The sequence below is a fragment of the Scyliorhinus torazame genome, chromosome 4 (genome assembly GCF_047496885.1).
Source record: "Scyliorhinus torazame isolate Kashiwa2021f chromosome 4, sScyTor2.1, whole genome shotgun sequence".
Classification (NCBI taxonomy): Eukaryota; Metazoa; Chordata; class Chondrichthyes; order Carcharhiniformes; family Scyliorhinidae; genus Scyliorhinus; species Scyliorhinus torazame.
In genome coordinates, this window is record NC_092710.1 from 51,446,250 (window position 1) to 51,517,950 (window position 71,701).

The following is a 71,701-nucleotide window of genomic DNA, read 5'->3' on the forward strand; positions in this document are numbered from 1 at the left end:
ACTCCAATCTTGACAGAGGCTACCGGCAGGAACTCACTGGGAGGAGGGGGCGGAGTCGGCGCCAAATTCAAATCGCGGGCGGTAGAAAAAACCAAGTTGGAGGCGGACCTGGGGGAGGTACTCCAATCTTGACAGAAGCCACCGGCAGGAACTCACTGGAAGGAGGGGGCGGAGTCGGCGCCAAATTCAAATCGCGCAGGTCTGCCTAGCTGGAAGGAGCGGACCTGCGAGGAATACCCGGAAGCAAACAGCTCTGACCGGCTAAAAGGGGGCGGGACCAGCGGGAACTTTAAACTTGGACTGATACAACGCAAAGGAGGAGGAAAACCTGGAAATCGACAGCTCTGACCGGCTCAAAGGGGGCGGGACCAGCGGGAACTTTAAACCTTACCTTTTCAATGCAAAAGGGGCTGGCCGAACACAGGACAAAGCCAGGTAAAACAATATAAAAGGGGCTGTGTTTCGATTGAGGGTCTCTTGGCTCGACCTCTCCACCTTTGACTTGACCTCTGCAGCCTGTGACCGTAAGTACCCTGCAGCAGCTTGCGAAACTCCCTTGACTTTAATAGTGGTTGAGGCTTTGGGGAAGGGGACTTGATTTGTGTTTTGTGCTATTGCTAAAACTGTGTAACCATAAGATTTTTCGTTGTGTCCGTTATAGTACTTTCTGAATAGACTTAGTTTGTGTTAGAGTTTAAGATTTTATTATATTTTCTTCTGTTGATGATTTTGACCTGGGTTTTGCAATAAACCTTGATTTGCTGATAATTGGAGTCGTTTAAATTCTTCAATCTCTCACCAGCGATCTCTGACCAAGTCATTGTTAAAATATTCCTCACCTTAATTCCGGGTTCAAGAATCAAGGGTCATCTTGAGCGATTCACTCAGGACAGGCTGCTGGTTAGGTAATAAACAGCAGTGTCCTATTCTCTCTCTTGGGAAAGCTACTCCAGCGAAGTAGGAACCGGGTGGGTGTTGCACCACCGGCAAGAGAGAGAATCACCTGGGTATTGGTAGGGGTCTGGAGATCTGTGTGATATAAGCCTCAGGCTGCCGGTTAGGGATAAACGGCAGGCTTGATTCAGTGCTCTCTTCAGTGGAAGTGTCCCAGTGCGGCGTCCCCTGGCCTCTGAAGTTTCAGTGTCAGCTGGAGAGAGACACACACAGATACTCAAACCCCAGATATCGGCCCAGTAGTGGAGTAGCAGAGATGGCACCCTCTACAATGGCGACCGCGGCAGGACCCCGGTGGTTTGGAGTATGTGACTTGGCAGAGGGGGTGAGGGAACAAAGTAAAATGGAGGAGAGAATCTCCTCGTATTTGTGGCAAAAGGTCAACCTCACCAAACCTTGGGTCTCAGAACTAATCAATGTGGAGCAACCGGTAATGGCAGCGGCTGCATGGACAGAAAGTAAGGCGCACAAAAAGCACTTGGAGAAGGCAGTTTGGCTGGTTTGCCTGTCCGAGCAGGTAGTCAAAACAGAGCAGGAGTTGAGAGAAGTGAGGGCCAGCGCAGGGGACAGCGCTAGCGCAGCGGAACGACTGCGGGAGGAATTGGCAGAAATTAAACAGGACAGCGCGAGCGCAGCGGAACGACTGCGGGAGGAATTGGCAGAAATGAAACAGGAAAGCGAGTCTAACCGGTGTGAGAAGGACTATCTCCACTGCCAGATAGTGGAGGGTAAAGAAAAGGAACGGAGGCTCCAGGAACTCTATGCTCGGAGTACAGAGCAGTGTAGGAAGCTGGAGGGGAAGTTCCGGGACATCCAGGCAGCGTACCGAGTGGCTCGCGAGGAAGTAGGGGACTGTGCCCATGGGCCGTGCCAGGCACGAATAACGGAGTTGGAGGAGGCCTTGTCCAAGGTCAGGGGACAGGTACACCTGGTAGGTCCAGGGGGGTTCCCAAGGGGCAAGGTGCTCCTCGCAGCGGATGATTCCCCACAGGCCAAGGGGAATAGACCGCCTCCTGAGGCACCGGGATCGTGCCCGTGTCGGCAGGCGGGGAACGGACTGCACGTTCAGGGGCAAGTCCAAGGGGGGTCGGCAGGGTACCCCCAGCTGGAGGCGTGTCCGCCTGGTTTCGTATGTGGGTCCCCATGGGATGGGGACAGACCGCTGCCTGGGATGCCGGTGATGGGGCCGGGTCAGCAGGTAGGGTTTGGACCGCCCGGTCAGGGGCAGGTCCAAGGGGGGTCAGTGGTGTATCCCCAGATAGCGGCGTCTCCTATATGGGTAGCTAGCCCGGGGACAGGGGGGCTACCCAACGGGGCAGGAGAGCTGGACAGTGGGGAGGAGGAGCAGGAACCCCAGGTAGGGCAGATGTGCCCTGTCAGGCAAAGAAGGTATGGTCCCCCGGCGGGGCTGGCAAATAGGGGACCGGTTGAGGGCGACATTATCGTTCCTCATGGGGCATCCGCGCTCAGGGGGATGGTGGCCCACGTTCCCAGACTAACTCCAAAAGGGGATCCGTCGCTTCATTTTATGGAGGTGGAACAGGCAGCCAGCATCAATGACTGCGACGAAGGGGAGCAAATAAGGATGCTCCTGATGACCCTAGATGCACAGCTATGCAGGACAGTGACCTCTGGGAATGAGGGAAGACCTGACACATGGGCGGCAGCACAGACTGCTGTTCTGGAGGCGATGGGCTTGAATCTGGGGAGCCCTTTCATGAGGGTGGGGGAAACCAAGCAGCAACCAGGGGAATCTCCCACCATGTTCGCAGACAGACTGTGGACTGTCTATATGGAGGCATGCGGGGTTCCCGCGGATAGACGGAATTTAGGGGAAAGAACCGCCCACTGGCTGAAGACCCTAGTTGCCAACTGTCTCCCTAACGTTAGGGCAAAAGCCGAACACTGGTTCGACCCGCAGACCCCGGCCCTTAATGAGGAAGAGGTCCTTAGGAAACTTACCCTCGCATATCGTAATGGGGAGAGGGGTGAGGACAAGCCCCTTAAGGGTAAAGTGCACGAAATCGTGCCAGCAGCCCCTAAGAGAGAGTGGAAGCATGAGGGCACCCGGACCTCCGACAAGAAACCGGTATGCTACGGGTGTGGGAAGGCCGGGCATTTCAAGAGGGAATGTAAAAACCCCAGCAAGCAGGAGAGGGCTCCCGCAGTAGAGAGTCAGACCCCGGTGGCAGGAGCAGCTGCCCCGGGAACCATCGAGATAAGTAAAATTTTAGCCCTTTTGCAAGGCTCAGGACAGGTGGCTATGGCAACGGGCCAGGGTCAGCCCGCCCCCGCACCCAGGGAAGCCTCCGAATGACTAGCCCCTCAGCAACACACCTTTCTATGCCCACTGGAGTATGGCCCATGCGGGAGACCCTGGGTCAAAATGGAGGTCCAGGATACGGTCGGGAGTTACCTACTGGACACAGGTGCTTCCAGTACTATAGTCCACATGGACAATCCCCGAGCATCCCCTCTGTCTAGCGGGGTACCCTATAGTCTCATTGGATTTACCGGGAACGAAAAAATGGGTTTTTTCTCTGTTCCCCTGTCTATCAGGTTAGGGGCACTCCAGGCGCACTGGAAATGCATCCTGATGAGATGGGAACAGGAGGGGAAAGGGATCCTAGGAGCTGATTTCATAGTGGCTCATCAGATCCTGGTGGACCTAAGAAATCACTGCCTGTGGGGTGCAGCAACGGAAGGGAGTGAAAGGGAGTTGAGGGTAATTGACAGAGCCCAGGAGAAGGGAGCTTTGTGCGTGGTACAGCCAAAGGAAGGGTACGATCTAGAAGCCCTGGAGAGGAATACCCCGGAAGAGTTCAGGGAGTATGTCCGCAGGAATCTGGCTGCTTTTGCCACCCACAAGCATGATTGTGGGAGAGTTACTGGGACAGAGGTCAGGGTAGATGGGGACCCCATGTCCCAGCCCCAGAAACAGTACCGCTTCCCCCGGGAAGCAGAGGCAGACTTGGAGGTGGCCCTAAACTCACTGGTGCGGCAAGGGATGTTGAGGACAATTGCCACCCATGTAAACTCCCCGCTCTGGCCGGTGAGGAAGCCGGACAACTCCTGGAGGGCCACCGTGGACTACAGAGTCCTGAATAAACACATTCCGGCCTGCGCCCCAACGGTGGCGGCCGTGGCAGACTTGCTAGGAGAAATTCCAGCATCCGCCTCAATTTTTACGGTGCTGGATATTTCGAATGGATTTTGGTCCGTCCCGGTCAGACGGGAGGACCAATACAAGTTTGCCTTTACCTTTAAGGGGCAACAGTACACGTGGACCTGTCTCCCGCAGGGATTCCATAACAGCCCGAGCATTTTCCATCAATGCATGGCCGAATGCTTAAAGGGTTTCAGTGAGCCACACAAGCTGGTGCAGTATGTGGACGACATCCTGTTGTTCACCAGTAATAGTGAGGAGCATGGGCCCCTAGTGGACGAGCTGTTGGGGTTGTTACACAAAGGAGGGCTGAAAGTTAACCCTAAAAAGGCACAGATCGGGCTAGGAGAGGTGAAGTTCCTGGGGTTAACCCTGAGAGCTGGAGAGAGAGGGATTGACACTGCCAGGAGACAAACAGTGCAGGAACTCCCAGTCCCCGTAGATGTAAAGGGGATACGGTCCTTTTTAGGAATCACCGGCTACTGCAGGGATTTCATTGAGGACTATGCCACCACAGCAGCGCCTCTGCTTAGGCTGCTGCACAAGGGGGTGGAGTGGGACTGGGACAGTAAGTGTGAGACGGCGTTCGTCCGACTCAAGGAGGACTTGCAGAAAGCCCCAGCCCTGGGAGCCATTAACCCCCGGGAGGAGTTTTTCCTGGAGGTGGCCGCAGGCAGCGATGGCCTGAGTGCTGTGCTCCTCCAGACCCGGCATGGCAAGTTGAGGCCGGTGGTATACTCCTCTCGGGTCCTCACAGACGTGGAGCGGGCATACTCCAACTGTGAGAGGCATCTGCTGGCCACCCACTGGGCGGTAAAGCGGATGCAGGTATTTGTTAGGATGGGCCCCATCACCCTCCTGACACATCACACCCCGACCCAAATGCTGCTGGACGGCCGGATTAAGGACGGCACGGTCAGCAGCGCCAGAATCACCAGGTGGACCCTCCTGCTGTCTCAAATGGCCCTTCAGGTAAAAGGGCTGAATGAGCCACAGCTCGCAGCCAACCTGATATACCCCGGGGAGCCACACCACTGTTCCGTAGAAGGGGTATGGGAGGTAGGGTTCGGACTCCGGGCAGGGCTGCACCCCACAGGGAGGGAGATCTATGTGGATGGGTCCAGTACTGTAGCAGAGGGCGTCAGGTTCACGGGCTGTGGGATCTGGGACCCCGATGCAGAGATCGCCCTGGCCCTTAAACTCCCCCATACACTCAGCGCCCAGCAGGCAGAGCTGGCTGCAGTGATGTATGTGGTGACCCACCCCGACCGTTTTCCCACGCCATATACCATCTGCTCAGATAGCATGTTTACATGCAACTCCTGCACGGAGTACCTGGCTATCTGGTCCCGCCGAGGATACACCTCCTCGGATGGAAAGCCACTGGCCACAAAACCCCTCCTCGAGAAGATCGTGGCAGCAGTTGGGCAGGGGGAGGACAGGTATATCCTGAAGGTGAAAGCTCACTCCAAAACAGAGCCACGGGGCGAGGGGAACCAGAGAGCAGACGGCCTGGCTCGAGAGGGGGCTAAGAATGGGATAGCGTGGGACCCGTACGAAGAGGGACAGGTAGCGGCCGTTACAAGACAGCCCCAGAGGGGGGATGGAACGAGTTTGGCCCCAGATCTAGCCACTGCCCAGGGACAGGACCCCGAGCTAAAGAAAGTCATAACGGCCATGGGTAGGCAGGAAAGGATAGAGGGGCCCTATGGGGGAAAGGACATCACCCTGAAGGAGGGCATGCTCTTCAGGGGGGACCAGTGGATAGTGCCTTCCCAGCACCATAGGGAATTTATCGAAATGGCCCATGAGAGCCCCGGAGCGGGACATCCCGGCCCTGAGACCACCTGGCAACGGGTGGAGAAGGTGGGGTGGTGGCCGAGCCTCCGGGAGGATGCTCGCGATTTCTGCGCGAGCTGTTTGGTGTGTGCTACCAATAACCCGGATCCCAAGAAAAGAAAGGTCTCGTTGGGGCACATCCGCAGGGTGGAGGGGCCCTGGCAGTCGATACAGATCGACTATATTGGACCCCTTCCCCCAGCGGCAGGGGGTTACAAGTACTGTCTGGTGTTGGTGGATATTTTCACAAAGTGGGTAGAAGCCTTCCCCTGCCGAACAGCCACCGCAGCAGGCACAGCCAGGATATTGGTCAGGGAGGTATTCTCGAGGTGGGGACTCCCACAGTTTGTGGAGTCAGATCAGGGGAGTCACTTCACGGGACAGGTGATGCAAGCGACCCTGAAAGTCCTGGGGATTAAGGCAAAGTGGCATGTGGCTTATAACCCTCAATCCTCAGGTCCTGTGGAAAGGTTAAATAGGACCATAAAGGAGAGGATCAGGAAAGAAACAGGCAACTCGCCCAACCGGTGGGTAGAAATCTTACCCTTAGTTTTAATGGGGATCCGGGCAAGCCAGTCCAGAAGCACAGGGTACTCCCCGCACGAGCTCATGACAGGGAGAGTCATGAGAACCCCGATCCATGTCAGGGTACCTTCCCTGACAGAGGGGCAGCTTAGGGAGGTAAACCGAGACAGGTTTGCTAAGAAGCTGATGGAGCAGCTAAAGGAAATTAACTGGCAGGCAGCGTTTAATATGGGGACCCAGCACCGGAGGAACAAGCTGCTACTCGAGCCCCACACTACCCAGGAATGGGCCATAGGGGACCAAGTAATGGTCCGGAATTTTGCACGGGTAGGAGCCTTTGAGCCACTGTACGCGGGACCGTACAATATAGTGGACAAGGCCAGCCCCATGGTTTACGCAGTACAGCTCCCCCGGAAGATTAAATGGTTCCACGTGAACCAGTGCAAACTGTTCGACCCCACCAGGGCCGGTAAGAGTAAGTTGGGGGGGGGGCTGGGAGTGATAGTGGAGAAACCGCCTGCAGAATTGACGACGGTGGGGGAGGTCCCTGACTCCATGACCACACAACCGGTGGCAAGGTACTGTCCCCAAGGGGCAGTCCCAAAGAGACCGACAGTGCTGCAAGCACCCAGCCCAGGGACAGTGATGATTCCCAAGCCCTTACCTGTGGGTCAGGTGGCCTGCCTTAGTATAGAGGCTAAGGAGGCGGAGGAAGTGGAAATATCACCTTGGGCTTGGGAACCAGTCAGGGGACGAAGGAGCAATCGGGTCTCCAAGCCCCCTCTAAGATGGTCACCCTCACAACTCCCTAGAACCCGGTCCCGCAGTAAGGGGGCCCGAGTAGGAGGGAGCGCTGAGGGATCCCCGAACCCTGTTGGGAAAGGAGAGGCAAGGGGCAGCCCGAACCCCCGGGAGGGGACGGTCTGGCCCGAGCCATTCGACCAAACAGGCGGACTGCCCCAGTTTAGCGGGGCACAGTTTTAATTTGGCCACCCGGAGACGGGTGGCATTGTATATATCATATTCCTTTTTCTTTCCCCCTGCTAGTTCTAATTAGTGTGTAGTTGTGTGTGAATTATTTAGGATCGTGGGAACACAGAAGCGCCTGGTGCAAGGGTAAAATGATGAAGCACCAGGCACTAGGACCCTGGTGCAGCCGGGCTGTAAACACAGAATCACAGACAGGCTGCGGCAACTTCAAAGCGGGAGCTGCTGCTGCCGCCGGATAGCGGCAGGCACTAGGACCCTGGGGAGCCGGGCTGTGGACACAGAATCACAGACAGGCTGCGGCAACTTCAAAGCGGGAGCTGCTGCTGCCGCCGGATAGCGGCAGGCACTAGGACCCTGGTGCAGCCGGGCTGTAAACACAGAATCACAGACAGGCTGCGGCAACTTCAAAGCGGGAGCTGCTGCTGCCGCTGGATAGAACCCATGCACTTTAAGGTAGGTAGTTCTGTAGAGGCAAGGATGTGTTTTGTTTTTTTACAGATGGGGCACCCGACGATGTGGAGTTTGCTGATCCTGGCGATGGTGGGACCGGGAGAACTCCGCAGAGGCGAGACAGAAGAGTCCTTCGACTGACCGGGTTAGGGTGACTGAGGGCAGGCGGGTGTGTTTAACCTGTGAGGGGGACGTTCCTTTGGGGAGATGGTGATGGCCCAGGAAGCTGAGGCTGGACATGAGGGATCGGTCCTCGGACTGGGAACGCCTGGACACCAACACCTAACGGACCATCACGGGGTCACCGGGTAGGATCACCGTTTGCGGGGATAAGGGGTGGGCTTCTGACCAGGGCATTTATTTGTGCTCATGGGGATCTACCGAGGCATGTCCACAAGGGGCACTAATCACTTTTGTAAGGTGGTGGCAGAACCCAGGGAACGGGATAAATTGACCGCAGTGGGGAGGGATGTGTAACGCCCAGGGAAGGGATGACTGTAGAAGCTACCGAACTGCTGGTTCAGGTAAAGCGACCCCTGCCCACAGCCCAACCGATCGACCCTCACAACTGTCCGATCACCACCAGGGGGGAGCCCAAGAATGGTTTAGTGTTTGCCCCACAAAGGAAATGTTGTACAGGGGGTACATTGTGCTGTCGCCTCAGTTGGACTAAACCTCTCAGCTGCAGGTATCGACGATGGAGAGTAAATGAAGAGCCCTCATCGGGAAGAAGCGAAGTGCAGCCAAGAAAGGAGATGTACAGGGACCCTTACGTTTGGGGTTCCGGTGAAATGTGTACTTGATTGTGATATATGTATAGGGACCCCTACGTTTGGGGTTCCGGTGAAATGTGTATATGTTACTGTGTGTTTGAATTAAGTATGGTCTTGTCTTTCCCTTTCATTGAAATCAGGGGTAGCCTAGATTAAGGGAACTGTCTTGGGACTTGTAGTTTCGCATGTTGTTGGGGGGGGGGACCTACGGTCCACACAAAAGGAAATAATTGCCCTTCACCTGTGTCGATACGGGTCGGGCAATTCGGCCCTTTTGGAAAAACTCAGAGACTGTAAACTGACTCTTCAGCCAAGAGAACAGAACCAGTTTTCCCAGCAGGCTTGGTCCGCTGAGCTGAGTAGGGACATAAGTACATAAATACTTACAAACACCCCCCTAGGAGCTACAAGGAAGAAGGAGCCAGACAACAAGATAACATCAAAACACAGACAAAGGGGCACAGGAATACACAGGAGGCTTGCCTGCAAGCAGGACAATGGGATGGTCATAGCCCCATGCAAATGTAAATGACCTGGCCTCCACCAGAGCAGAATCCAATTAACACCCCATCAACATAGCGAGGTGAGAATAGCAGCCATCTCCAGAGCAGCTGGAAGACACTGAAATTCTTCACAAGAGAGCTTAACCTCGTTATCCTAGGAAACAGACTGTCTGGGTTCAACATATTGCGCTGGAAAAGCCCCTGTAAGATCAGCGGTAGAAAAACCAAGTTGGAGGCGGACCTGGGGGAGGTACTCCAATCTTGACAGAAGCTACCGGCAGAAACTCACTGGGAGGAGGGGGCGGAGCCAGCGCCAAATTCAAATCGCGCAGGTCTGAAAAAAACCAAGTTGGAGGCGGACCTGGGGGAGGTACTCCAAGCTTGACAGAAGCTACCGGCAGAAAAACCAAGTTGGAGGCGGACCTGGGGGAGGTACTCCAAGCTTGACAGAAGCTACCGGCAGAAACTCACTGGAAGGAGGGGGCGGAGCCAGCGCCAAATTCAAATCGCGCAGGTCTGCCTAGCTGGAAGGGGCGGACCTGCGAGGAATACCCGGAAACATACAGCTCTGACCGGCTCAAAGGGGGCGGGACCAGCGGGAACTTTAAAACTTACCTTTTTCAATGCAAAAGGGGCTGGCCGATCACAGAACAAAGCCAGGTATAACAATATAAAAGGGGCTGTGTTTTCGATTGGGGGGGCTCTTCGTTCGTGGCTCAACCTCTGCACCCCTGACTTGACCTCTGCAGCCTGTGACCGTAAGTACCCCGCAGCAGCTTGCGAAACTCCCATGACTTTAATAGTGGTTGAGGCTTTGGGGAAGGGAACTTGTTTTTGTGCCTTGTGATATTGCTAAAACCTGTGTAATCATAAGAATTTTCGTTGTGTCCGCTATATTACTTTTGAATAGACATAGTGTGTATTAGAGCATAAGATTTTATTGTGTTTCTTCTGTTGATGATTTTGACCTGGGTTTTGCAATAAACCTTGATTTGATGATAATTGGAGTCGTTTAAATTCTTCAATCTTTCACCAGCGATCTCTGACCAAGTCATTGTTAAAATACTCCTCACCTTAATTCCGGGTTCAGGAATCGAGGGTCATCTTGAGCGATTCACTCAGGACAGACTGCTGGTTAGGAAATAAACAGCAGTGTCCTATTCTCTCTCTTGGGAAAGCTACTCTAGTGGAGTAGGAACCGGGTGGGTGTTGCCCCACCGGCAAGAGAGAGAATCACCTGGGTATTGGTAGGGGTCTGGAGATCTGTGTGATATAAGTCTCAGGCTGTCGGTTAGGAATAAACGGCAGGCTTGAATCAGTGCTCTCTTCAGTGGAAGTGTCCCAGTGCGACATCCCCTGGCCTCTGAAGTTTCAGTGCCAGCTGGAGAGAGACACACACAGACATTCAAACCCCAGATATCGGCCCAGTAGTGGAGTAGCGGAGATGGCACCCTCTACAATGGCGACCGCGGCAGGACCCCGGTGGTTTGGAGTATGTGACTTGGCAGAGGGGGTGAGGGAACGAAGCAAAATGGAGGAGAGAATATCCTCGTATTTGTGGCAAAAGGTCAACCTCACCAAACCTTGGGTTTCAGAATTGATCAATGCGGAGCAACCGGTAATGGCAGCGGCTGCATGGACAGAAAGCAAGGCGCACAAAAGGCACTTGGAGAAGGCAGTTTGGCTGGTTTGCCTGTCCGAGCAGGTAGTCAAGACAGAGGATAGGGTCGAAGAGTTAGAGCAGGAGTTGAGAGAAGTGAGGGCCAGCGCAGGGGACAGCGCTAGCGCAGCGGAACGACTGCGGGAAGAAATGGCAGAAATGAAACAGGAAAGCGAGTCTAACCGGTGTGAGAAGGACTATCTCCACTGCCAGATAGTGGAGGGTAAAGAAAAGGAACGGAGGCTCCAGGAACTCTATGCTCGGAGTACAGAGCAGTGTAGGAAGCTGGAGGGGAAGTTCCGGGACATCCAGGCAGCGTACCGAGTGGCTCGCGAGGAAGTAGGGGACTGTGCCCATGGGCCGTGCCAGGCACGAATAACGGAGTTGGAGGAGGCCTTGTCCAAGGTCAGGGGACAGATACACCTGGTAGGTCCGGGGGGGTCCCCAAGGGGCAAGGTGCTCCTCGCAGCGGATGATTCCCCACAGGCCAAGGGGAAGAGACCGCCTCCTGAGGCACCGGGATCGTGCTCGGGTCGGCAGGCGGGGAACGGACTGCACGTTCAGGGGCAAGTCCAAGGGGGGTCGGCAGGGTACCCCCAGCTGGCGGCGTGTCCGCCTGGTTTCGTATGTGGGTCCCCATGGGATGGGGACAGACCGCTGCCTGGGATGCCGGTGATGGGGCCGGGTCAGCAGGTAGGGTTTGGACCGCCCGGTCAGGGGCAGGTCCAAGGGGGGTCAGTGGTGTATCCCCAGATAGCGGCGTCTCCTATATGGGTAGCTAGCCCGGGGACAGGGGGGCTACCCAACGAGGCAGGAGAGCTGGACAGTGGGGAGGAGGAGCAGGAACCCCAGGTAGGGCAGATGTGCCCTGTCAGGCAAAGGAGGTATGGTCCCCCGGCGGGGATGGCAAATAGGGGACCGGTTGAGGGCGACATTATCGTTCCTCATGGGGCATCCGCGCTCAGGGGGATGGTGGCCCACGTTCCCAGACTAACTCCAAAGGGGGATCCGTCGCTGCATTTTATGGAGGTGGAACAGGCTGCCAACATCAATGACTGCGACGAAGGGGAGCAAATAAAGATGCTCCTGATAACCCTAGATGCCCAGCTATGCAGGACAGTGACCTCTGGGAATGGGGGAAGACCTGACACCTGGGCGGCAGCACAGACTGCTGTTCTGGAGGCAATGGGCTTGAATCTGGGGAGCCCTTTCATGAGGGTGGGGGAAACCAAGCAGCAACCAGGGGAATCTCCCACCATGTTCGCAGACAGACTGTGGACTGTCTATATGGAGGCATGCGGGATTCAAGCGGATAGACGGAATTTAGGGGAAAGAACCGCCCACTGGCTGAAGACCCTAGTTGCCAATTGTCTCCCTAACGTTAGGGCAAAAGCCGAACACTGGTTCGACCCGCAGACCCCGGCCCTTAACGAGGAAGAGGTCCTCAGGAAACTTACCCTCGCATATCGTAATGGGGAGAGGGGTGAGGACAAGCCCCTTAAGGGTAAAGTGCACGAAATCGTGCCAGCAGCCCCTAAGAGAGAGTGGAAGCATGAGGGCACCCGGACCTCGGACAAGAAACCGGTATGCTACGGGTGTGGGAAAGCCGGGCATTTCAAGAGGGAATGTAAAAACCCCAGCAAGCAGGAGAGGGCTCCCGCAGTAGAGAGTCAGACCCCGGTGGCAGGAGCAGCTGCTCCGGAAACCTTCGAGGTAAAGAAACTTTTAGCCTTTTTGCAAGGCTCAGGACAGGTGGCCATGGCAACGGGCCAGGGTCAGCCCGCCCCCGCACCCAGGGAAGCCTCCGAATGACTAGCCCCTCAGCAGCCCACCTTTCTATGCCCACTGGAGTATGGCCCGTGCGGGAGACCCTGGGTCAAAATGGAGGTCCAGGATACGGTCGGGAGTTACCTACTGGACACAGGTGCTTCCAGTACTATAGTCCACACGGACAATCCCCGAGCATCCCCTCTGTCTAGCGGGGTACCTTATAGTCTCATTGGCTTTACCGGGAACGAAAAAGTGGGTTTTTTCTCTGTTCCCCTGTCTATCAGGTTAGGGGCACTCCAGGCGCACTGGAAATGCGTCCTGATGAGATGGGAACAGGAGGGGAAAGGGATCTTAGGAGCTGATTTCATAGTGGCTCATCAGATCCTGGTGGACCTAAGAAATCACTGCCTGTGGGGTGCAGCAACGGAAGGGACTGAAAGGGAGTTGAGGGTAATAGACCGAGCCCAGGAGAAGGGAGCTTTGTGCGTGGTACAGCCAAAGGAAGGGTACGATCTAGAAGCCCTGGAGAGGAATACCCCGGAAGAGTTCAGGGAGTATGTCCGCAAGAATCTGGCTGCTTTTGCCACCCACAAGCATGATTGTGGGAGAGTTACCGGGACAGAGGTCAGGGTAGATGGGGACCCCATGTCCCAGCCCCAGAAACAGTACCGCTTCCCCCGGGAAGCAGAGGCAGACTTGGAGGTGGCCCTAAACTCACTGGTGCGGCAAGGGGTGTTGAGGACAATTGCCACCCATGTAAACTCCCCGCTCTGGCCGGTGAGGAAGCCGGACAACTCCTGGAGGGCCACCGTGGACTACAGAGTCCTGAATAAACACATTCCGGCCTGCGCCCCAACGGTGGCGGCCGTGGCAGACTTGTTAGGAGAAATTCCAGCATCCGCCTCAATTTTTACGGTGCTGGATATTTCAAATGGGTTTTGGTCCGTCCCGGTCAGAAGGGAAGACCAGTACAAGTTTGCCTTTACTTTTAAGGGGCAACAGTACACCTGGACCTGTCTCCCGCAGGGATTCCACAACAGCCCGAGCATTTTCCATCAATGCATGGCCGAATGCTTAAAGGGTTTCAGTGAGCCACACAAGCTGGTGCAGTATGTGGACGACATCCTGTTGTTCACCAGTACTAGGGAGGAGCATGGGCCCCTAGTGGACGAGCTGTTGGGGATGTTACACAAAGGAGGGCTGAAAGTTAACCCTAAAAAGGCACAGATCGGGCTAGGAGAGGTGAAGTTCCTGGGGTTAACCCTGAGAGCTGGGGAGAGAGGGATTGACACCGCCAGGAGACAAACAGTGCAGGAACTCCCAGTCCCCGTAGATGTAAAGGGGATACGATCCTTTTTAGGAATCACCGGCTACTGCAGGGATTTCATTGAGGACTATGCCACCACAGCAGCGCCTCTGCTTAGGCTGCTGCACAAGGGGGTGGAGTGGGACTGGGACAGCAAATGTGAGACGGCGTTCGTCCAACTCAAGCAGGACTTGCAGAAAGCCCCAGCCCTGGGAGCCATTAACCCCCGGGAGGAGTTTTTCCTGGAGGTGGCCGCAGGCAGCGATGGCCTGAGTGCTGTGCTCCTCCAGACCCGACATGGCAAGTTGAGGCCGGTGGTGTACTCCTCTCGGGTCCTCACAGACGTGGAGCGGGCATACTCCAACTGTGAGAGGCATCTGCTGGCCACCCACTGGGCGGTAAAGCGAATGCAGGTATTTGTTAGGATGGGCCCCATCACTCTCCTGACACATCACACCCCGACCCAAATGCTGCTGGACGGCCGGATTAAGGACGGCACGGTCAGCAGCGCCAGAATCACCAGGTGGACCCTCCTGCTGTCTCAAATGGCCCTTCAGGTAAAAGGGCTGAATGAGCCACAGCTCGCAGCCAACCTAATATACCCCGGGGAGCCACACCACTGTTCCGTAGAAGGGGTATGGGAGGTAGGGTTCGGACTCCGGGCAGGGCTGCACCCCACAGGGAGGGAGATCTATGTGGATGGGTCCAGTACGGTAGCGGAGGGCGTCAGGCTCACGGGCTGCGGGATCTGGGACCCCGATGCCGACATAGCCCTGGCCCTTAAACTCCCCCATACACTCAGCGCCCAGCAGGCAGAGCTGGCTGCAGTGATGTATGTGGTGACCCACCCCGACCGTTTTCCCACGCCGTATACCATCTGCTCAGATAGCATGTTTACATGTAACTCCTGCACGGAGTACCTGGCTATCTGGTCCCGCCGAGGATACACCTCCTCGGATGGGAAGCCACTGGCCACAAAACCCCTCCTCGAGAAGATCGTGGCGGCAGTTGGGCAGGGGGAGGACAGGTATATCCTCAAGGTGAAAGCTCACTCCAAAACAGAGCCACGGGGCGAGGGGAACCAGAAAGCAGACGGCCTGGCTCGAGAGGGGGCTAAGAATGGTATAGCGTGGGACCCGTACGAAGAGGGACTGGTAGCGGCCGTTACAAGACAGCCCCAGAGGGGGGATGGGACGAGTTTGGCCCCAGATCTGGCCACTGCCCAGGGACAGGACCCCGAGCTGAAAAAAGTCATAACGGCCATGGGTAGACAGGAAAGGATAGAGGGGCCCTATGGGGGAAAGGATATCACACTGAAGGAGGGCATGCTCTTCAGGGGGGACCAGTGGATAGTGCCTTCCCAGCACCATAGGGAATTTATCGAAATGGCCCATGAGAGCCCCGGAGCGGGACATCCCGGCCCTGAGACCACCTGGCAACGGGTGGAGAGGGTGGGGTGGTGGCCGAGCCTCCGGGAGGATGCTCGCGATTTCTGCGCGAGCTGTTTGGTGTGTGCTACCAATAACCCGGATCCCAAAAAAAGAAAGGTCTCGTTGGGGCACATCCGCAGGGTGGAGGGGCCCTGGCAGTCGATACAGATCGACTATATTGGACCCCTTCCCCCAGCGGCAGGGGGTTACAAGTACTGCCTGGTGTTGGTGGATATTTTCACCAAGTGGGTAGAAGCCTTCCCCTGCCGAACAGCCACCGCAGCAGGCACAGCCAGGATACTGGTCAGGGAGGTATTCTCGAGGTGGGGACTCCCACAGTTTGTGGAGTCAGATCAGGGGAGTCACTTCACGGGACAAGTGATGCAAGCGACCCTGAAAGTCCTGGGGATTAAGGCAAAGTGGCATGTGGCTTATAACCCTCAATCCTCAGGTCCTGTGGAAAGGTTAAATAGGACCATAAAGGAGAGGATCAGGAAAGAAACAGGCAACTCGCCCAACCGGTGGGTAGAAATCTTACCCTTAGTTTTAATGGGGATCCGGGCAAGCAAGTCCAGAAGCACAGGGTACTCCCCGCACGAGCTCATGACAGGGAGAGTCATGAGAACCCCGATCCATGTCAGGGTACCTTCCCTGACAGAGGGGCAGCTTAGGGAGGTAAACCGAGACAGGTTTGCTAAGAAGCTGATGGAGCAGCTAAAGGAAATTAACTGGCAGGCAGCGTTTAATATGGGGACCCAGCACCGGAGGAACAAGCTGCTACTCGAGCCCCACACTACCCAGGAATGGGCCATAGGGGACCAAGTAATGGTCCGGAATTTTGCACGGGTAGGAGCCTTTGAGCCACTGTACGCGGGACCGTACAATATAGTGGACAAGGCCAGCCCCATGGTTTACGCAGTACAGCTCCCCCGGAAGATTAAATGGTTCCACGTGAACCAGTGCAAACTGTTCGACCCCACCAGGGCCGGTAAGAGTAAGTTGGGGGGGGGGCTGGGAGTGATAGTGGAGAAACCGCCTGCAGAATTGACGACGGTGGGGGAGGTCCCTGACTCCATGACCACACAACCGGTGGCAAGGTACTGTCCCCAAGGGGCAGTCCCAAAGAGACCGACAGTGCTGCAAGCACCCAGCCCAGGGACAGTGATGATTCCCAAGCCCTTACCTGTGGGTCAGGTGGCCTGCCTTAGTATAGAGGCTAAGGAGGCGGAGGAAGTGGAAATATCACCTTGGGCTTGGGAACCAGTCAGGGGACGAAGGAGCAATCGGGTCTCCAAGCCCCCTCTAAGATGGTCACCCTCACAACTCCCTAGAACCCGGTCCCGCAGTAAGGGGGCCCGAGTAGGAGGGAGCGCTGAGGGATCCCCGAACCCTGTTGGGAAAGGAGAGGCAAGGGGCAGCCCGAACCCCCGGGAGGGGACGGTCTGGCCCGAGCCATTCGACCAAACAGGCGGACTGCCCCAGTTTAGCGGGGCACAGTTTTAATTTGGCCACCCGGAGACGGGTGGCATTGTATATATCATATTCCTTTTTCTTTCCCCCTGCTAGTTCTAATTAGTGTGTAGTTGTGTGTGAATTATTTAGGATCGTGGGAACACAGAAGCGCCTGGTGCAAGGGTAAAATGATGAAGCACCAGGCACTAGGACCCTGGTGCAGCCGGGCTGTAAACACAGAATCACAGACAGGCTGCGGCAACTTCAAAGCGGGAGCTGCTGCTGCCGCCGGATAGCGGCAGGCACTAGGACCCTGGGGAGCCGGGCTGTGGACACAGAATCACAGACAGGCTGCGGCAACTTCAAAGCGGGAGCTGCTGCTGCCGCCGGATAGCGGCAGGCACTAGGACCCTGGTGCAGCCGGGCTGTAAACACAGAATCACAGACAGGCTGCGGCAACTTCAAAGCGGGAGCTGCTGCTGCCGCTGGATAGAACCCATGCACTTTAAGGTAGGTAGTTCTGTAGAGGCAAGGATGTGTTTTGTTTTTTTACAGATGGGGCACCCGACGATGTGGAGTTTGCTGATCCTGGCGATGGTGGGACCGGGAGAACTCCGCAGAGGCGAGACAGAAGAGTCCTTCGACTGACCGGGTTAGGGTGACTGAGGGCAGGCGGGTGTGTTTAACCTGTGAGGGGGACGTTCCTTTGGGGAGATGGTGATGGCCCAGGAAGCTGAGGCTGGACATGAGGGATCGGTCCTCGGACTGGGAACGCCTGGACACCAACACCTAACGGACCATCACGGGGTCACCGGGTAGGATCACCGTTTGCGGGGATAAGGGGTGGGCTTCTGACCAGGGCATTTATTTGTGCTCATGGGGATCTACCGAGGCATGTCCACAAGGGGCACTAATCACTTTTGTAAGGTGGTGGCAGAACCCAGGGAACGGGATAAATTGACCGCAGTGGGGAGGGATGTGTAACGCCCAGGGAAGGGATGACTGTAGAAGCTACCGAACTGCTGGTTCAGGTAAAGCGACCCCTGCCCACAGCCCAACCGATCGACCCTCACAACTGTCCGATCACCACCAGGGGGGAGCCCAAGAATGGTTTAGTGTTTGCCCCACAAAGGAAATGTTGTACAGGGGGTACATTGTGCTGTCGCCTCAGTTGGACTAAACCTCTCAGCTGCAGGTATCGACGATGGAGAGTAAATGAAGAGCCCTCATCGGGAAGAAGCGAAGTGCAGCCAAGAAAGGAGATGTACAGGGACCCTTACGTTTGGGGTTCCGGTGAAATGTGTACTTGATTGTGATATATGTATAGGGACCCCTACGTTTGGGGTTCCGGTGAAATGTGTATATGTTACTGTGTGTTTGAATTAAGTATGGTCTTGTCTTTCCCTTTCATTGAAATCAGGGGTAGCCTAGATTAAGGGAACTGTCTTGGGACTTGTAGTTTCGCATGTTGTTGGGGGGGGGGGCCTACGGTCCACACAAAAGGAAATAATTGCCCTTCACCTGTGTCGATACGGGTCGGGCAATTCGGCCCTTTTGGAAAAACTCAGAGACTGTAAACTGACTCTTCAGCCAAGAGAACAGAACCAGTTTTCCCAGCAGGCTTGGTCCGCTGAGCTGAGTCGGGACATAAGTACATAAATACTTACAAACACCCCCCTAGGAGCTACAAGGAAGAAGGAGCCAGACAACAAGATAACATCAAAACACAGACAAAGGGGCACGGGAATACACAGGAGGCTTGCCTGCAAGCAGGACAATGGGATGGTCATAGCCCCATGCAAATGTAAATGACCTGGCCTCCACCAGAGCAGAATCCAATTAACACCCCATCAACATAGCGAGGTGAGAATAGCAGCCATCTCCGGAGCAGCTGGAAGACACTGAAATTCTTCACAAGAGAGCTTAACCTCGTTATCCTAGGAAACAGACTGTCTGGGTTCAACATATTGCGCTGGAAAAGCCCCTGTAAGATCAGCGGTAGAAAAACCAAGTTGGAGGCGGACCTGGGGGAGGTACTCCAATCTTGACAGAAGCTACCGGCAGAAACTCACTGGGAGGAGGGGGCGGAGCCAGCGCCAAATTCAAATCGCGCAGGTCTGAAAAAAACCAAGTTGGAGGCGGACCTGGGGGAGGTACTCCAAGCTTGACAGAAGCTACCGGCAGAAAAACCAAGTTGGAGGCGGACCTGGGGGAGGTACTCCAAGCTTGACAGAAGCTACCGGCAGAAACTCACTGGAAGGAGGGGGCGGAGCCAGCGCCAAATTCAAATCGCGCAGGTCTGCCTAGCTGGAAGGGGCGGACCTGCGAGGAATACCCGGAAACATACAGCTCTGACCGGCTCAAAGGGGGCGGGACCAGCGGGAACTTTAAAACTTACCTTTTTCAATGCAAAAGGGGCTGGCCGATCACAGAACAAAGCCAGGTATAACAATATAAAAGGGGCTGTGTTTTCGATTGGGGGGCTCTTCGTTCGTGGCTCAACCTCTGCACCCCTGACTTGACCTCTGCAGCCTGTGACCGTAAGTACCCCGCAGCAGCTTGCGAAACTCCCATGACTTTAATAGTGGTTGAGGCTTTGGGGAAGGGAACTTGTTTTTGTGCCTTGTGATATTGCTAAAACCTGTGTAATCATAAGAATTTTCGTTGTGTCCGCTATATTACTTTTGAATAGACATAGTGTGTATTAGAGCATAAGATTTTATTGTGTTTCTTCTGTTGATGATTTTGACCTGGGTTTTGCAATAAACCTTGATTTGATGATAATTGGAGTCGTTTAAATTCTTCAATCTTTCACCAGCGATCTCTGACCAAGTCATTGTTAAAATACTCCTCACCTTAATTCCGGGTTCAGGAATCGAGGGTCATCTTGAGCGATTCACTCAGGACAGACTGCTGGTTAGGAAATAAACAGCAGTGTCCTATTCTCTCTCTTGGGAAAGCTACTCTAGTGGAGTAGGAACCGGGTGGGTGTTGCCCCACCGGCAAGAGAGAGAATCACCTGGGTATTGGTAGGGGTCTGGAGATCTGTGTGATATAAGTCTCAGGCTGTCGGTTAGGAATAAACGGCAGGCTTGAATCAGTGCTCTCTTCAGTGGAAGTGTCCCAGTGCGACATCCCCTGGCCTCTGAAGTTTCAGTGCCAGCTGGAGAGAGACACACACAGACATTCAAACCCCAGATATCGGCCCAGTAGTGGAGTAGCGGAGATGGCACCCTCTACACGAGAACTGGAAAAAACCTCAGGTTCTCGCACCCAACCGGGGCCACTCTGCCGGGTGGGGCATTCTGAGCGTATTGACACTGGGAGGTGTGGGGGGTTCCTTGGCTGTTAGTGATCGGAATTATTTTATTTGCGGCCTTACCATCTTGGGAAATGAAACCTTGGGAGCCCTCGGGGCAATAACTAAGGAGTTGTCTCAGCTACGGTTGTTTGCAATGCAGAACCGGTATGCTCTTGACTATCTTCTGGCCCGTGAGGGTGGGGTATGCGCCATAGTACAGGGCAAGTGGATCATGGGTGTTCAGGACTTGACCGCTAACATTACTACATTTATGGATCGCATACGGGATCACTTGGACGGGATGCAGGATCCTGACTCTTGGGGTAACTGGGGATCTGGAGGATGGAAGGACTGGTTGATAAATATGGCCATGTATCTAGTGGTAGCTATCGGCTGCATCTTTGTGGGCCTGGCCATCCTTAAATGTGTGATGGGTAGAATGCGGGTTGCACTAGATCAGATCACCGCCCCAATCACCGAGAAAAAAAATTTAACTGTTAAAATCCATGAGGGTGAGGCAGATGAAGGGGGGCTAAGGCAGGAATTGGAAATGCAGCGACGGATCTTTTTAGATGAGGAACCGTAGCTATGGATTGGATAGTTCGGTTATCATGGAATGATAAAAGGAGGGAATGACGAATGTGATATAAAATAGTTACTTTAGAGTTACTAGTTAATGTAATGTAGAAATAAGCCACTTTGATTTTTGCAGTTAGGGACAAAGGAATTTGAGACCGCATGGAAAAAGCAGGAAGAGGTGTGTCTATGAGAGTGATGCTGCATTGATAGGGGCCAGAGAAAGGGATTGGAAGTGAGCCAATCAGAATAGATCGAACAGGTCAGGAGGGACATAGGCTGACCTATGTCCGTCGAGTATGTGAAACTTGATACCATTTGAATTGATTTTGCAGAGATCCCTTTGTCTTTTAGTTCAGTCGTTTTCTGGAATGTAAGAAGCTGGATGTCTCTTACATTTCTGTAAGATGATTCAAGCTTGCAAGCTAAATAAATAACTTCTGTTTACGTGCGAATCCGTCTCAACTTTTATTGAGGCCAGACTGACAGAGAAAGAAATTTGGAGATCTACAGATTGATGCGGGCAGGTTGTTTCCACTGGTCGGGTAAAATGCGAGTGCAATTTGAAGAATTTGAGAAAGGAAACCAAAGGGAGGCTGCCGGTCTGCTTGCGAGGGAAATGAGCTGGAGAGGCTGAATCACCAGTGAAGAAAATGCAAAAGATACAATATGAGACTTTGAAGTGAGCTATGAGAGCATTTTCATAATGGACCCTGATAGCTCAGTCGGTAGGCCGTCAGACTTTTAATCTGAGGGTCCAGGGTTCAAGTCCCTGTCAGCGCTTTGATTTTGGCTCAAGGCGTTTGCTTCCCAATGAACGGTCGGAAATAAAAATAAAGAATGCAGGATGCTTTATGGAAAGTGGAAGAACCGTGACAACGTCGTGTTTGCCAAATTGCAACAGCCGTCCAGAATTTTCAAGAATTTTTGCTAGATTTTCAGTGAATGTATAAACTCTCTCCTGGTCTTGTCCTGCATTATACCACTGGAGTTTTCTGGCCATGTTTAATCACTTCCCAATTCGCAAAATATTTCCTGTTTGTATACTTCTTTCCTGCAGAACTGCTTTTAAATGAATAACTTTCAGAATAACTGCAATTTTTACAGTTTCAAAAGCCCAGTGCCCAGATGAATATTTTAATTTGCACTCTCAAAGTCAGAAGGAGAAATCAACAATACTGATGTTTAATCAAAACAATTGAAATCTGTTCTACACTTGCAAAGCTTCTTTGCAGATTGGTGCTGTGGCTTAGATGGTTAAAGCACCTGTCTTGTAAACAGGAGATCCTGAGTTCAAATCTCAGCAGTACCTTAATACATTCAGGTCGAAGTATGTATTCTGTGAAGAATGCTCCTTGTTTAATGGTGAACACAGAAAATGTTGACATCATTTCTGTGGTACTGACCTTCAAAATTGTTTTCGCTTGTTTTATGTCAAACTTGATTCAAACTTCCATATCTCCCATTTTTCACGCAACTTCCATTTTCCCAGTACCAACATTTTGAATGTCTGTCAGCGATGTCTGTGAGCAAAGATTGAATGATTAAATGATTTACTCTGATGAAGTGTGACCCAACTTCGAAACGTTAGCTCGGTTCTCTCTTCACAGATGCTCCCAGACCCACTGTGATTTTCCATCATTTCCTGTTTTAATTCAGATTTCACATCCGCAGTAATTTGCCTTTTTATTGGACGATATATGTTGCTGCATGTCAGCAAGAACGATTTGGGCGGGATAAAGGATGGGGCGTTTTCCATGAAGATGTGGCGTTGACAGATCTATTTACACCCTGAAACTTTGCGATTTGCATAATTTGCTACTTTACTCGATGAGCTTACTTGCGTTCACACTCTGCCACAACAAACAACAGATGACACGTTTTATTCCCTCTCTCAAAATACAATCTGTATCTCTGCAGCTTCCCACTGATTTCTCAGCGAACTAACCGTAATCTTCAATGTCTTGAAGTCCCAGTGCATGTCCCTGGGTAACAACAGTTGTCACATCACAGGTCACTGGTAAAATGCGAGTCCAAGTTGAAGAATTTGAGAAAGAAAGCCGAAGGGAGGCTGCCGGTCTGCTTGCGAGGGAAATGAGCTGGAGAGGCTGAATTACCAGTGAAGGAAATTCAAAAGATACAATATGAGACTTTGAAGTGAGCTATGAGAACTTTTTTGTGATGGGCCCTGATAGCTCAGTCGAGAGAACATCAGGCTTTTAATCTGAGTGTCAAGGGTTCAAGTCCCTGCCAACATTTGATTTTAGCTCAAGGCGTTTGCTTCCCAATGAACGGTAGGAAATAAAAATAAAGAATGCAGGATGCTTTATGGAAAGTGGAAGAACCGTGACAACGTCGTGTTTGCCAAATTGCAACAGCCGTCCAGAATTTTCAAGAATTTTTGCTAGGTTTTCAGTGAATGGAATAACTCTCTCCTGGTCTTGTCCTGCATTATATAACTGTAGTTTTCTGGCCATGTTTAATCACTTCCCAATTCGCAAAATATTTCCTGTTTGTATACTTCTTTCCTGCAGAACTGCTTTTAAATTAATAACTTTCAGAATAAATGCAATTTTTCAGTTTCAAAAGCCCAGTGCCGATGAATATTTTAATTTGCACTCTCAAAGTCAGCAGGAGAAATCAACAATACTGATGTTTAATCAAAAGAATTGAAATCTGTTCTACACTTGCAAAGCTGTCTAACAGATTGGTGCTGTGGCTTAGATGGTTAAAACGCCTGTCTTGTAAACAGGCGATCCTGAGTTCAAATCTCAGCAGTACCTATATACATTCAGGTCAAAGCATGTAGCCTGTGAAGAATGTTTAATGGTGAACACAGAAAATGTTGACAACATTTCTGTGGTACTGACCTTCAAAATTGCTTCCCCTTGATTTATGTCAAACTTCCATATCTCCCATTTTTCACGCAACTTCCATTTTCCTCATCTACTCCATTGCATCTAACCTCGCTTCAGCTCTGAATAAGGATCACACGGATTTGAAACATTAACTTTGTGTCTGGTTCCACAGACGTCCTCAAATTTGATGAGCTTTAATCCAATCATTTTTAGTTTCTCATGCAGATTCACAGATTTACTCTGATGAAGAGTGACCCAGCCTCGAAACGTTAGCTCGGTTCTCTCTTCACAGATGCTGCCAGACCCACTGAGATTTTCCATCATTTCCTGTTTTTTTTCAGATTTCACATCTGCAGTAATTTGCATTATTATTGGACGATATATGTTGCTGCATGTCAGCAAGAACGATTTGGGTAGGATAAAGGATGGGGCGTTTTCCATGAAGATGTGGCGTTGACAGATCTATTTACACCCTGAAACTTTGCGATTTGCATAATTTGCTACTTTACTCGATGAGCTTACTTGCGTTCACACTCTGCCACAACAAACAACAGATGACACGCTTTATTCCCTCTCTCAAAATACAATCTGTATCTCTGCAGCTTCCCACTGATATCTCAGTGAACTAAACGTAATCTTCAATGTATTAAAGTCCCAGTGCATGTCCCTGGGTAACAACAGTTGTCACATCACAGGTCATTAGTAAAATGTGAGTCCAAGTTGAAGAATTTGCGAAAGAAAGCCGAAGGGAGGCTGCCGGTCTGCTTGCGAGGGAAATGAGCTGGAGAGGCTGAATGACCAGTGAAGGAAATTCAAAAGATACAATATGAGACTTTGAACTGAGCTGTGAGAAAGTTTTTGAAATGTACCTTGGTAGCTCAGTCGGTAAAGCATCAGGCTTTTAATTTGAGGGTCCAGGGTTCAAGTAGCTGTCAGGGCTTTGATTTTGTCTCAAGGCGTTTGCTTCCCAATGAACGGAAATAAAAATAAAGAATGCAGGATGCTTTATGGAAAGTGGAAGAACCGTGACAACGTCGTGTTTGGTAATTGCAACAGCCGTCCAGAATTTTCAAGAATTTTTGCTAGATTTTCAGTGAATGGAATAACTCTCTCCTGGTCTTGTCCTGCATTATACCACTGTAGTATTCTGGCCATGTTTAATCACTTCCCAATTCGCAAAATATTTCCTGTTTGTATACTTCTTTCCTGCAGAACTGCTTTTCAATTAATAACTTTCAGAATAACTGCAGTTTTTACAGTTTCAAAAGCCCAGTGCCGATGAATATTTTAATTTGCACTCTCAAAGTCAGCAGGAGAAATCAACAATACTGATGTTTAATCAAAACAATTGAAATCTGTTCTACACTTGCAAAGCTATTTTGCAGATTGGTGCTGTGGCTTAGATGGTTAAAGCGCTTGTCTTGTAAACAGGAGATCCTGAGTTCAAATCTCAGTAGTACCTTTATACATTCAGGTTTAGCATGTAGCCTGTGAAGAATGCTTCTCATTCAATGGTGGACACAGGAAATGGTGACAACGTTTCTGTGGTGCTGACCTTCAACATTGCTTTCCGTTGATTTATGTCAAACTTCCATATCTCCCACTTTTCACGCAACTTCCATTTTCCTCATCTACTCCATTGCATGTAACCTCGCTTCAGCTCTGAATAAGGATCACACGGATTTGAAACATTAACTTTGTGTCTGGCTCCACAGACATCCTCAAATTTTATGAGCTTTAATCCAATCATTTTTAGTTTCTCATGCACATTCACAACATGTGCAGTATATTCCTTTGAATGCACGACAGGATTGACCTCAGGAAATCCAGTAGGAACATTCTGAATGTCTGTCAGCGATGTCTGTGGGCAAAGATTGAATGATTAAATGATTTACTCTGATGAAGAGTGACCCAGCCTCGAAGCGTTAGCTCGGTTCTCTCTTCACAGATGCTGCCAGACCCACTGAGATTTTCCATCATTTCCTGTTTTTTTTCAGATTTCACATCTGCAGTGATTTGCCTTTTTATTGGACGATATATGTTGCTGCATGTCAGCAAGAACGATTTGGGCGGTATAAAGGATGGGGAGATTTCCATGAAGATGTGGCGTTGACAGATCTATTTACACCCTGAAACTTTGCGATTTGCATAATTTGTTACTTTACTAGATGAGCTTACTTGCGTTCACACTCTGCCACAACAAACAACAGATGACACGCTTTATTCCCTCTCTCAAAATACAATCTGTATCTCTGCAGCTTCCCACTGATATCTCAGCGAACTAGTGTAATCTTCAATGTCTTGAAGTCCCAGTGCATGTCCCTGGGTAACAACAGTTGTCACATCACAGGTCATTGGTAAAATGCGAGTCCAAGTTGAAGAATTTGAGAAAGAAAGCCGAAGGGAGGCTGCCGGTCTGCTTGCGAGGGAAATGAGCTGGAGAGGCTGAATTACCAGTGAAGGAAATTCAAAAGATACAATATGAGACTTTGAACTGAACTATGAGAGCATTTTTGTAATGGGCCCTGGTAGCTCAGTCGGTAGAGCATCAGACTTTTAATCTGAGGGCCCAGGGTTCAAGTCCCTGTCAGGGTTTTGATTTTGGCTCAAGGAGTTTGCTTCCCAATGAACGGAAATAATAATCAAGAATGCAGGATGCTTCAAGGAAAGTGGAAGAACCGTGACAACGTCGTGTTTACCAAATTGCAACAGCCGTCCAGAATTTTCAAAAATTTTTGCTAGATTTTCTGTGAATGTAAAAACTCTCTCCTGGTCTTGTCCAGCATTATACCACTGGAGTTTTCTGGCCATGTTTAATCACTTCCCAATTCACAAAATATTTCCTGTTTGTATACTTCTTTCCTGCAGAACTGCTTTTAAATTAATAACTTTCAGAAATAACTGCAATTTTTACAGTTTCAAAAGGCCAGTGCTGATGAATATTTTAGTTTGCACTCTCAAAGTCAGCAGGAGAAATCAACAATACTGATGTTTAATCAAAACAATTGAAATCTGTTCTAGACTTGCAAAATTTCTTTGCAGATTGGTGCTGTGGATTAGATGGTTAAAGCACCTGTCGTGTAAACAGGAGATCCTGAATTCAAATCTCAGCAGTGCCTTTATACAGTCGGGTCAAAGCATGTAGCTTGTGAAGAATGCTCCTCATTTAATGGTGAACACACAAAATGTTGACATCATTTCTGTGGTACTGACCTTGAAAATTGTTTTCGCTTGTTTTATGTCAAACTTGATTCAAACTTCTATATCTCCCATTTTTCACGCAACTTCATTTTCCTCATCTACTCCATTGCATGTAACTTCGATTCAGCTCTGAATAAGGATCACACGGATTTGAAACATTAACTTTGTGTCTGGTTCCACAGACGTCCTCAAATTTGATGAGCTTTAATCCAATCATTTTTAGTTTCTCATGCAGATTCACAGATTTACTCTGATGAAGAGTGACCCAGCCTCGAAACGTTAGCTCGGTTCTCTCTTCACAGATGCTGCCAGACCCACTGAGATTTTCCATCATTTCCTGTTTTTTTTCAGATTTCACATCTGCAGTAATTTGCATTATTATTGGACGATATATGTTGCTGCATGTCAGCAAGAATGATTTGGGTAGGATAAAGGATGGGGCGTTTTCCATGAAGATGTGGCGTTGACAGATCTATTTACACCCTGAAGCTTTGCGATTTTCATAATTTGTTACTTTACTAGATGAGCTTACTTGCGTTCACACTCTGCCACAACAAACAACAGATGACACGCTTTATTCCCTCTCTCAAAATACAATCTGTATCTCTGCAGCTTCCCACTGATATCTCAACGAACTAGTGTAATCTTCAATGTCTTGAAGTCCCAGTGCATGTCCCTGGGTAACAACAGTTGTCACATCACAGGTCATTGGTAAAATGCGAGTCCAAGTTGAAGAATTTGAGAAAGAAAGCCGAAGGGAGGCTGCCGGTCTGCTTGCGAGGGAAATGAGCTGGAGAGGCTGAATGACCAGTGAAGGAAATTCAAAAGATACAATATGAGACTTTGAACTGAACTATGAGAACATTTTTGCAGTGGGTCCTGGTAGCTCAGTCGGTAGAGCATCAGACTTTTAAACTGAGGGTCCAGGGTTCAAGTGCCTGTCAGGGTTTTGATTTTGGCTCAAGGCGTTTGCTTCCCAATGAACGGAAATAAAAATCAAGAATGCAGGATGCTTCAAGGAAAGTGGAAGAACCGTGACAACGTCGTGTTTGCCAAATTGCAACAGCCGTCAAGAATTTTTGCTAGATTTTCAGTGAATGTAAAAACTCTCTCCTGGTCTTATCCAGCATTATACCACTGTAGTTTTCTGGCCATGTTTAATCACTTCCCAATTCGCAAAATATTTCCTGTTTGTATACTTCTTTCCTGCAGAACTGCTTTTAAATTAATAACTTTCAGAAATAACTGCAATTTTTACAGTTTCAAAAGGCCAGTACTGATGAATATTTTAGTTTGCACTCTCAAAGTCTGCAGGAGAAATCAACAATACTGATGTTTAATCAAAACAATTGAAATCTGTTCTACACTTGCAAAGTTTCTTTGCAGATTGGTGCTGTGGCTTAGATGGTTAAAGCACCTGTCTTGTAAACAGGAGATCCTGAGTTCAAATCTCAGCAGTGCCTTTATACATTCAGGTCGAAGCATGTAGCTTGTGAAGAATGCTCCTCATTTAATGGTGAACACAGAAAATGTTGACATCGTTTCTGTGGTACTGACCTTCAAAATTGTTTTCGCTTGTTTTATGTCAAACTTGATTCAAACTTCCATATCTCCCATTTTTCACGCAACTTCCATTTTCCTCATCTACTCCATTGCATGTAACTTCGATTCAGCTCTGAATAAGGATCACACGGATTTGAAACATTAACTTTGTGTCTGGTTCCACAGACGTCCTCAAATTTGATGAGCTTTAATCCAATCATTTTTAGTTTCTCATGCAGATTCACAGATTTACTCTGATGAAGAGTGACCCAGCCTCGAAACGTTAGCTTGGTTCTCTCTTCACAGATGCTGCCAGACCCACTGAGATTTTCCATCATTTCCTGTTTTTTTTTCAGATTTCACATCTGCAGTAATTTGCATTATTATTGGACGATATATGTTGCTGCATGTCAGCAAGAACGATTTGGGCGGGATAAAGGATGGGGCATTTTCCATGAAGATGTGGCGTTGACAGATCTATTTACACCCTGAAACTTTGCGATTTGCATAATTTGCTACTTTACTCGATGAGCTTACTTGCGTTCACACTCTGCCACAACAAACAACAGATGACACGCTTTATTCCCTCTCTCAAAATCGAATCTGTATCTCTGCAGCTTCCCACTGATATCTCAGCGAACTAAACGTAATCTTCAATGTCTTGAAGTTCCAGTGCATGTCCCTGGGTAACAACAGTTGTCACATCACAGTTCATTGGTAAAATGCGAGTCCAAGTTGAAGAATTTGAGAAAGAAAGCCGAAGGGAGGCTGCCGGTCTGCTTGCGAGGGAAATGAGCTGGAGAGGCTGAATTCCCAGTGAAGGAAATTCAAAAGGTACAATATGAGACTTTGAAGTGAGCTGTGAGAATGTTTTTGAAATGTGCCTTGGCAGCTCAGTCGGTAGAGCATCAGACTTTTAATCTGAGGGTCCAGGGTTCAAGTCCCGGTCAGGGTTTTGATTTTGGCTTAAGGCGTTTGCTTCCCAATGAACGGAAATAAAAATAAAGAATGCAGGATGCTTTATGGAAAGTTGAAGAACCGTGACAACGTCGTGTTTGCCAAATTGCAACAGCCGTCCAGAATTTTCAAGAATTTTTGCTAGATTTTCAGTGAATGTAAAAACTCTCTCCTGGTCTTATCCAGCATTATACCACTGTAGTTTTCTGGCCATGTTTAATCACTTCCCAATTCGCAAAATATTTCCTGTTTGTATACTTCTTTCCTGCAGAACTGCTTTTCAATTAATAACTTTCAGAATAACTGCAGTTTTTACAGTTTCAAAAGCCCAGTGCCGATGAATATTTTAATTTGCACTCTCAAAGTCAGCAGGAGAAATCAACAATACTGATGTTTAATCAAAACAATTGAAATCTGTTCTAAACTTGCAAAGCTGTCTTGCAGATTGGTGCTGTGGCTTAGATGGTTAAAGCGCCTGTCTTGTAAACAGAAGATCCTGAGTTCAACTCTCAGCAGTACTTTTATACATTCCGGTTTAAGCATGTAGCCTGTGAAGGATGCTCCTCATTTAATGGTGGACACAGGAAATGTTGACAACATTTCTGTGGTATTGACCTTCAACATTGCTTTCCCTTGATTTATGTCAAACTTGATTCAAACTTCCATATCTCCCACTTTTCACGCAACTTCCATTTTCCTCATCTACTCCATTGCATGTAACCTCGCTTCAGCTCTGAATAAGGATCACACGGATTTGAAACATTAACTTTGTGTCTGCCTCCACAGACATCCTCTAATTTTCTGAGCTTTAATCCAATCATATTTAGCTTCTCATGCAGGTTCACAACATCTGCAGTATTTTCCTTTGAATGCACGACAGAATTGACCTCAGGAAATAGAGTAGGAACATTTTGAATGTCTGTCAGCGATGTCTGTGAGCAAAGATTGAATGATCAAATGATTTACTCTGATGAAGAGTGACGCAGCCTCGAAACGTTAGCTCGGTTCTCTCTTCACAGATGCTGCCAGACCCACTGAGATTTTCCATCATTTCCTGTTTTTTTTCAGATTTCACATCTGCAGTCATTTGCATTTTTATTGGACGATATATGTTGCTGCATGCTAGCAAGAACGATTCGGGTGGGATAAAGGATGGGGCGTTTTCCATGAAGATGTGGCGTTGACAGATCTATTTACACCCTGAAATTTGCGATTTGCATAATTTGCTACTTTACTAGATGAGCTTACTTGCGTTCACTCTCTGCCACAACAATCACCAGATGACACCCTTTATTCCCTCTCTTAAAATACAATCTGTATCTCTGTAGCTTCCCACTCATATCTCAGAGAACTAACCTTACTCGTCAATGTCTTGAAGTCCCAGTGCATTGTCCCTGCGCAACAACAGTTGCCACATCGCAAGTCATTGGGAAAATGCGAGTCCAAGTTGAAGAATTTGGGAAAGGAAACCAAAGGGATGCTGCCGGTCTGCTTGTGATGAATGTGATTTAAAATAGTTACTTTAGAGATATTAGTTAATGTAATGTAGAAATAAGCCACTTTGATTCTGGCAAGTAGAAACAAAGGATTTTAGACCGCATGGAAAAAAGCAGGAAGAGGTGTGTCTATGAGAGTGATGCTGCATTGATAGGGGCCGGAGAAAGGGATTGGAAGTGAGCCAATCAGAATAGATCAAACAAGTCAGGCGCGACATAGGATGACCTCTGGGTGTCGAGTATGTGAAACTTGATGCCATTTGAATGTGTCAGTACTGATCTCTTTGTGTGGGACATTCACTTAGCTCCCGGGGCTGCAGAGAGCAACATGTTATCTGTATCACTGTGGGCTAGGTAGCTTGCAAGCTGAATAAAATAACTAATGTTATACCTGCAAATCCATCTCGACTTTTATTGAGGCCAGACTGACGGATAAAGAAATTTGGGATTCAACATTTGGTGCCGAAAACCTTGATTTCTCAGGGCGATCCTGGTTTCAACTGCGAAATCAGAATTAGACTGATTATGAACAGGAGGATGGGGAACGAGGGCCCTCAATGTAGAACTGGAAAATGACCGCACATTGATTGTTCCCCTCTTCTTATCGTCTGATTAGTCTGGTCACTCGCGGTTGGCACAGAAAGACCGCCACGACGAAATCACAGGTCAGTCTGGGGATTAGCATTTTAATTGATGGGATTTCATTTGTGAGTTAATTCGGCTGGGGTAGGTTATATTGTTGATGGGATATTTAAAACTATAAATGGTTCAACTTCATTTGTGAGTTAATTCGGCTGGGGAAGGCTATATTGTTGATGGGACATTTAAAACTATAAATGGTTCAACTTCATTTGTGAGTTAATTCGGTTGGGTTAGATTATGGGAGGTCGATGCGACATTTGAAATTGAAAATGGTTCACCTCCATGTGTGTGTGTGTTAAAAATATAGTTGATTCAGCTAAAATTGTCTCCTTCGACTGTAGTGGCGAAAAACGCAGTTCCGAGGACTAGTTGAGATTATGGGGAATTCCTTGGATAGCACAAATGATCCAGGCATGCCACTGCAAATATTATGTGATAAGTATCCGGACAAAGCGAAGGATTTTAGAAAATTGTCAGCACAGTTAAGAACTAAAATGGGAGATGAATGGCCACTAGGGGGCACCAAAGACCTAGAAATGGTTAAGAAAATCCAGGGACAAATTTGGAGAAAAAAATCAAAGTATGAAAGCTAAAGAATTAATTGGATTATGGAGGCAATATTGTCAAGAGGAAAGAGATAAGATTATGTTGTCTAGCTGGCAGGACAATGCCCTTAAAATGGGGATTCCAATTAGTGAACAGGGTAACCTAAAAACATTACAGATCTTGAAAAAGGAATGTGCATTTAAAAAAAGAGCAAGTAGAGACAGGAAAGACGCGGGTCAAACAAGAGATGAGCTACGTAGTTCAATGGCTGGCCTTGAATTGACAGAAAAAGAAAAATTCAATAATTTGGAAAAGTCAGTAAAAGTTCCGTCTGCACCTGTAGCATGGTCTGCGTTCATTCCAGAACCACCAGAGTGCAATAATATATACCCAGTCATTGCTCCCCAGATTCCAAATATGCCAGAAACTCAAGCCCTTTTGGATGATAGTGTGGGTGATAGTGTGGGTCCTGATTTACCAACTTCACGACCAGAAGAGCAAAAGGAACTCTGTCCCACAAGCCCAGTTAGCTCTAGGACAAGATCTCGGACAGCGAGAGAGGGGCTTGACCCTCACCTGAAACAATTAAGCATATCACCTAAGTCTCTCCAAACTAAGGAGAAACCACAAGATTCGGGAACAAAGGAAGCTGAAACAACTTCTTTTGAAGAGAAAGAACTCCCCCTAGTGACAGGGAGAGACGTTGAAGTCTTGGAACAACCAGGGGAAATAGCTAGAGTGCCCCCTGGTGACATTCGGAGACAGTTACCGATTAGGAAGATGCGAAACCCCGACGCAGTGACTGCGGGAGCGAACCCCACGATAGACGTTTACTTCCCATGGACACCCAGTGAGATGATGGCTATTATGGCTACAATCCCAGATAGAAAAAAATCTCCTGCTGCCTTTGTGGATTCCTTGAGAACTACCATCTCAATTTATCAAGCTGATTCAAGGGCCCTCTGGGCCCTAGTCCAGCAGATTTTAACCCCAGCAGAGTACCGCAATTATCTTAACCACCTGAATTATGCTAGTCATGCCGCACTTCAGCAGGCCTATGCGTTAGACAACGATAGAAGGACACAGATCTTGAATGCATTGAATACACATTTCAAAGGCCCATAAATCTTTCTGTTATCTTAGACCTAAAACCTAAGAAGACTGAAGAGCCAGAGGAATTTCTGGAGCGTTTTAATGAAATCTACCGGGGGCAGTCAGGCGATTTGCTGTATCAAAATGGTCAGAATTCCCCTCAATATTGTGCTATGTTAATGCATTGCCTACCACCTTCTGTGGTTACTGCTGTGAAATGTAATAACATGAATTGGACAGAGAACGACCCTTCCCAGATGGCAAGGGTAGTCAGATTTTATTGGAAGGAGGGTGTAGGCCAAGAAGGAGGCTCAGTTACAAAGCTTAAGACTGAGTATGTAATGAAAAAGGATGATTGGCGATCCCAACAAGCGGCAGAAATGGTAGTTTACCAGCAGGAGCCCCAATATAGTGACTTTGGGTGGGTGGATCAGCGAAGAGGAGGATACCAAACCCACCCAAAGGGACCCTCACCCCCTTTTTATGGCCCACCGAACAAATCAACAGCTCTACAACCGCAGCCCCCTCTGAGGGGCCATTGGTCTACTGGAAGAAGAGGACGGGGCAGAAATAGAGGGAGCAATGCATGTTTTAATTGCGGCTGTGTAGATCACTGGCAACAGGGATGCCCCTTTAAAAGACAGGCAGTAGAAGGAGATTATCCGACCCAAAGGAGAGGGTACCCACCAAGGGGAGGACAGACGAGATACACTGACTTCTCCCAGGAAAACCCTTTCCCAACACAGGATTGACTAGCTAATTTAGCCATAAGGACTCTCCAATCGGACAGGGAACCTATTATCTCTCTGCAGATAGGAGATCAACATCACTCATTTGTAATCGACACCGGGGCAGCCATGTCTTCTGTGCAATCAGCACTTAAATTACCATTATCCGACCACACGCAGCAATTGTCAGGGTTCCAAGGACAGGTGTGTGAGTATCCTATTTCTGAACCTGTGACAGTCACTTACGAGAATAAGTCTGCAGAGCATCAGTTTGTAGTGACTACTGGATTGGACTGTAACTTGTTGGCCCGAGATTTACTGTGTATCTTGCAGCTACAGCTAGAATGCGGAGATGAGGGGGTAACGGTTACATCATGGAGGATGAGACAACAGTGCTATATTTGTATCACCCCCCAGTGGTGGACGTTAGACGTTGAACAGTCACTGCATCACGTTACCCTGGCCTATGACAGAACTGGACGAAACTGGGAGTTGGAGGACAAATACCGGCCATTACTTGAGACCGAATGGCCAGTCAAGGTTACAGCCACAGTCACGGGAAAAGAAGGTACAGCCGATTTTGTTACAATATCACCACATTTATGGCCACAGTCAGCTTCGGTAAGCCCTCATATTACACGTCAGGTCCGTGACCAGTACCATGCCAGGGATATGGGGCGAATGGTCAGGAGGGCGGTGGATCATTCGGATCCAACAGACTACGCACTTCAAGTCATGCCGGACGGCACTACCATAAAATATTTTGAGGTCACTGAAACGATTAACACTCGACTGCAGCATCACAGGGGACATGATGTGTTGGAATATGTCAATCCACAGGTCTGGGCGGAATACCCATCACAAGTGGAAAAGACAAATGTTACACCTATTAAGGTGATGATTAAGGATCATGTAAAGCTACCTTCCATTCGACTATACCCCCTGAAATCTCAAGCTGCTCCATCAATAGATAAATTAATTCAAGAGCTGTTGAAACAGGGTATTTTGGTCCCTTGCCAATCAGAATGTAACACCCCCATACTTGCTGTGCCTAAACCAGCCAAACCAGACCAGTACCGATTAGTACAGGATTTACGTTCAATTAATGCCATCGCACAGCCGTTACATGCTCTCGTCCCTAACCCTGCCCACATACTGGCTCAAATTCCAGCTCAAGCCCGGGTCTTCGCCGTAATTGACCTTCAGCACGCCTTCTTTGCCCTCCCACTTGCGACTGAAAGTCAATATTTGTTTGCCTTCACTTACAATGGACAGCAGTATACCTGGACCCGACTGCCACAGGGGTTCGTCAATTCACCTACACTCTTCTCCAGATGTCTGCAGACCCAACTCCAGGCCTTGACATTGGAGCATGGTTCCACTCTGGTGCAGTATGTAGATGACATATTGGTGGCAAGTCCTGACGAGCCCAGTAATAGGGATGATGTGATCCAATTATTGAACCACCTATCTTCGTTGGGTTATGTTGTTTCACAAGCAAAGGTCTTGGTGGCTCAGAGAAAAGTTAAGTTCTTAGGAGTTTTACTTACAGCCACAGAAAGAGGTCTCGAACCCAGTAGGATTGAACCAATATGCCAATTCCCCGCCCCTACAATAGCCAAGGAGGTTCGTCATTGGCTGGGTATGATGAATTATTGTCGGCAGTGGATACCAAACATCGCTGTCTATACAAAGCTGCTGACGCCTTACACTAGTGAAGGGGGGAATTTTACTCTCACCACCGAGGCACTCGAGGCCTTCCGTTGCCTGAAGCAGGCCTTGCTACAAGCACCGGCCCTCGGTAGGCCCCTATACGACCGACCATTCCAGATATACTGCACTGTTCTGGAAGGATGTTCAACAGCGGTACTCACCCAGCAACATGGGGACAAGCACCGGCCCGTAGCATATTACTCTTCCAAACTCGACCCAGTGGCGTTGGGCCACCCTGTTTGCACCCAGATCTTGGCAGCGATATACAATAGTTTGCAGGCTGCTGCCAACATCACTCTCCAACAGGATATTACGGTGTATAGCTCCCACTCGGTAATCGCACTATTGGGGCAACTGCAGACTCAGCATCTTACCGCAGCTCGTCAGAATAGGTATGAGATATACCTTTTGAACAATCCACGTCTGACATTTAAATACTGTACCACTATCAATCCAGCCTGTTTTCTCAGTGGTCCCCCTGTCAATGAGGACGCGCCTGGTCACGACTGTTTAGCCTTGATTCAGGAAACTACAACAATAAGGGACGATCTGAGTGATATTCCGTTAGAACAACCTGACATGATTATGTATGTTGATGGCAGTGCATTAGTAAGCCCCACTGGCCGGAGACTGTCGGGTTATGCAATCATAGATCAGGATGGTCTGATTCTAGAAGCGGCAGCTTTCCAGACCCCTTACTCAGCACAACAAGCCGAACTTTTTGCCCTCACCCGTGCATGTATACTGGGGGGAGATCGCCGGGTTAATATCGACACTGACTCCCGATATGCTTTCGGGGTAGTTCATGACTTCGGACATCTCTGGAAGAATAGTGGATTCCTTACCTCGGCAGGCACAGAAATATCCAACCGGGGTTTAGTTAATGACCTACTGCAGGCCCTCCTTATGCCCGCGCAGATTTCCGTTATTAAATGCGCTGCCCACACGAATGGTACAACCCCAGTTGACGTTGGTAATGAACGAGCAGATTGTGCAGCGCGAACAGCCGCGCAAATTCAGCAAGTGATGGTGTAGAAGACAGATATGAAAGTGTATAACTGAAAAGGTTCTCCCGGCCATTTTAGGTTAGGTTTGGTTTTAGTGTTTAGTTTAGTCAGTTTTGTCCTTTGCAGTCTCCATTTTAGAGATGTCTTTTGGGCATTCTGTCAGTCTAACAGTCTGTGTCAGTGATGTTAGTCCACTTTTGACTTTGAGTTTGAGTTTAGCTGAAGATTAGCTCTCTCTCTCTCTTCATGTTTCATTGCCAGACTTTGACCTTTAAAAAGTTACTTTCGAGCTGTCTGCCTAAGCAAAGAAAGATAATGTCTGTAATTCTCTGAAAGCTTCGAATTGTCTACGAATTGCCTTTTAAATGACTTTCAAATTGTAATCAAGCGACTACAAATAAAACAATTCTTTTTGGCACCTGAGGAGTTTATACTGCAAATTTCTGCTGAGTTCCAGTATTCGCAAAGTGCTACTGATAACCGAATAGCAGAGATGATATAAATTCCTTCAACTATACACAGTCGAATAATACAAGGAATCGAACAACTTAACACAGTCTACAAATATTATAAATCTTACAACTTGTCGTATTGCGCCAGGACTTGATTCATCAACTAAGCTTCCCCCAAACTTGGCGTAGTTCGACAGGTTAAGAATCTCTATAAATTATAGTTTCCTTTAATTGGCGAGCCAGCCAGGAGTCGAACCTAGAATCTTCTGATTACAAGTCATTCGTTTTGGCGTAGTCAGGCAGTGGGGGGGAGTACTGAGGACGACCTTCGGAGGCCCAGGTGACGACGGAAAGCTTCGAAGATAATCGGAGGAGGTCGGGAACCTTCGGGAAGCTTCGGAGATAATCGGAGGAGGCCCAGAAGACAGCCGGAACCCACGGCTAGACTAGGGTAAGAAATATCTTTTTCACCCATTAAAAGTCTTAAAGCCGCATCAATCAGCACTTCGACCCTTGAAAAGAACATTTTTTATAAACTGTGTTAAATAAATCAAGTGCCAGTCGGTCAGACTATCAGACGTGACTGGAAGATGAGTCACTGCAGTAACTAAAATAAAACGGCAGTCAGCGATCAAGAAAAGTTATGGCTGATCCTAATCAAAGTGTAGATTCAGAGCCTTTAGCAGGCAGAAAATTACTCCCCACTACATCCAAGGGGGGTGCTGGAATACCAGATGTTTCTGTTGAAGATATGTTGGGGGATTGTAGATCTTTCACTCGTAGACATTTTAACCTATGTGAAACCTCAAAGAAAATTGAATCAAAGTATGATATCCCCAGAGGACAGTGGTCCTTCAATAATATCAAGAGAGCATGGGGAAAATGCACACGATTACACGGTGCAGAACGTGTAAAATGGTCCTTGGTAATTACGGGACAGATACACAGTCAGCAAGAGATCATTGTTAAAAATAAAAGTGATCATCAGCTTCAGTCCACTAAAGACCAACTAAGTGCAGTTCTTGAAGATTTGCAAGATGCAAAATCCAAACTTGAGCATTATGATGAAATTAGAACAAAATAAAACCTCTGAACTCCAGCAGTTAAATGTTCAAATCGGAGAATTTCAAAATCAAGTTTTTAAAGTGGTGTCAAAATACCAACAGTTACAATTAAATACTGAACAAAGTGATGATGAGTATAGGACTACTAAAAGGCAACTAATTACAGTTGTTGAAGAATTGCAAGATGCAAAATCCAAACTTGAAACAGATTTGCAAGATGCAAAATCCAAACTTGAGCATTCTGATGAAATTAAAACAGATTTGCAAGTTGCAAAATCCAAACTTGAGCATTATGATGAAATTAGAACAGATTTGCAAGATACAAAATCCAAACTTGAAACAGAATTGCAAGTTGCAAAATCCAAACTTGAAACAGAATTGCAAGATGCAAAATCCAAACTTGAGCATTATGATGAAATTAAAACAGAATTGCAAGATGCAAAATCCAAACTTGAAACAGAATTGCAAGATGCAAAATCCAAACTTGAGCATTATGATGAAATTAAAACAGAATTGCAAGATGCAAAATCCAAACTTGAAACAGATTTGCAAGATGCAAAATCCAAACTTGAGCATTCTGATGAAATTAAAACAGGTTTGCAAGTTGCAAAATCCAAACTTGAGCATTATGATGAAATTAAAACAGAATTGCAAGATGCAAAGTCCAAACTTGAGCATTATGATGAAATTAAAATAGATTTGCAAGATGCAAAATCCTTGAAACAGAATTGCAAGTTGCAAAATCCAAACTTGAGCATTATGATGAAATTAAAACAGAATTGCAAGATGCAAAATCCAAACTTGAAACAGATTTGCAAGATGCAAAATCCAAACTTGAGCATTCTGATGAAATTAAAACAGATTTGCAAGTTGCAAAATCCAAACTTGTGCATTATGATGAAATTAGAACAGATTTGCAAAACAAAACCTCTGAACTCCAGCAATTTCAAATCCAAGTTTTTAAAGTGGAGTCAAAATACCAACAGTTGCAATTAACTACTGAGCGAAGCGATGATGAGTATAGGTCCACTAAAAAGCAACTAATTGCAGTTGTTGAAGAATTGCAAGATGCAAAATCCAAACTTGAGCATTCTGATGAAATTAAAACAGATCTGCAAAACAAAACCTCTGAACTCCAGCAGTTATCTTTTCAACTAACAGAATTCCAAAATCAAGTCTTTGAAGTGGAGTCAAAATACCGACAATTGCAATTAAAAACTGAGCGAATTGAACTTGAAAATTGCAAGTTAGTGAAAGAAAGATGTGTTTTAGAAAGGAATATAACCAGCGTGACTGAACATTGCAATTCTTTGACAAACATGCTTTCTGTACAAACTCAGAAAGCAGTCCAAGCCACCCACCTAGTGGCACAATCGGCAATTGCACAGCTGAGATCAATTGTTAAACATAAATCATTTTCTCTGTCGGATGAATCAGACGAAGATAGTGTTCCTACAATACAAAATGCTAAAGCAATTCGACTAGCCCCTTTAAAACGCAAACGGGTTAGGGTTGGAAGCAAAAAAATAGAAGAAGATGGTGAAACTATCACTAGAAACATATTTGACCACCAATGGGTTCATGAACAAATTGATCCTTCTAAAATTGACGAATGGTCCAAGGGTCTTCCACACCCTAAAAAGGGTGGTATGACCACATGGGATGGAATTCACAGATTACAAGCCATTTACAGTCTCCACCCACTTGATGGAGTACAAATTCTGACTATCATGCTAGGTACTCGTATAAGTTTAACCCTTAAAAATGAAGTAGAAGTTCCCTTTGGAGACGATTTGCAAAATTTAGAAGCTGGTTGGCAAGCAGTCAAGAATTGGCTATTAAAATTCCGTCCCCCGAGGACCAATTGGTCTAAGATCACAGCTTGCATTCAAAAAAATGATGAAGATATTCAGGATTTTGAGGAAAGATTTTTACATACTTGGATGGAATATTCAGGGATGACACTCGACCAGGAAAATGACACATGGGATGCAAGCACTTTAAGTCCATTAAAAACGGCTTTTATAGCCGGTGTTAAACCTGGAATTTCTGCTGCCTTGAATTTGGTTTTACCAGCTTGGGCCACAGCTGGCACATACCGAGACATAGTTGACCGATGCATTCAGATAGATCGTGGTTTGTACAATCAGGCAACTTTTAACACTGCAGCTGCTCAAATGCAGCCTATTGCTAAAATCCAGCCCATGTTACCTGCTGCTCCAGCGGCGGCTGTTGCAGCACCTGCAGGAATATCAGCAGTAACTACAATTTCACCACCGGCGCCAGGGCAAACATGTACCCTTGCTCCATTAAAATCACGTAAGGAAATACCACAATGTCTTTTCTGTGGTAGAGTAGGACACTGGATGGCAAAATGCTATCAAAAACAACGGATGGATTCAAGAGATGATAATGAAGTAGAAAATATTCATTACAATACATACCCACCTCGTGGTCAATTACATAACTCACACAAACAAGACGCACCTAGGGTTACGTTCCAACAAGACACACCCAGACTTGCGTACAGGGATTCTAGACCCTCCCAGCCGTACCCACGTAGGGAGGAACCGTACCCACGTAGGGACGAGCTGTACCCACGTAGGGAGGAACCGTACCCACGTAGGGACGAGCTGTACCCACGTAGGAATCTATACGATGATGATAATGCTATGAATGAAATGTTAAACAGCTGTCCTCCAGCTCAAAGAAGTTCTCTGTATGATAATTCAAAAAACTACTAGAACCCACTCTTGATGATTCTCTCCATTTCTCTCTACATGCACTTGTGGAACAAAAAAATGATGGACTATATATTTCATTAAGAGTGGGAGGCATTTATATCGATTTTTTATTTGACACTGGAGCTGAACTTACCTGTGTTACTGAACAGAGTGCTGCTTTCTTTCCCCTAACTGTAGAAACAATTGAAGCTTTTGCTGCAGGAGGAGGCTCGGTCACTCTTCGGAAGACTAAACCACTGCTTTTAGAATTTGGACCACATCAACTGATGACATCAATATGGGTAGGTCCGGTAACACAAGCACTTCTAGGTATGGACATCTTATCACAACTAAATTCTTCACTCAATTTCAATAATGGAAAAAATCACCTGGTCCATTAGACACATCAAAAAAGATGAAATACAAAAGCCATCCAATTTGGGCAATTGACAAAAATGATTGTGGTCTTTTAAAAATGGAACCAGTCACTTTTATGGGATCCGCTCCACCTTGTACCAAACAATACCCTATTAATAAAACTTCAATTCAAGGCATTCGACCTATAATAAAACAACTTGAAGAGAGGGGTATTTTAATGCGCATTCACAGTTCATCAAACAGCCCTGTATGGCCTGTAAAAAAGGCTAATGGCACATGGCGCCTCACTATTGACTATAGAAAGGCAAATCAATTCATTGTCAGAAAAGCTCCTTTAGTGGCAGATCCATCTACAATCTTTAACTCTTTAACTCCTGACCTTCAATGGTTTTCAGTTATTGACATGGCAAATGGCTTCTGGTCAGTACCACTGGCTAAACATGTACAACCATGGTTTGCTTTTACAGTCAATCAGCAACAGCACACATGGACTAGACTACCGCAAGGTTTTCATAATAGCCCAACTGTTTACCACATGGCTCTGCAGAATCATCTCAGGCAACTGCCTGATCTGCCTTCCACCATTATTCAGTATGTAGATGATGTTCTAATAGCCTCCATCAATAAAGATGATCATGACAAAGACTTACGGGTGGTCTTGAACCACCTCAGTACAAATGGTCACAAAGCTAGCTTTGCCAAAGCACAAATTGCCCAGGAAGAAGTTGTTTACTTGGGTCAGAACATTTCCAAAGGCAAAAGGGAACTTACTCAGAACAGAACAATTGCCATCAAAGCAGCTAAAGAACCCTCAACTGTACAGGAAGTCAGATCTTTCTTGGGCCTCTGTAATTTTAACAGAAATTGGATTGATTCTTATACTCAGTTATGTCAGCCATTAAATGATCTTTTAAAAGGAAACAGAAAATCAAAAGATCAAGTTAAACTCAATTCAGAACAAAAACAATCATTTCTGAATTTGAAAAAGGTCTTGTGTTCGGCACCAGCCTTAGGTATTCCAAACAACGGAAAACCTTTTACCATGTTTGTTCATGAAAGAGATGGTTACATGACTGCATTTCTAGCTCAAGAACATGGTGATCAGTTAAGACCAGTTGGGTACTATTCCCTTAAACTTGACAATGTGGCACTGGCATTTGGCAGTTGTTTACGAGCCATGGAAGCCACATGTCGAGCTGTAATGATGACATCAGGCCTTGTTCTAGACCAAAAATTAACCATTAAATGTCCACACTCAGTCCATTCTCTACTATCCATGAACAGAGTGTCACAAGTTACATCAGCGAGATGGACTAGGTGGACAGCAGTACTGGAAGCTCCCAACCTATGTTTTCACAAAGCTAGTCCTATAAACCCATCATCCTTGCTCCCGCTTCCCGAGGAACAAAAGGGAGGGGAGGGAGAAGGGCATGACTGTGTGAAAATAATAGAGGAAATGGAAGAAGTACGCTTAGTAGAAGAAGAGTCACTACAGAACCCAGATTTAATCCTATTCACTGATGGTTCCTCTTTTATTGACAAGGGTATCAGAAAAGCTGGGTGGGCAGTCACAAGCCCATACGAAGTATTAGCTGAAGGAAGCTTGCCCCCAGGTACATCAGCTCAGCAGGCCGAATTAAAGGCACTAACAGAAGCATGTCATGTGGCAAGAGATAAAACTGCTAACATCTATACTGACTCCAGATATGGTTTTGGAGTAGCACATGATTTTGGCCATCTGTGGAGAAAAAGAGGATTTTTCACAACGGCAGGTACACCTATCCGAAATGGACAGGAAGTACAAAATCTTCTAGAAGCTATGGTTTTACCAAAAGAAGTATCAGTTCTAAAATGCAAAGCCCATACTCATGGGGACTCTATGGAAGCAAGAGGAAATGCTCTTGCTGACCAAGCAGCAAGGGAAGCTGCCTCCCTTTGTGCCTCTCAGTGGCATCAGAATCCAGTCACATTTACAAATTGGGAGTAACTACCTTATTACATGATTTACGTGAAATGCAGAATGATTGTACAAAGGAAGAAAAATGGACATGGTTAGAATCAGGTATTCAACCAGGTGATGATGATGACATTTGGAGAGAAGTTCAAACTTGTAAACCAGTTGCACCACAATCGCTAATGCCTTTTTTAGCTCAACAAATTCATTCATGGGGACACATATCACCTCAACAAATGATGGATCGATTCCATAGAAGTTGGTGTGGTAAAGGATTCAAAAAACATGCACAATTGGTAGCAAACCGCTGTTTAACCTGTCAAAAGAATAACTTGGGACCCATAACATCAATGCCTCAATTAAGAGCTCCTGCTCCTGCAGGTCCATCCCAGGATATACAGGTAGATTACATCAGCCTTCCTAAATGTCAAAAGTACAATGACGTCCTTGTAATAGTGGATAAATTCTCCAGATGGGTGGAAGCTGCTCCAGCTAGAAGAGGGACAGCTGCCCATACAGCCAAAGTGCTATGCAAAGACTTTATCCCTAGATGGGGAGTTCCAGCTAGCATTGACTCAGACAATGGATCCCACTTCACAGGTGCTGTTTGTAAGGAAGTCTGTAAACTACTAAACATTAACTGGAATTTACACTGTCCTTATCATCCACAATATCAGGACAAGTGGAACGTATGAATCGAACTTTGAAAGAAAGACTGTCTAAATACAGCCAGGAAGGCATGAACTGGGTCCAAGCTTTGCCAATAGTGTTATGCAGTATTAGAGCTACACCAAACAGAACAACAGGCCTGAGTCCATTTGAAATCATCACAGGCAGACCAATGTCTCTGCCAGGAACTATTGACTTGCGGAAAGCAGACTGTCATTTAATGAGTGATACTTTGTTGTCTTACTGTCAAGATCTAACAAATGCAGTTAGCTCTGCTTCTCAACAGGTGTTAGCTGCTTGGGGAGATCCTCCAGAAGGTGGGCACGACCTGGTGCCTGGTGAAGAAGTGTACGTTAAAAAGCTGCAAAAGGAACCCTTAGGATCAAAGTGGGAAGGTCCTTTCGTAATCCTTCTCACCACCCAATCCGCTGTGAAGTTAAAAGGAAAGAAAAGTTGGATTCATGCATCACACGTGAAGCGCGCATACAAGTAAAATGTTTGCCGCAATTTTAATTTTCAGTTCTGTGATTGGCTTTGTGAACGTTGTATCAGAACTGAATAAGAACACATTCCTTTACACATCTACGATATATGCTAAAAACTTTAATATTTCCAATTGTTGGGTATGCATTGCAACCCCTACTAACTCAGGGGAGGGTATTCCCTTTCTAACTATTCCCTTTAATTCTTCAGAAACGGCAGAATGGTACATCTATCAAAGTGTCCCTCACTCTGTGGTGATCCGTTCTGGAGCATATTTATGTGAAAAAGGAAGGTTCCAGGTTCGCATCCAAAAATATATTAAACTATGGAAATCTGCAGGTTATCCACTAAATACCTTTTTAGGATGGCACCAACTTAAATATAACCCTAACCAAAAACCTCAACATCTCAACCTCCCAACTAATGGTAAACAAAACGGATCAATTTGCTTCATGAGTAAGAACCCTAAAGGGATACAAATGGGTAATAGTATTTGTACTAATTATGTAGATGTTAACACAGCTTATAAATGTACAAACGATCTCTTACAAAGAGTTCTGCTGTCCTCAAAGATAACAGGCATACCTAATCTCAAAAATAATAAAACATTCGAAGACCGATGGTTCTTAGAAAATATTTACTTATATTCTGCTTATAATGGAACTTATTTTATTTGTGGTAATAAAGCATATCCCTGGCTCCCAACATCCTGGTCAGGATCTTGCTATTTAGGATACATTGTACCGGCCATTCGTCATGTGATTAATCTTCCTCATGCTTCAGAAGCAGTTGCTCGAAGGAACAAACGTTCCATTTTCTTAAAAGATGCAATTTTTGATAGAATGATTCCTTTCTATCAGGAAATGAGGATGGAGAATAAATTGAATAAAATAACAACCATCATACAAAACGTAGCAGATTACACCGCCACTGCCCTAGATAATATTTCTGACGAAATGCGAGCAATTTGAACCGTGGTATTACAAAATCGAATGGCACTTGACTATGTGCTAGCTGAAAAAGGTGGCACCTGCGCCCTGATTGGTGCAGAATGTTGCACTTTCATTCCCGATAACTCGAAAGAAGTTAAAGATTTGGCATTACATATCCAAAACGAAATCAAAAAACTTGATCCACCCCAATTTATCTCTCTCTGGGATAAAATTTGTGGGTGGCTTGGACCCACTGGAATGTCCACAATAAGAATAATCTCATTCTCCTGTGTAGCTGTATTCACCATTTACATAACATACCAATGTGCTAAGTGCATAAAAAACCTATTCGCTAAACGCAGGGGACCAACTATCAGAATGATTCAAACTAACCCAACGGTACCCGTAATTGATGAACTTGAGCTGAAATACTATTCTTGAAATATTACTGATCAATCAACTATTTGACTATTATTAACATATTGTATAATTTATTAATACTGAATCAGTAGGATCAAATTTGATTAATTCATTAATTATAATAATTATTTTGACTGTATTATTAACATTGTATAATTTATTAATACTGAATCAGTAGGGTCAAATTTAATTAATCTATTAATTATAATAATTATTTTGAAATGCCTGTTGTATTTTAAGTGTCAATTTTATTGTTTAAAACTACAATGATTCTTTGCGCTTTTACCTATCCTATCGCATTAATGATGTATTTTAATCTTTTCTGATATATCTCAATTTTTCGATTTATCAAAGGGCCGACTGTAGAAGCCAGGTATTTCGAATACAACTAGTATAGGTAAAAGATAGCTGTTTAAGCATAAATGTTGAGCCCCAGTTTTAATACCCATTTATACAGCATAATTCACTTTTACTGAAGTCCGTTGTTCTGGCAAATGCATAGTTTCAAAGACAGTGTGACATTAAAACAGCAAGATAATTTGACACTGCTTGTGCTAATTGTCAAGGACAGGGACTGAATACACAGCACCATTGTTCACAATGCCGATAACAGTTAGGTCAGAAAAGCTGATGTTGCACATTGAAGATGGACGGCTTGCCATCAAATCAAATGTGTTTGAGTCTAACCCAAACCAATTAGGATTATATTGGGGTGTAATTAGACGACTTAAGACAGATATGAAAGTGTATACCTGAAAAGTTTCTCCCGGCCATTTTAGGTTAGGTTTGGTTTTAGTGTTTAGTTTAGTCAGTTTTGTCCTTTATAGTCTCCATTTTCGAGATGTCTTTTGGGCGTTCTGTCAGTCTAACAGTCTGTGTCAGTGATGTTAGTCCACTTTTGACTTTGAGTTTGAGTTTAGCTGAAGATTAGCTCTCTCTCTCTCTTCATGTTTCATTGCCAGACTTTGGCCTTTAAAAAGTTACTTTCGAGCTGTCTGCCTAAGCAAAGAAAGATAATGTCTGTAATTCTCTGAAAGCTTCGAATTGTCTACGAATTGCCTTTTAAATGACTTTCAAATTGTAATCAAGCGACTACAAATAAAACAATTCTTTTTGGCACCTGAGGAGTTTATACTGCAAATTTCTGCTGAGTTCCAGTATTCGCAAAGTGCTACTGATAACCGAATAGCAGAGATGATATAAATTCCTTCAACTATACACAGTCGAATAATACAAGGAATCGAACAACTTAACACAGTCTACAAATAGTACAAATCTTATAACTTGTCGTATTGCGCCAGGACTTGATTCATCAACTAAGCTTCCCCCAAACTTGGTGTGGTTCGACAGGTTAAGATCCTATAAATTAAAGATTCCTTCAGATGTTAAGATGCCTAAGATGTTAAGTCAGACTAAACGATCTACTATAAATATGTCTGCTTCTGACAAGTCAATGCCAACCATCCAAGACGTCATAAGGTTACAGGAGGACGCTCCTGAGAGTGATGAACAAATGTGGAAACGGTTAGGTTGTACATATGATTCTGTTTCCTCTTTATGGACCACGCCTGCACATCAGACTTGTATGTCTGATGTGCTGGCTTTATGGGTAATTGAATGTGTACACTTTGCAACTCATTGTGGGGCTCGAGGGACTAGTGATTTGTTGCTGGACACTTGGTGGCACCCTAAAATGCAGGGGTTGGCCCAAAGTATCAGTAATCGGTGTTTGATTTGTCAGCAATATAACACTGGAAAAGTTATCTCTTGTGGGATGGGGCAAACCCCGTTGCCCAGTGGTCCCTTTGAGACGCTCCAAATGGATTACATTGAGTTGGAAAGGTGTCAATGTTATAAATATGTTTTGGTCATTGTGGATGTGTTCAGCAGATGGGTCGAGGCGTATCCGACTATCGATAATAAAGTTGCTACTGTGGTTAAAGTCTTGATGAGGGAATTCATTCCCCGGTACGGTATACCAGCTCAGTTAAGTTCTGATAATGGGCCTCATTTAATTGGACAAATTAACAAGGAGTTTTGCTCCCAGTTGGGCATACGCCAGCAGTTACACTGTGCTTATAGACCGCAGGCGGCCGGGTTGGTTGAGAGACACAATCAGACCCTCAAAACTAAATTGGCTAAATTAAGAGCAGACACGGGACTGACATGGCTTAAGTTGCTCCCCGTTGCCCTCTTCCAGCTGTGGGTTACACCTGCAGGACCGGCCCAGCTCTCTCCCGCCGAGATTCTTTATGGCAGGCCTCTTAGAACTCCCTGGAGCCTGCAGGTTCCCAGACTGGTTCAGTTTCATCAGATGACTGAAGAGATGACCACCTATGTTCTAGCCCTCACGCAAGTGCTCAAGGAACTCCATGGCCAGGTCCACGCGGCTCACAAGCCATCGCCCCCAGTACCTAGCTCACTTTCAGTCCAGCCCGGTAGTTATGTCATGGTCAAAAATTGGACTAGGAAGGGGTCGGAGCCGCGATGGGACAGGCCCTTCCAAGTTCTCCTTACCACCCCCACAGCAGCTAAAGTGGAAGGGCGAAGTTCTTCGGTCCACCTACATCACTGTAAATTGAGTCCATCTCCACTACTGTAAAAGGTCGGATACTAAACTGCCTCCCTTCTCCAGTGCTATTTTACAGGTGTGGAGCATGATGGAGTGGCTACGCATCGTCTGTATGATATTTGGCCTCACTTCGCTTGGCGTGTTATTGGCGATGGACATGGAAAAGGGGAATATTATGTATCTGTGTAGCCCCATCCAGTCTATAAGGTTACATCACCTCTGCAATGGTGATGTTCTTCGCTGCCCCCATATACGAGGACATGGTATCGGCTCATGGAAGGTCATCAAAGTTAAGGAGAATGCAGGAGTCATGAAGCAGTTGCACCGGTCCCGGGGATGGGAAGGGAACATTATATGGACATTGCCTTGTTTTTGGAATACATGTAAATTCTATTTTGGATGTGTTAAGAGTGGTGCAATAAAGGTAAAATCAGGCCGTCAGGAGAGCGTAGGAAGAGGCTGTGAGAAAGTGAAAGGGACTAGAGAGAGGACGGGGCGTATGAGAAGGGAAGCACAGCTAGAACGTAGGTTACCGGGAGATACACTTAAGTTAATTAAAGGCCAAACTGAGGAAAACCCGGGTAGTATGAATCTCTTCTACCAGATTTACCACCGCTTGTATGGCCAGGGACGGGTTGTCTGCTACCCAAACCCCGCAGCGGTGTCTAGGTTATTTTCTGTTTCACCGCTTTGGGGCACTACCCAAACGGTGGTCCATTGTCAGCATTCCGAACCACTGCCCGAGCAAGTCACTCTTCCTTACGATCCGCATTCAGCACCACCGGCTATTTGCCTTCCCCTTCCTCGGGATAATTCGCATTCACAGTACGATAGGCTGCGACGGTGGAGGGCGTACATACCTAGCCACTTCACTCCCAATAGGGATTCCCGGTCGTACGAGAATTGCTTCAGCAGTGAAGGATATGGCTGTTTGCTGGTAGAGGTGGACACAAATATAACATGTCTGTTTCCCACCTGTACGGACAGGAGGTGCCATATCACCCAGGCGTCTGGCCAATGCGTTTGTTACAACACCACTTGCGTTCCATTGAACGCCGGCCTCCAGCTCCTTTGTGGCTGGGCGAATGTCTCTCATATCACTGTTGGGACTAGGGCTTTCCGCATTGCTAGGCGGCCCGAATGGGCATTTCAAAGTTGGATAAACTGGGCTACTGGAGGGTCCTTACGCAACCGATATGCTGATTGTGATGCTAGCCTGCACACGGAGCAAGGATACTACTTTTTATTTAATGGTACAACGACCAACGTTTTGTCACCCCCATTTCCCCGCCGAATTGCTATAGGGACTCTAGTCCCTACCACAGTCCCCTGCCCTTCGGCGTGGAACCTGCATAATCAGTTAGCACGCCGGGCAGTCTCTGCTGAATTTTGCGAGAACTGGAAAAAACCTCAGGTTCTTGCACCCAACCGGGGCCACTCAGCCGGGTGGGGCATTCTGGGCGTATTGACACTGGGAGGTGTGGGGGGTTCCTTGGCTGTCACTGATCGGAATTATTTTATTTGCGGCCTTACCATCTTGGGAAATGAAACCTTGGGAGCCCTCGGGGCAATAACCAAGGAGTTGTCTCAGCTACGGTTGTTTGCAATGCAGAACCGGTATGCTCTTGACTATCTTCTGGCCCGTGAGGGTGGGGTATGCGCCATAGTGCAGGGCAAGTGTATCGTAGGAGTTCAAGACTTGACCGCTAACATCACTAAATTTATGGATCGCATACGGGATCACTTGGACGGGATGCAGGATCCTGGCTCTTGGGGTAACTGGGAATTTGGAGGTTGGAAGGACTGGTTGATAAATATGGCCATGTATCGAGTGGTAGCTATCGGCTGCATCTTTGTGGGCCTGGCCATCCTTAAATGTGTGATGGGTAGAATGCGGGGTGCACTGGATCAGATCACCGCCCCAAGAAATTTAACTGTTAAAATCCATGAGGGTGAAGCAGATGAAGGGGGGCTAAGACAGGAATTGGAAATGCAGCGACAGGTCTTTTTAGATGAGGAACCGTAGCTATGGATTGGATAGTTCGGTTATCATGGAATGATAAAAGAAGGGAATGACGACTGTGATATAAAATAGTTACTTTAGAGATATTAGTTAATGTAATGTAGAAATAAGCCACTTTGATTCTGGCAAGTAGAGACAAAGGAGTTTAGACCGCATTGAAAAAAGCAGGAAGAGGTGTGTCTATGAGAGTGATGTTGAATTGATAGGGGACGGAGAAAGGGATTGGAAGTGAGACAATCAGAATAGATCAAACAAGTCAGGAGGGACATAGGATGACCTATGGGTGTCGAGTATGTGAAACTTGATGCCATTTGAATGTATCAGTACTGATCTCTTTGTCTGGGACATTCACTTAGTTCCCGGGGCAGCAGAGAGCAACATGTTATCTGTATCACTGTGGACTAGGTAGCTTGCAAGCTGAATAAAATAACTAATGTTATACCTGCAAATCCATCTCGATTTTTATTGAGGCCAGACTGACGGATAAAGAAATTTGGGATTCAACATTTGCGAGGGAAATGAGCTGGAGAGGCTGAATTACCAGTGAAGGAAATTCAAAAGATACAATATGAGACTTTGATATGAGCTATGAGAGCATTGTTAAAATGGGCCCTGGTAGCTCAGTCGGTAGAGCATCAGGCTTTTAATCTGAGGATCCAGGATTCAAGTCCCTGTCAGGGTTTTGATTTTGGCTCAAGGTGTTTGCTTCCCAATGAATGGTCAGAAATAAAAAATAAAGAATGCAGGATGCTTTATGGAAAGTGGAAGAACCGTGACAACGTCGTGTTTGTCAAATTGCAACAGCCGTCCAGAATTTTCAAGAATTTTTGCTAGATTTTCAGTGAATGTAAAAACTCTCCTGGTCTTGTCCTGCATTATACCACTGTAGTTTTCTGGCCATGTTTAATGACTTCCCAATTCACAAAATATTTCCTGTTTGTATACTTCTTTCCTGCAGAACTGCTTTTAAATTAATAACTTTCAGAAATAACTGCAATTTTTACAGTTTCAAAAGCCCAGTGCCGATGAATATTTTAGGTTGCACTCTCAAAGTCAGCAGGAGAAATCAACAATACTGATGTTTAATCAAAACAATTGAAATCTGTTCTACACTTGCAAACAGGTCCTGTAGGTTGGTGCTGTGGCTTAGATGGTTAAAGTGCCTGTCTTGTAAACAGGTGATCCTGAGATCAAATCTCAACAATACATTTACACTTTCAGGTCAAAGCATGTAGCTTGTGAAAAATGCTTGTCATTTAATGGTTAACACAGAAAATGTTGACAACATTTCTGTCGTGCTGTCCTTCAAGAATGCCTTTCCTTGATTTATGTCGAAATTTATTCAAACTTCCATATCTCCCACTTTTCACGCAACTTCCATTTTCCTCATCTACTCCATTGCATGTAACCTCGCTTCAGCTCTGAATAAGGGTCATACGGATTTGAAACATTAACTTTGTGTCTGGCTCCACAGACATCCTCAAATTTTATGAACTTTAATCTAATCATATTTAGTTTCTCATGCAGATTCACAACATGTGCAGTATTTTCCTTTGAATGCACGACAGGATTGACCTCAGGAAATCCAGAAGGAACATTTTGAATGTCTGTCAGCGATGTCTGTGAGCAAAGATTGAATGATTAAATGATTTACTCTGATGAAGAGTGACGCAGCCTCGAAACGTTATCTCGGTTCTCTCTTCACAGATGCTGCCAGACCCACTGAGATTTTCCATCATTTCCTGTTTTTTTTCAGATTTCCCATCTGCAGTAATTTGCCTTTTTATTGGACGATATATTTTGCTGCATGTCAGCAAGAACGATTTGGGCGGGATAAAGGATGGGGCGTTTTCCATGAAGATGTGGCGTTGACAGATCTATTTGCACCCTGAAACTTTGCGATTTGCATAATTTGCTACTTTACTAGATGAGCTTACTTGCGTTCACTCTCTGCCACAACAAACAACAGATGACATGCTTTCTTACCTCTCGCAAAATACAATCTGTATCTCTGCAGCTACCCACTGATATCTCACCGAACTAAACGTAATCTTCAATGTCTTGAAGTCCCAGTGCATGTCCCTGGGTAACAACAGTTGTCACATCACAGGTCATTGGAAAAATGCGAGTCCAAGTTGAAGAATTTGAGATAGAAAGCCGAAGGGAGGCTTCCGGTCTGCTTGCGAGGGAAATGAGCTGGAGAGGCTGAATGACCAGTGAAGGAACTTCAAAAGATACAATATGAGACTTTGAAGTGAACTGTGAGAAGGGTTTTGAAATGGGCCCTGGTAGCTCAGTCGGTAGAGCGTCAGACTTTTAATCTGAGAGTCCAGGGTTCAAGTCCGTGTCAGGGTTTTGATTTTGGCTCAAGGTGTTTGCTTCCCAATGAACGGCAGGAAATGAAAAATAAAGAATGCAGGATGCTTTATGGAAAGTGGAAGAACCGTGACAACATCGTGTTTGCCAAATTGCAACAGCCGTCCAGAATTTTCAAGAATTTTTGCTAGATTTTCAGTTGATGTTTAAACTCTCTCCTGGACTTGTCCTGCATTATATCACTATAGTTTTCTGGCCATGTTTAATCACTTACCAATTCGCAAAATATTTCCTGTTTGTATACTTCTTTCTTGCAGAACTGCTTTTAAATTAATAACTTTCAGAAATAACTGCAATCTTTACAGTTTCAAAAGCCCAGTGCCGATGAATATTTTAATTTGCACTCTCAAAGTCAGCAGGAGAAATCAACAATACTGATGTTTAATCAAAACAATTGAAATCTGTTCCACACTTGCAAATCTATCTTACAGATTGGTGCTGTGGCTTAGATGTTTAAAGTGCCTGTCTTGTAAACAGGAGATCCTGAGTTCAAATCTCAGCAGTACCTTTATACATTCAGGTCAAAGCACGTAGCCTGTGAAGAATGCTCCTTGTTTACTGGTGAACACAAATAATGCTAACAACATTTCTGTAGTACTGACCTGCAAGATTGCTTTCCCTTGACTAATTTCAAACTTCCATTTTTCACGCAATTTCCATTTACCTTTATACGTTAAGGTCAAAGCATGTAGCCTGTGAAGAATTTAATGGTGAACACAGACAATGTTGACAACATTTCTGTGGTACTGACCTTCAAGATTGCTTTCCCCTGTTTTATGTCAAACTTGATTCAAACTTCCATATCTCCCATTTTTCACGCAATTCCATTTTCCTCATCTACTCCATTGCATGCAACCTCGCTTCAGCTCTGAATAAGGATCACACGGATTTGAAACATTAACTTTGTGTCTGGCTCCACAGACATCCTCAAATTTTATGAGCTTTCATTCAAGCATTTTTAGTTTCTCATGCAGATTCACAACATGTGCAGTCTTTTCCTTTGAATGCATGACAGGATTGACCTCAGGAAATCCAGTACCAACATTGTGAATGTTTGTCAGCGATGTCTGTGAGCAAAGATTGAATGATTAAATGATTTACTCTGATGAAGAGTGACCCAACTTCGAAACGTTAGCTCGGTTCTCTCTTCACAGATGCTGCCAGACCCACTGAGATTTTCCATCATTTCCTGTTTTTTTTCAGATTTCATAACTGCAGTAATTTGCCTTTTTATTGGACGATATATGTTGCTGCATGACAGCAAGAACGATTTGGGCGGGATAAAGGGTGAGGCGTTTTCCAGAAGATGTGGCGTTGACAGATCTATTTACACCCTGAAGCTTTGCGATTTGCATAATTTGCTACTTTACTCGATGAGCTTACTTGCGTTCACACTCTGCCACAACAAACAACAGATGACATGCTTTATTCCCTCTCTCAAAATACAATCTGTATCTCTGCAGCTTCCCACTGATATCTCAGCGAACTAAACGTAATCTTCAATGTCTTGAAGTCCCAGTGCATGTCCCTGGGTAACAACAGTTGTCACATCACAGGTCATTGGTAAAATGCGAGTCCAAGTTGAAGAATTTGAGAAAGAAAGCCGAAGGGAGGCTGCCGGTCTGCTTGCGAGGGAAATGAGCTGGAGAGGCTGAATGACCAGTGAAGGAAATTCAAAGATACAATATGAGACTTTGAAGTGAGCTATGAGAACATTTTAATATTGGGCCCTGTTAGCTCAGTCGGTAGCGCGTCAGACTTTTAATCTCATGGTCCAGGGTTCAAGTCCCTGTCAGTAATTTGATTTTGGCTCAAGGCGTTTGCTTCCCAATGAACGGTCGGAAATAAAAATAAAGAATGCAGGATGCTTGATGGAAAGTGGAAGAACCGTGACAACGTCGTGTTTGCCAAATTGCTACAGCCGTCCAGAATTTTCAAGAATTTTTGCTAGATTTAAAGTGAATGTAAAAACTCTCTCCTGGTGTTGTCCTGCATTATACCACTATTGTTTTCTGGCCATGTTTAATCACTTCCCAATTCTCAAAATATTTCCTGTTTGTATACTTCTTTCCTGCAGAACTGCTTTTAAATTAATAACTTTCAGAATAACTGCAATTTTTACAGTGTCAAAAGCCCAGTGCCGATGAATATTTTAATTTGCACTCTCAAAGTCAGCAGGAGAAATCAACAATACTGATGTTTAATCAAAACAATTGAAATCTGTTCCACACTTGCAAGCCTGTCGTCCAGATTGGTGCTGTGGCTTAGGTGGTTAAAGCGCCTGTCTTGTAAACAGGAGATCCTGAGTTTAAATCTCAGCAGTACCTTTATACAGTCAGGTCAAAGCATGTTGTCTGTGAAGAATGCTCCTCATTTAATGGTGGACACAGAAAATGTTGACAATATTTCTGTGGTATTGACCTTCAAGATTGCTTTCCCTTGATTTATGTCAAACTTGATTCAAATTTCCATATCTCACACTTATCACGCAACTTCCATTTTCCTCATCTACTCCATTGCATGTAACCTCGCTTCAGCTCTGAATAAGGATCACACGGATTTGAAACATTAACTTTGTGTCTGGCTCCACAGACATCCTCAAATTTTATGAGCTTTAATCCAATCATTTTTAGTTTCTCATGCACATTCACAACATGTGCAGTATTTTCCTTTGAATGCACGACAGGATTGACCTCAGGAAATCCAGTAGGAACATTCTGAATGTCTGTCAGCGATGTCTGTGGGCAAAGATTGAATGATTAAATGATTTACTCTGATGAAGAGTGACCCTGCCTCGAAACTTTAGCTCGGTTCTCTCTTCACAGATGCTGCCAGACACACTGAGATTTTCCATCATTTCCTGTTTTTTTTCAGATTTCAAATCTGCAGTAATTTGCCTTTTTATTGGACGATATATGTTGCTGCATGTCAGCAAGAACGATTTGGGCGGGATAAAGGATGGGGCGTTTTCCATGAAGACGTGGCATTTGCAGATCTATTTACACCCTGAAACTTTGCGATTTGCATAATTTGTTCCTTTACTAGATGAGCTTACTTGCGTTCACACTCTGCCACAACAAACAACAGATGACACGCTTTATTCCCTCTCTCAAAATCCAATCTGTATCTCTGCAGCTTCCCACTGATATCTCAGCGAACTAACCGTAATCTTCAATGTCTTGAAGTCCCAGTGCATGTCCCTGGGTAACAACAGTTGTCATATCACAGGTCATTGGTAAAATGCGAGTCCAAGTTGAAGAATTTGAGAAAGAAAGCCGAAGGGAGGCTGCCGGTCTGCTTGCGAGGGAAATGAGCTGGAGAGGCTGAATTACCAGTGAAGGAAATTCAAAAGATACAATATGAGACTTTGAAGTGAGCTGTGAGAACTATTTTGCAATGGGCCCTGGTAGCTCAGTCGGTAGAGCATTAGACTTTTGATCTGAGAGTCCAGGGTTCAAGTCCCTGTCAGGGATTTGGTTTTGGCTCAAGGCGTTTGCTTCCCAATGAACGGAAATAAAAATAAAGAATGCAGGATGCTTTATGGAAAGTGGAAGAACCGTGACAACGTCGTGTTTGCCAAATTGCAACAGCCGTCCAGAATTTTCAAGAATATTTGCTAGATGTTCAGTGAATGTAAAAACTCTCTCCTGGTCTTATCCAGCATTATACCACTGTAGTTTTCTGGCCATGTTTAATCACTTCCCAATTCGCAAAATATTTCCTGTTTGTATACTTCTTTCCTGCAGAACTGCTTTTAAATTAATAACTTTCAGAATAACTGCAATTTTTACAGTTTCAAAAGCCCAGTGCTGATGAATATTTTAGTTTGCACTGTCAAAGTCAGCAGGAGAAATCAACAATACTGATGTTTAATCAAAACATTTGAAATCTGTTCTAAACTTGCAAAGCTGTCTTGCAGATTGGTGCTCTGGCTTAGATGGTTAAAGCGCCTGTCTTGTAAACAGAAAATCCTGAGTTCAACTCTCAGCAGTACCTTTGTACATTCAGTTTAAGCATGTAGCCTGTGAAGGATGCTCCTCATTTAATGGTGGACACAGGAAATGTTGACAACATTTCTGTGGTACTGACCATCAACATTGCTTTCCCTTGATTTATGTCAAACTTGATTCAAACTTCCATATCTCCCACTTTTCACGCAACTTCCATTTTTCTCATCTACTCCATTGCATGTAACCTCGCTTCAGCTCTGAATAAGGATCACACGGATTTGAAACATTAACTTTGTGTCTGGCTCCACAGACATCCTCTAATTTTCTGAGCTTTAATCCAATCATATTTAGCTTCTCATGCAGGTTCACAACATCTGCAGTATTTTCCTTTGAATGCACGACAGAATTGACCTCAGGAAATAGAGTAGGAACATTTTGAATGTCTGTCAGCGATGTCTGTGAGCAAAGATTGAATGATTAAATGATTGACTCTGATGAAGAGTGACGCAGCCTCGAAACGTTAGCTCGGTTCTCTCTTCACAGATGCTGCCAGACCCACTGAGATTTTCCAACATTTCCTGTTTTTTTTCAGATTTCACATCTGCAGTCATTTGCGTTTTTATTGGACGATATATGTTGCTGCATGTCAGCAAGAACGATTCGGGCGGCATAAAGGATGGGGCGTTTTCCATGAAGTTGTGGCATTGACAGATCTATTTACACCCTGAAATTTGCGATTTGCATAATTTGCTACTTTACTAGATGAGCTTACTTGCATTCACTCTCTGCCACAGCAATCACCAGATGACACCCTTTATTCCCTCTCTTAAAATACAATCTGTATCTCTGTAGCTTCCCACTCATATCTCAGAGAACTAACCTTACTCGTCAATGTCTTGAAGTCCCAGTGCATTGTCCCTGCGCAACAACAGTTGCCACATCGCAAGTCATTGGGAAAATGCGAGTCCAAGTTGAAGAATTTGGGAAAGGAAACCAAAGGGAGGCTGCCGGTCTGCTTGTGACGAATGTGATATAAAATAGTTACTTTAGAGATATTAGTTAATGTAATGTAGAAATAAGCCACTTTGATTCTGGCAAGTAGAGACAAAGGATTTTAGACCGCATGGAAAAAAGCAGGAAGAGGTGTGTCTATGAGAGTGATGCTGCATTGATAGGGGCCGGAGAAAGGGATTGGAAGTGAGCCAATCAGAATAGATCAAACAAGTCAGGAGGGACATAGGATGACCTATGGGTGTCGAGTATGTGAAACTTGATGCCATTTGAATGTATCAGTACTGATCTCTTTGTGTGGGACATTCACTTAGCTCTCGGGGCTGCAGAGAGCAACATGTTATCTGGATCACTGTGGGCTAGGTAGCTTGCAAGCTGAATAAAATAACTAATGTTATACCTGCAAATCCATCTCGACTTTTATTGAGGCCAGACTGACAGATAAAGAAATTTGGGATTCAACATTTGGTGCCGAAAACCTTGATTTCTCAGGGCGATCCTGGTTTCAACTGCGAAATCAGAATCAGACTGATTATGAACAGGAGGATGGGGAACGAGGGCCCTCAATGTAGAACTGGAAAATGACCGCACATTGATTGTTCCCCTCTTCTTATCGTCTGATTAGTCTGGTCACTCGCGGTTGGCACAGAAAGACCGCCACGACGAAATCACAGGTCAGTCTGGGGATTAGCATTTTAATTGATGGTATTTCATTTGTGAGTTAATTCGGCAGGGGTAGGCTATATTGTTGATGGGACATTTAAAACTATAAATGGTTCAACTTCATTTGTGAGTTAATTCGGCTGGGGTAGGCTATATTGTTGATGGGACATTTAAAACTATAAATGGTTCAACTTCATTTGTGAGTTAATTCGGTTGGGTTAGATTATGGGAGGTCGATGCGACATTTGAAATTGAAAATGGTTCACCTCCATGTGTGTGTGTGTTAAAAATATAGTTGATTAAGCTAAAATTGTCTCCTTCGACTGTAGTGGCGAAAAACGCAGTTCCGAGGACTAGTTGAGATTATGGGGAATTCCTTGGATAGCACAAATGATCCAGGCATGCCAATGCAAATATTATGTGATAAGTATCCAGACAAAGCGAAGGATTTTAGAAAATTGTCAGCACAGTTAAGAACTAAAATGGGAGATGAATGGCCACTAGGGGGCACCAAAGACCTAGAAATGGTTAAGAAAATCCAGGGACAAATTTGGAGAAAAAAATCAAAGTATGAAAGCTAAAGAATTAATTGGATTATGGAGGCAATATTGTCAAGAGGAAAGAGATAAGATTATGTTGTCTAGCTGGCAGGACAATGCCCTTAAAATGGGGATTCCAATTAGTGAACAGGGTAACCTATAAACATTACAGATCTTGAAAAAGGAATGTGCATTTAAAAAAAGAGCAAGTAGAGACAGGAAAGACGCGGGTCAAACAAGAGATGAGCTACGTAGTTCAATGGCTGGCCTTGAATTGACAGAAAAAGAAAAATTCAATAATTTGGAAAAGTCAGTAAAAGTTCCGTCTGCACCTGTAGCATGGTCTGCGTTCATTCCAGAACCACCAGAGTACAATAATATATACCCAGTCATTGCTCCCCAGATTCCAAATATGCCAGAAACTCAAGCCCTTTTGGATGATAGTGTGGGTGATAGTGTGGGTCCTGATTTACCAACTTCACGACCAGAAGAGCAAAAGGAACTCTGTCCCACAAGCCCAGTTAGCTCTAGGACAAGATCTCGGACAGCGAGAGAGGGGCTTGACCCTCACCAGAAACAATTAAGCATATCACCTAAGTCTCTCCAAACTAAGGAGAAACCACAAGATTCGGGAACAAAAGAAGCTGAAACAACTTCTTTTGAAGAGAAAGAACTCCCCCTAGTGACAGGGAGAGACGTTGAAGTCTTGGAACAACCAGGGGAAATAGCTAGAGTGCCCCCTGGTGACATTCAGAGACAGTTACCGATTAGGAAGATGCGAAACCCCGACGCAGTGACTGCGGGAGCGAACCCCACGATAGACGTTTACTTCCCATGGACACCCAGTGAGATGATGGCTATTATGGCTACAATCCCAGATAGAAAAAAATCTCCTGCTGCCTTCGTGGATTCCTTGAGAACTACCATCTCAATTTATCAAGCTGATTCAAGTGACCTCTGGGCCCTAGTCCAGCAGATTTTAACCCCAGCAGAGTACCACAATTAACTTAACCACCTGAATTATGCTAGTCATGCCGCACTTCAGCAGGCCTCTGCGTTAGACGACGATAGAAGGACACAGATCTTGAATGCATTGAATACACATTTCAAAGGCCCATAAATCTTTCTGTTATCTTAGACCTAAAACCTAAGAAGACTGAAGAGCCAGAGGAATTTCTGGAGCGTTTTAATGAAATCTACCGGGGGCAGTCTGGCGATTTGCTGTATCAAAATGGTCAGAATTCCCCTCAATATTGTGCTATGTTAATGCATTGCCTACCACCTTCTGTGGTTACTGCTGTGAAATGTAATAACATGAATTGGACAGAGAACGACCCTTCCCAGATGGCAAGGGTAGTCAGATTTTATTGGAAGGAGGGTGTAGGCCAAGAAGGAGGCTCAGTTACAAAGCTTAAGACTGAGTATGTAATGAAAAAGGATGATTGGCGATCCCAACAAGCGGCAGAAATGGTAGTTTACCAGCAGGAGCCCCAATATAGTGACTTTGGGTGGGTGGATCAGCGAAGAGGAGGATACCAAACCCACCCAAAGGGACCCTCACCCCCTTTTTATGGCCCACCGCACAAATCAACAGCTCTACAACCGCAGCCCCCTCTGAGGGGCCATTGGTCTACTGGAAGAAGAGGACGGGGCAGAAATAGAGGGAGCAATGCATGTTTTAATTGCGGCCGTGTAGATCACTGGCAACAGGGATGCCCCTTTAAAAGACAGGCAGTAGAAGGAGATTATCCGACCCAAAGGAGAGGGTACCCACCAAGGGGAGGACAGACGAGATACACTGACTTCTCCCAGGAAAACCCTTTCCCAACACAGGATTGACTAGCTAATTTAGCCATAAGGACTCTCCAATCGGACAGGGAACCTATTATCTCTCTGCAGATAGGAGATCAACATCACTCATTTGTAATCGACACCGGGGCAGCCATGTCTTCTGTGCAATCAGCACTTAAATTACCATTATCCGACCACACGCAGCAATTGTCAGGGTTCCAAGGACAGGTGTGTGAGTATCCTATTTCTGAACCTGTGACAGTCACTTACGAGAATAAGTCTGCAGAGCATCAGTTTGTAGTGACTACTGGATTGGACTGTAACTTGTTGGCCCGAGATTTACTGTGTATCTTGCAGCTACAGCTAGAATGCGGAGATGAGGGGGTAACGGTTACATCATGGAGGATGAGACAACAGTGCTATATTTCTATCACCCCCCAGTGGTGGACGTTAGACGTTGAACAGTCACTGCATCACGTTACCCTGGCCTATGACAGAACTGGACGAAACAGGGAGTTGGAGGACAAATACCGGCCATTACTTGAGACCGAATGGCCAGTCAAGGTTACAGCCACAGTCACGGGAAAAGAAGGTACAGCCGATTTTGTTACAATATCACCACATTTATGGCCACAGTCAGCTTTGGTAAGCCTTCATATTACACGTCAGGTCCGTGACCAGTACCATGCCAGGGATATGGGGCGAATGGTCAGAAGGGCGGTGGATCATTCGGATCCAACAGACTACGCACTTCAAGTCATGCCGGACGGCACTACCATAAAATATTTTGAGGTCCCTGAAACGATTAACACTCGACTGCAGCATCACAGGGGACATGATGTGTTGGAATATGTCAATCCACAGGTCTGGGCGGAATACCCATCACAAGTGGGAAAGACAAATGTTACACCTATTAAGGTGATGATTAAGGATCATGTAAAGCTACCTTCCATTCGACTATACCCCCTGAAATCTCAAGCTGCTTCATCAATAGATAAATTAATTCAAGAGCTGTTGAAACAGGGTATTTTGGTCCCTTGCCAATCATAATGTAACACCCCCATACTTGCTGTGCCTAAACCAGCCAAACCAGACCAGCACCGATTAGTACAGGATTTACGTTCAATTAATGCCATCGCATAGCCATTACATGCTCTCGTCCCTAACCCTGCCCACATACTGGCTCAAATTCCAGCTCAAGCCCGGGTCTTCGCCGTAATTGACCTTCAGCACGCCTTCTTTGCCCTCCCACTTGCGACTGAAAGTCAATATTTGTTTGCCTTCACTTACAATGGACAGCAGTATACCTGGACCCGACTGCCACAGGGGTTCGTCAATTCACCTACACTCTTCTCCAGATGTCTGCAGACCCAACTCCAGGCCTTGACATTGGAGCATGGTTCCACTCTGGTGCAGTATGTAGATGACATATTGGTGGCAAGTCCTGATGAGCCCAGTAATAGGGATGATGTGATCCAATTATTGAACCACCTATCCTCGTTCGGTTATGTTGTTTCACAAGCAAAGGTCTTGGTGGCTCAGAGAAAAGTTAAGTTCTTAGGAGTTTTACTTACAGCCACAGAAAGAAGTCTCGAACCCAGTAGTATTGAACCAATATGCCAATTCCCCGCCCCTACAATAGCCAAGGAGGTTCGTCATTGGCTGGGTATGATGAATTATTGTCGGCAGTGGATACCAAACATCGCTGTCTATACAAAGCTGCTGACGCCTTACACTAGTGAAGGGGGGAATTTTACTCTCACCACCGAGGCACTCGAGGCCTTCCGTTGCCTGAAGCAGGCCCTGCTACAAGCACCGGCCCTCGGTAGGCCCCTATACGACCGATCATTCCAGATTTACTGTACTGTTCTGGAAGGATGTTCAACAGCGGTACTCACCCAGCAACATGGGGACAAGCACCGGCCCGTAGCATATTACTCTTCCAAACTCGACCCAGTGGCGTTGGGCCACCCTGTTGCACCCAGATCTTGGCAGCGATATACAATAGTTTGCAGGCTGCTGCCAACATCACTCTCCAACAGGATATTACGGTGTATAGCTCCCACTCGGTAATCGCACTATTGGGGCAACTGCAGACTCAGCATCTTACCGCAGCTCGTCAGAATAGGTATGAGGTATACCTTTTGAACAATCCACGTCTGACATTTAAATACTGTACCACTATCAATCCAGCCTGTTTTCTCAGTGGTCCCCCTGTCAATGAGGAGGCGCCTGGTCACGACTGTTTAGCCTTGATTCAGGAAACTACAACAATAAGGGACGATCTGAGTGATATTCCGTTAGAACAACCTGACATGATTATGTATGTTGATGGCAGTGCATTAGTAAGCCCCACTGGCCGGAGACTGTCGGGTTATGCAATCATAGATCAGGATGGTCTGATTCTAGAAGCGGCAGCTTTCCAAACCCCTTACTCAGCACAACAAGCCGAACTTTTTGCCCTCACCCGTGCATGTTTACTGGGGGGAGATCGCCGGGTAAATATCTACACTGACTCCCGATATGCTTTCGGGGTAGTTCATGACTTCGGACAACTCTGGAAGAATAGGGGATTCCTTACCTCGGCAGGCACAGAAATATCCAACCGGGGTTTAGTTAATGACCTACTGCAGGCCCTCCTTATGCCCGCGCAGATTTCCGTTATTAAATGCGCTGCCCACACGAATGGTACAACCCCAGTTGACGTTGGTAATGAACGAGCAGATTGTGCAGCGCGAACAGCCGCGCAAATTCAGCAAGTGATGGTGCCTAAGATGTTAAGTCAGACTAAACGATCTAATATAAATATGACTGCTTCTGACAAGTCAATGCCAACCATCCAAGACGTCATAAGATTACAGGAGGACGCTCCTGAGAGTGATAAACAATGTGGAAACGGTTAGGTTGTACATATGATTCTGTTTCCTCTTTATGGACCACGCCTGCACATCAGACTTGTATGTCTGATGTGCTGGCTTTATGGGTAATTGAATGTGTACACTTTTCAACTCATTGTGGGGCTCGAGGGACTAGTGATTTGTTGCTGGACACTTGGTGGCACCCTAAAATGCAGGGGTTGGCCCAAAGTATCAGTAATAGGTGTTTGATTTGTCAGCAATATAACACCGGAAAAGGTATCTCTTGTGGGAAGGGGCAAACCCCGTTGCCCAGTGGTCCCTTTGAGACGCTCCAAATGGATTACATTGAGTTGGAAAGGTGTCAATGTTATAAATATGTTTTGGTCATTGTGGATGTGTTCAGCAGATGGGTCGAGGCGTATCCGACTATCGATAATAAAGCTGCTACTGTGGTTAAAGTCTTGATGAGGGAAATCATTCCCCGGTACGGTATACCAGCTCAGTTAAGTTCTGATAATGGGCCTCATTTTATTGGACAAATTAACAAGGAGTTTTGCTCCCAGTTGGGCATACGCCAGCAGTTACACTGTGCTTATAGACCGCAGGCGGCCGGGTTGGTTGAGAGACACAATCAGACCCTCAAAACTAAATTGGCTAAATTAAGAGCAGACACGGGACTGACATGGCTTAAGTTGCTCCCCGTTGCCCTCTTCCAGCTGCGGGTTACACCTGCGGGACCGGCCCGGCTCTCTCCCGCCGAGATTCTTTATGGCAGGCCTCTTAGAACTCCCTGGAGCCTGCAGGTTCCCAGACTGGTTCAGTTTCATCAGATGACTGAAGAGATGACCACCTATGTTCTAGCCCTCACGCAAGTGCTCAAGGAACTCCATGGCCATGTCCGCGCGGCTCACCAGCCATCGCCCCAGTACCTAGCTCACTTTCAGTCCAGCCCGGTAGTTATGTCATGGTCAAAAATTGGACTAGGAAGGGGTCGGAGCCGCGATGGGATGGGCCCTTCCAAGTTCTCCTTACCACCCCCACAGCAGTTAAAGTGGAGGGGCGAAGTGCTTGGGTCCACCTACATCACTGTAAATTGAGTCCATCTCCACTACTGTAAAAGGTCAGATACTAAACTGCCTCCCTTCTCCAGTGCTATTTTACAGGTGTGGAGCATGATGGAGTGGCTACGCATCGTCTGTATGATATTTGGCCTCACTTCGCTTGGCGTGTTATTGGCGATGGACATGGAAAAGGGGAATATTATGTATCTGTGTAGCCCCAACCAATCTACAAGGATACATCACCTATGCAAAGGTGATGTTCTTCACTGCCCCCATATACGAGGACATGGTATCGACTCATGGAAGGTCATCAAAGTTAAGGAGAATGCAGGAGTCATGAAGCAGTTGCACCGGTCCCGGCGATGGGAAGGGAACATTATGTGGACATTGCCTTGTTTTTGGAATACATGTAAATTCGATTTTGGATGTGTTAAGAGTGGTGCAATAAAGGTAAAATCAGGCCGTCAGGAGAGCGTAGGAAGAGGCTATGAGAAAGTGAAAGGGACTAGAGAGAGGACGGGGCGTATGAGAAGGGAAGTACAGCTAGAACGTAGGTTACCGGGAGATACACTTAAGTTAATTAAAGGCCAAACTGAGGAAAACCCGGGTAGTATGAATCTCTTCTACCAGATTTACCACCGCTTGTATGGCCAGGGACGGGTTGTCTGCTACCCAAACCCCGCAGCGGTGTCTAGGTTATTTTCTGTTTCACCGCTTTGGGGCACTCCCCAAACGGTGGTTCATTGTCAGCATTCCGAGCCACTGCCCGATCAGGTCACTCTTCCTTACGATCCGGGTTCAGCACCACCGGCTATTTGCCTTCCCCTTCCTCGGGATAATTCCCATTCACAGTACGATAGGCTGCGACGGTGGAGGGTGTACATACCTAGCCACTTCACTCCCAATAGGGATTCCCGGTCGTACGAGAATTGCTTCAGCAGTGAAGAATTTGGCTGTTTGCCGGTAGAGGTGGACACAAATATAACATGTCTGTTTCCCACCTGTACGGACAGGAGGTGCCCTATCACCCAGGCGTCTGGCCAATGCGTTTGTTACAACACCACTTGCGTTCCATTGAACGCCGGCCTCCAGCTCCTTTGTGGCTGGGCAAATGTCTCTCATATCACTGTTGGGACTAGGGCTTTCCGCATTGCTAGGCGGCCCGAATGGGCGTTTCAAAGTTGGATAAACTGGGCTACTGGAGGGTCCTTACGCAACCGATATGCTGATTGTGATGCTAGCCTGCACACAGAGCAAGGATACTACTTTTTATTTAATGGTACAGCGACCAACGTTTTGTCACCCCCATTTCCCCGCCGAATTGCTATAGGGACTCTAGTCCCTACCACAGTCCCCTGCCCTTCGGCATGGAACCTGCATAATCAGTTAGCACGCCGGGCAGTCTCTGCTGAATTTTGCGAGAACTGGAAAAAACCTCAGGTTCTTGCACCCAACCGGGGCCACTCAGCCGGGTGGGGCATTCTGAGCGTATTGACACTGGGAGGTGTGGGGGGTTCCTTGGCTGTCAGTGATCGGAATTATTTTATTTGCGGCCTTACCATCTTGGGAAATGAAACCTTGGGAGCCCTCGGGGCAATAACCAAGGAGTTGTCTCAGCTACGGTTGTTTGCAATGCAGAACCGGTATGCTCTTGACTATCTTCTGGCCCGTGAGGTTGGGGTATGCGCCATAGTGCAGGGCAAGTGTATCGTGGGATTTCAAGACTTGACCGCTAACATCACTAAATTTATGGATCGCATACAGGATCACTTGGACGGGATGCAGGATCCTGGCTCTTGGGGTAACTGGGGATTTGGAGGTTGGAAGGACTGGTTGATAAATATGGCCATGTATCGAGTGGTAGCTATCGGCTGCATCTTTGTGGGCCTGGCCATCCTTAAATGTGTGATGGGTAGAATGCGGGGTGCACTGGATCAGATCACCGCCCCCAAAAATTTAACTGTTAAAATCCATGAGGGTGAAGCAGATGAAGGGGGGCTAAGACAGGAATTGGAAATGCAGCGACGGATCTTTTTAGATGAGGAACCGTAGCTATGGATTGGATAGTTCGGTTATCATGGAATGATAAAAGGAGGGAATGACGAATGTGATATAAAATAGTTACTTTAGAGATATTAGTTAATGTAATGTAGAAATAAGCCACTTTGATTCTGGCAAGTAGAGACAAAGGATTTTAGACCGCATGGAAAAAAGCAGGAAGAGGTGTGTCTATGAGAGTGATGCTGAATTGATAGGGGCTGGAGAAAGGGATTGGAAGTGAGCCAATCAGAATAGATCAAACAAGTCAGGAGGGACATAGGATGACCTATGGGTGTCGAGTATGTGAAACTTGATGCCATTTGAATGTATCAGTACTGATCTCTTTGTCTGGGACATTCACTTAGTTCCCGGGGCTGCAGAGAGCAACATGTTATCTGTATCACTGTGGACTCGGTAGCTTGCAAGCTGAATAAAATAACTAATGTTATACCTGCAAATCCATCTCGACTTTTATTGAGGCCAGACTGACGGATAAAGAAATTTGGGATTCAACATTTGCGAGGGAAATGAGCTGGAGAGGCTGAATTACCAGTGAAGGAAATTTTAAAGATACAATATGAGACTTTGATATGAGCTATGAAAGTATTGTTGAAACGGGCCCTGGTAGCTCAGTCGGTAGAGCATCAGACTTTTAATATGAGGGTCCAGGATTCAAGTCCCTGTCAGGGCTTTGATTTTGGCTCAAGGTGTTTGCTTCCCAATGAATGGTCAGAAATAAAAAATAAAGAATGCAGGATGCTTTATGGAAAGTTGAAGAACCGTGACAACGTCGTGTTTGTCAAATTGCAAGAGCCGTCCTGAATTTTCAAGAATTTTTGCTAGATTTTCAGTGAATGTAAAAACTCTCCTGGTCTTGTCCTGCATTATACCACTGTAGTTTTCTGGCCAAGTTTAATCACTTCCCAATTCACAAAATATTTCCTGTTTGTATACTTCTTTCCTGCAGAACTGCTTTTAAATTAATAACTTTCAGAAATAACTGCAATTTTTACAGTTTCAAAAGCCCAGTGCCGATGAATATTTTAGTTTGCACTCTCAAAGTCACATCACAGGTCATTGGAAAAATGCGAGTCCAAGTTGAAGAATTTGAGAAAGAAAGCCGAAGGGAGGCTGCCGGTCTGCTTGCGAGGGAAATGAGCTGGAGAGGCTGAATGACCAGTGAAGGAAATTCAAAAGCTACAATATGAGACTTTGAAGTGAGCTGTGAGAAAGTTTTTGAAATGGGCCTTGGTAGCTCAGTCGGTAGAGCATCAGACTTTTAATCTGAGGGTCCAGGGTTCAAATCCCTGTCAGGGTTTTGATTTTGGCTCAAGGTGTTTGCTTCCCAATGAACGGTAGGAAACGAAAAATAAAGAATGCAGGATGCTTTATGGAAAGTGGAAGAACCGTCACAACGTCGTGTTTGCCAAGTTGCAACAGCTGTCCAGAATTTTCAAAAATTGTGCTAGATTTTCAATTGATGTAAAAACTCTCTCCTGTTCTTATCCAGCATTATACCACTATAGTTTTCTGGCCATGTTTAATAATTTCCCAATTCACAAAATATTTCCTGTTTGTATACTTCTTTCCTGCAGAACTGCTTTTAAATTAATAACTTTCAGAAATAACTGCAATTTTTACAGTTTCAAAAGCCCAGTGCCGATGAATATTTTAATTTGCTCACTCAAAGTCAGCAGGAGAAATCAACAATACTGATGTTTAATCAAAACAATTGAAATCTGTTCTACACTTGCAAAGCTGTCTTGCAGATTGGTGCTGTGGGTTAGATGGTTAAAGCGCCTGTCTTGTAAACAGGTGTCCCTGAGATCAAATCTCAGCAGTACTTATATATATTCAGGTGAAAGCATGTAGCCTGTGAAGAATGCTCCTCATTTAATGGTGAACACAGAAAATGTTGACAACATTTCTGTGGTACTGACCTTCAAGATTGCTTTCCCTAGATTTATGTCAAACTTGATTCAAACTTCCATATCTCCCACTTTTCACGCAACTTGCATTTTCCTCATCTACTCCATTGCATGTAACCTCGCTTCAGCTCTGAATAAGGATCACACGGATTTGAAACATTAACTTTGAGACTGGCTCCACAGACATCCTCAAATTTTATGAGCTTTAATCCAATCATTTTTAGTTTCTCATGCAGATTCACAACATGTGCAGTATTTTCCTTTGAATGCACGACAGGATTGACCTCAGAAAATCCAGTAGGAACATTTTGAAAGTCTGTCAGCGATGTCTGTGAGCAAAGATTGATCGATTAAATGAATTACTGATGAAGAGTGACGCAGCCTCGAAACGTTCGCTCGGTTCTCTCTTCACAGATGCTGCCAGACCCACTGAGATTTTGCATCATTTCCTGTTTTAATTCAGATTTCACATCTGCAGTAATTTGCCTTTTTATTGGACGATATATGTTGCTGCATGTCAGCAAGAACGATTTGGGTAGGATAAAGGATGGGGCGTTTTCCATGAAGATGTGGCGTTGACAGATCTATTTACACCCTGAAACTTTGCGATTTGCATAATTTGTTACTTTACTCGATGACCTTACTTGCGTTCACCCTCTGCCACAAGAAACAACAGATGACACGCTTTATTCCCTCTCTCAAAATACAATCTGTATCTCTGCAGCTACCCACTGATATCTCAGCGAACTAACCGTAATCTTCAATGTCTTGAAGTCCCAGTGCATGTCCCTGGGTAACAACAGTTGTCACATCACAGGTCATTGGTAAAATGTGAGTCCAAGTTGAAGAATTTGAGAAAGAAAGCCGAAGGGAGGCTGCCGGTCTGCTTGCGAGGGAAATGAGCTGGAGAGGCTGAATTACCAGTGAAGGAAATTCAAAAGATACAATATGAGACGTTGACGTGAGCTATAAGAGCATTGCTGAAATGGGCACTGGTAGCTCAGTCGGTAGAGCGTCAGACTTTTGATCTGAGGGTCCAGGGTTCAAGTCCCTGTCAGGGTTTTGATTATGGCTCAAGGCCTTTGCTTCCCAATGAACGGAAATAAAAATAAAGAATGCAGGATGCTTTATGGAAAGTGGAAGAACCGTGACAACGTCGTGTTTGCCAAATTGCAACAGCCGTCCAGAATTTTCAAGAATTTTTGCTAGATTTGTATCTAGCAAAATGTATAGTGAAGTGAATGTATAAACTCTCTCCTGGTCTTATCCAGCATTATACCACTGTAGTTTTCTGGCCATGATTAATCACTTCCCAATTCGCAAAATATTTCCTGTTTGTATACTTCTTTCCTGCAGAACTTCTTTTAAATTAATAACTTTCAGAAATAACTGCAATTTTTCAGTTTCAAAAGCCCAGTGCGAATGAATATTTTAATTTGCACTCTCAAAGTCAGCAGGAGAAATCAACAATACAAAATTTAATCAAAACAATTGAAATCTGTTCTACACTTGCAAAGCTTTCTGGCAGATTGGTGCTGTGGCTTAGATGGTTAAAGCACTTGTCTTGTAAACAGGAAATCCTGAGTTCAAATCTTAGCAGTACCTTTATACGTTCAGGTCGAAGCATGTAGCCTGTGATGAATGCTCCTCATTCAATGGTGAACGCAAAAAATGTTGACAACATTTCTGTGGTACTGACCTTCAAGATTGCTTTTCCCTGTTTTATGTCAAACTTGATTCAAACTTCCCTATCGCCCATTTTTCACTCAACTTCCATTTACCTCATCTACTCCATTGCATGTAACCTCGCTTCAGCTCTGAATAAGGATCACACGGATTTGAAACATTAACTTTGTGTCTGCCTCCACAGACATCCTCAAATTTTATGAGCTTTAATCCAATCATTTTTAGTTTCTCATGCAGATTCACAACATGTGCAGTATTTTCCTTTGAATGCACGACAGGATTGACCTCAGGAAATCCAGTAGGAACATTTTGAATGTCTGTCAGCGATGTCTGTGAGCAAAGATTGAATGATTAAATGATTTACTCTGATGAAGAGTGACCCAGCCTCGAAACGTTAGCTCGGTTCTCTCTTCACAGATGCTGCCAGACCCACTGAGATTTTCCATCATTTCCTGTTTTTTTTCAGATTTCACATCTGCAGTAATTTGCCTTTTTATTGGACGATAAAAGTTGCTGCATGTCAGCAAGAACGATTTGGGCAGGATAAAGGATGGGGCGTTTTCCATGAAGATGTGGCGTTGACAGATCTATTTACACCCTGAAACTTTGCGATTTGCATAATTTGCGACTTTACTCGATGAGCTTACTTGCGTTCACACTCTGCCACAACAGACAACAGATGACACCCTTTATTCCCTCTCTCAAAATCCAATCTGTATCTCTGCAGCTTCCCGCTGATATCTCAGCGAACTAAACGTAATCTTCAATGTCTTGAAGTCCCAGTGCATGTCCCTGGGTAACAACAGTTGTCACATCACAGGTCATTGGTAAAATGCGAGTCCAAGTGAAGAATTTGAGATAGAAAGCCGAAGGGAGGCTGCCGGTCTGCTTGCGAGGGAAATGAGCTGGAGAGGCTGAATGACCAGTGAAGGAAATTCAAAAGATACAATATGAGACTTTGACGTCAGCTATGAGAACATGTTTGAAGTGGTCCCTGGTAGCTCAGTCGGTAGAGCATCAGACTTTTAAGCTGAGGTGCAGGGTTCAAGTCACTGTCAGGGTTTGGATTTTGGCTCAAGGCGTTTGCTTCCCAATGATCTGTAGGATATAAAAATAAAGAATGCAGGATGCTTTATGGAAAGTGGAAGAACCGTGACAACGTCGTGTTTGCCAAATTGCATCAGCTGTCTAGAGTTTTCAATAATTTTTGCTAGATTTTCAGTTGATGTTTAAACTCTCTCCTGGACTTGTCCTGCATTATATCACTGTAGTTTTCTGGCCATGTTTAATAATTTCCCAATTTGCAAAATATTTCCTGTTTGTATACTTCTTTCCTGCAGAACTGCTTTTAAATTAATAACTTTCAGAAATAACTGCAATTTTTACGCTTTCAAAACCCCATTGCCGATGAATATTTTAATTTGCACTCCCAAAGTCAACAGGAGAAATCAACAGTACTGATGTTTAATCAAAACAATTGAAATCTGTTCTACATTTGCAAAGTTGTTTTGCAGATTGGTGCTGTGGCTTAGATGGTTAAAGCGCCTGTCTTGTAAACAGGAGATCCTGAGTTCAAATCTCAATAATACCTTTATACATTCAGGTTTAAGCATGTAGCCTGTGAAGAATGCTCCTCATTTAATGGTGAACA

General features: G+C 46.0%; 12 non-coding genes across 12 annotated transcripts; all 12 read left to right on the top strand.

The window, feature by feature from the left end:
* Positions 1–21,933: 21,933 nt before the first annotated feature.
* On the top strand, positions 21,934–22,007 carry trnat-ugu (transfer RNA threonine (anticodon UGU)). The gene has a single exon. It is a non-coding gene; the product is annotated as a tRNA-Thr (tRNA).
* Positions 22,008–23,404: 1,397 nt separating this feature from the next.
* On the top strand, positions 23,405–23,478 carry trnat-ugu (transfer RNA threonine (anticodon UGU)). Its single transcript has one exon. It is a non-coding gene; the product is annotated as a tRNA-Thr (tRNA).
* Positions 23,479–24,941: 1,463 nt separating this feature from the next.
* On the top strand, positions 24,942–25,015 carry trnat-ugu (transfer RNA threonine (anticodon UGU)). Its single transcript has one exon. It is a non-coding gene; the product is annotated as a tRNA-Thr (tRNA).
* A 1,060-nt stretch (positions 25,016–26,075) lies between these two features.
* On the top strand, positions 26,076–26,148 carry trnak-uuu (transfer RNA lysine (anticodon UUU)). The gene has a single exon. It is a non-coding gene; the product is annotated as a tRNA-Lys (tRNA).
* A 1,995-nt stretch (positions 26,149–28,143) lies between these two features.
* Positions 28,144–28,217, top strand: trnat-ugu (transfer RNA threonine (anticodon UGU)). Its single transcript has one exon. It is a non-coding gene; the product is annotated as a tRNA-Thr (tRNA).
* Positions 28,218–29,178: 961 nt separating this feature from the next.
* Positions 29,179–29,251, top strand: trnak-uuu (transfer RNA lysine (anticodon UUU)). The gene has a single exon. It is a non-coding gene; the product is annotated as a tRNA-Lys (tRNA).
* A 449-nt stretch (positions 29,252–29,700) lies between these two features.
* On the top strand, positions 29,701–29,774 carry trnat-ugu (transfer RNA threonine (anticodon UGU)). Its single transcript has one exon. It is a non-coding gene; the product is annotated as a tRNA-Thr (tRNA).
* A 23,183-nt stretch (positions 29,775–52,957) lies between these two features.
* Positions 52,958–53,031, top strand: trnat-ugu (transfer RNA threonine (anticodon UGU)). Its single transcript has one exon. It is a non-coding gene; the product is annotated as a tRNA-Thr (tRNA).
* Positions 53,032–54,776: 1,745 nt separating this feature from the next.
* trnat-ugu (transfer RNA threonine (anticodon UGU)) lies at positions 54,777–54,850 on the top strand. The gene has a single exon. It is a non-coding gene; the product is annotated as a tRNA-Thr (tRNA).
* Positions 54,851–67,054: 12,204 nt separating this feature from the next.
* trnak-uuu (transfer RNA lysine (anticodon UUU)) lies at positions 67,055–67,127 on the top strand. The gene has a single exon. It is a non-coding gene; the product is annotated as a tRNA-Lys (tRNA).
* Positions 67,128–67,681: 554 nt separating this feature from the next.
* Positions 67,682–67,754, top strand: trnak-uuu (transfer RNA lysine (anticodon UUU)). Its single transcript has one exon. It is a non-coding gene; the product is annotated as a tRNA-Lys (tRNA).
* Positions 67,755–69,353: 1,599 nt separating this feature from the next.
* On the top strand, positions 69,354–69,426 carry trnak-uuu (transfer RNA lysine (anticodon UUU)). The gene has a single exon. It is a non-coding gene; the product is annotated as a tRNA-Lys (tRNA).
* The last annotated feature ends 2,275 nt before the right edge of the window (positions 69,427–71,701 follow it).